At 33.1% G+C, this 72,089-nt stretch overlaps 2 non-coding genes across 2 annotated transcripts; both read left to right on the top strand.

The window, feature by feature from the left end:
* The first annotated feature begins 17,327 nt into the window (after positions 1-17,327).
* TRNAS-GGA (transfer RNA serine (anticodon GGA)) lies at positions 17,328-17,399 on the top strand. Its single transcript has one exon. It is a non-coding gene; the product is annotated as a tRNA-Ser (tRNA).
* A 32,499-nt stretch (positions 17,400-49,898) lies between these two features.
* On the top strand, positions 49,899-49,970 carry TRNAS-GGA (transfer RNA serine (anticodon GGA)). The gene has a single exon. It is a non-coding gene; the product is annotated as a tRNA-Ser (tRNA).
* Positions 49,971-72,089: the final 22,119 nt, after the last annotated feature.

Here is a 72,089-nt window from a genome sequence, read left to right as displayed (position 1 = left end):
CTACAAATTCCCAACGATAGTGCTAATTTCTTCTGAATGGGTTTAACATTCACAATGAGACCGCATTTTATCACTCGTTTCAAATATTCCACTCATACAAAATATCTGTAATTTTTTGTTTTTTTCGAGATTTTAAGCTATATAATCATGAATACAACCTATAAATCACATCCGATTACACTAGTTTCATAAAAAAAATGTCACATTCGTGTGGACATACGTATTTCTATCCAAAGATTCATGTTCGCGTCCAGAGAGAGGTGAGTTTGTTAGCGTATATCGTTAAAGTGGAAAAATCGTCGTTTCTCCAGATGAAAATGCGTTTTTTTGTATATACATTAATATAACCTACAAATTCCAAACGACTGTGCTAATTCCTTCTGAATGGGTTTAACATTCACATTGAAACCACATTTTATCTCTCGTTTCGATTTTCCACTCCCACATAATTTGTCTAAAAATTTGTTTTTTTTTGTTTGTTTTGCGAGATTTTAAGTTATATAATTAAGAATAAGATCTACAAATCCCAGCGGATTTCTCTGGTTTCTTATAAAAATGTCAAATTCGTGTGGACACACCTATTTCTATCCAAAGATTCATTTCCACGTCCAGAGAGACGTGAGAGTGTTAGTGTAAATGGTCAAAGTGGAAAAATCGTCGTTTCTCGAGCTAGAAATGCGTTTTTTCGTTAAATATTAATAAAGGCTACAAATTCCAACCGATTGTGCTAATTCTATATGAATGGGTTTAACTTTCACAAAGAGACCGCTTTTTATCACACGTTTCGATTTTCCACTCAAAAAAATTTCTCTAAAAATGTTCTTTTTTGCGAGATTTTAAGCTATATATTTATGAATAAAAACTACAAATCCCATCGGAGTTCTATAGTTTCTTCAAAAAATGTCAAATACATGTGGACACACCGATTTCTATCCAAAGATTCATGTTCACGTCCAGAGAGAGGTGAGTATGTTAGTGAAAATTGTTAAAGTGAATAAATCGTCGTTTCTCGAGCTAGAAATGCGTTTTTTCGTATATACATTAACAAAAGCTACAAATTAAACACGATTGTGCTAATTCTTTCTGAATGGGTTTAACATTTACAATGAGACCGCTTTTTATCACTCATTTCGATTTTCCACTCATACAAAATTTCTCTAATAATTTGTTATTTTGCGAGATTTTAAGCTATATAATGAAGAATAAAATCTACAAATCCCAGCGGTTTTTGCTAGTTTCTTAAAAGAATGACAAATTCGTGGGGACACACCTATTTCTATCCAAAGATTCATGTTCGCGTCCAGAAAGATATGAGTTTGTTAGTGTAAATGGTTAAAGTGAAAAAATCGTCGTTTCTCGGGCTAGAAATGCGTTTTTTCATATATACATTAATAAAACTACAAAATCCAAACTATTGTGCTAATGCTTTCTGAATGGGTTTAACATTCACAATGAGACCGCTTTTTATCACTCGTTTCGATTTTCCACTCATACAAATTTTCTCTAAAAATTTGTTTTCTTTTTTCCGAGATTTTAAGCTATATAATTATGAATAAAATCTACAAATCACATCGGATTTCTCTAGTTTCTTAAAAAAATGTCAAATTCGTGTGGGTACACCTATTTCTATCCAAAGATTCAAGTTCGCGTCCAGAAAGATATGATTTTGTTAGTGTAAATGTTTAAAGTGAAAAAATCGTCTTTCTCGAGCTAGAAATGCGTTTTTTTCCGTATATACATTAATGAAAGCTACAAATTCCAAACGATTGTGCTAATTCTTTCTGAATGGGTTTAACATTCACAATGAGACTACATTTTATCACTCGTTTCGATTTTCCACTCAGACAAAATGTCTCTAGAAATTTGTTTCTTTGCGAGTTTTAAGCTATATAATGAAAAATAAAAACCACAAATCCCATCGGATTTCTCTAGTTTATTAGAAAAATGTCAAATTCTTGTGGACACACGTATTTCTTTTAAAAGATTCTTGTTCGCGTCCAGATAGTTCTCAGTTTGTTAGAGTAAATCGTTAAAGTGGAAAAATCGTTGTTTCTCGAGTTAGAAATGCGTTTTTTTTGTATATACAATAATAAAACCTACAAATTGCAAACGATTGTGCTAATTACATCTGAACGAGTTTAACGTTCACAACGAAACCGCAATTTATCACTCGTTTCGATTTTCCTCTCAGACTAAATTTCCCTTATTCTTTGGTTTTTGCGAGATTTTAAGCTATTTAATCATGAATAAAAACCTACAAATCCCATCCGAATTCTCTAGTTTCTTAAAAAATGACAAATTCGTGTGGGCACACCTATCACTATCCAAAGATTAATGTTCACGTCCAGAAAGAGGTGTGTTTGTTAGTGGTAATTCGTTAAAGTGGAAAAATCGTTGCTTCTAGAGCTAGAAATGATTTTTTTTGTATATACATTCGTAAAACCTACAATAGCCAAACTCTTGTGCTAATTCCTTCTGAATGGGTTTAACAATCACAATGAGACCACAATTTATCATTCGTTTCGATATTCCACTCATAAAAAATTTCTCTAAAAATTTTTTTCTTTGCGAGGTTTTAAGCTATGTAATCAAAAATAAAATCTTCAAATCCTATCGGAATTCTCTAGTTTATTAAGAAAATGTCAAATTCTTGTGGACACACGCATTTCTTTTAAAACATTCATGTTCGCGTCCAGAAATATCTGAGTTTGTTAGAGTAAATCGTTAAAGAGGAAAAATCGTCGTTTCTCGAGTTAGAAATGCGTTTTTTGTATATACAATAATAAAACTAACAAATTCCAAAGGATTGTGCTATTTCCTTCTGAATGGGTTTAACGTTCACAATGAGACCGCATTTTATCACTCGTTTCGATTTTCCACTCAGACAAAATTTCTCTTATACTTTGGTTTTTGCGAGATTTTAAGCTGTATAATCATGAATATAATCTACAAATGCCATCCGATGTCTCTAGTTTCTTCAAAAAAATCTCAAATTCGTGTTCACACGAATTACTATCCAAAGATTCATGTTCGCGTCCAGGGAGAGGTGAGTATGTTCGTGTAAATAGACAAAGTGGAAAAATCGTCGTTTCTCGAGCTACAAACGCGTTTTTTCCTATATACATTAATAAAACCAACAAATTCCAATGGATTGCGTTAATTCTTTTGAATTATTTTAACATTTACAATGAGACCGCATTTAATCCCTCGATTCGATTTTCCACTCTGAGAAAATTTCACTTAAACTTTGGATTTTGCGCGATTTTAATCTATATAATCATGAATAAAATATACAAATCCCAACCGATTTCTCTAGTTTCTTAAAAAAATGTCAAATTCGTGTATACACACGTATTTCTATCCAAAGATTATTGTTCACGTCCAGAGAGAGGTGAGTTTGTTAGTGTAAATGGTTAAAGTGGAAAAATCGTCGTTGCTCGATCTGGAAACGCGTATTTTCGTATATATATTAATAAAACCTAGAAATTCGAAACGCTTTTGCTAATTCATTCTGATTGGGTTTAACTTTCCAAATGAGACCGCTTGTTCTCACTCGTTTCGATTTTCCACTCACACAAAATGTCTCTTAAAATTTGGTTTTTGCGAGAATTTATGCTATATAATTATGAAAAAAATTTACAAATCCCAGCGGATTTCTCTAGTTTCTTAAAAACAATTCAAATTCGTGTGGACACACCTATTTCTATCCAAAGATTCATGTTGGCGTCCAGAATGATATGAGTTTGTTAGTGTAAATCGTTAAAGTGGAAAAATCGTCATTCTCGATCTAGAAATGCGTATTTTCGTATATACATTAATAAAACGTACAAATTCCAACCGATTGTGTTAACTTCTTTCTGAATGTGTATAACATTCAAAACGAGACCGCTTTTCATTACTCGTTTCGATTTTCCAGTCATACAAAATTTCTCTAAATATTCGTTTTTTTTTGCGAGATTTTTAGCTATATATTTATGAATAAAATCTACAAATCCCATCGGACTTCTCTAGTTTCTTCAAAAAATGTCAAATTCGTGTGGACACACCTATTTCTATCCAAAGGATCATGTTGGCTTCAGGAAAGAAATGAGTTTGTTAGTGTAATTCGCTAAAGTAAAAAAATCGTCGTTTCTCGAGCTAGAAATGCGTCTTTTCGTATATACATTAATAAAACCTACAAATTCTAACCGATTGTGCTAATTCTTTCAGAATGGGTTTAACATTCACAATGAGACCGCTTTTTATAACTCGTTTCGATTTTCCACTCTTACAACGTTTCTCTAATAATTTGTTTTTTGCGAGATTTCAAGCTATTTAATTGTGAATAAAATCTACAAATCCCAGCGGATTTCTCTAGTTTCTAACAAAAATGTCTAATTCGTGTGGACACACCTATTTCTATTCAAAGGTTCATGTTGGCGTCCAGAATGATATGAGTTTGTTAGTGTAAATCGCTAAAGTGGAAAAATAGTCGATTCTCGAGCTAGAAATGCGTTTTTTCGTATATACATTATTAAAACGTACAAATTCCAACCCATTGTGCTAATTCTTTCTGAATTGTTTTAACATTCACAATGAGACTACATTTTTCACTCGTTTCGATTATCCACTCAGACAATATTTCTTTTAAACTTTGGTTTTTGCGAGATTTAATCTATATAAACATGAATAAAATTTACAAATCCCATCCGATTTCTCTAGTTACTTAAAAAATGTCAAACTCGTGTGGACACACGTATTTCTATCCAAAGTTTCATGTTCGCGTCCAGAGAGAGGTGAGTATGTTCGTGTAAATCGTTAAAGTGAAAAAATCGTCGATTCTCGAGCTAGATATGCGTTTTTTTTTTGTATATACAACAACAAAACCCACAAATTCCAACCGACTCTGCTAATTCTTTCTGAATGGGTTTAACATTCAAATGAGACTGTATTTTATCACTGGTTTCGATTTTCCACTCAGACAAAATTTCTCTAAAAATTTGGTTTTTGCGAGATTTTCAGCAATATAATCAATAATAAAATCTACAAATCCAATCCGATTACTCTAGTTTCTTAAAAAAAATGTCAAATTCGTGTGGAAACACGTATTTCTATCCAAAGATTGATGTTCGCGTCCAGAAAGAGGTGTGTTTGTTATTGTAATTCGTTAAAGTGGAAAAATCGTCGTTTCTCGAGCTAGAAATGATTTTTTTTGTATATACATTCATAACACCTACAAATGCCAAACTCTTGTGCTAATTCCTGCTGAATGGGTTTAACATTCACAAAGAGACCATATTTTATCACTGGTTTCGATTTTCCACTCATACAAAATCTCTCTAAATATTTGTTTCGTTGCGAGATTTTAACCTATATAATGAAAAATAAAATCTACAAATCCCATCGGATTTCTCTAGTTTATTAATAAAATGTCAAATTCTTGTGGACACACGTATTTCTTTTAAAAGATTCATGTTCGCGTCCAGAAATTTCTGAGTTTTTTAGAGTAAATCGTTAAAGTGGAAAAATCGTCGTTTCTCGAGCTAGAAATGCGTTTTTTTCGTATATACATTAATAAAACCTACAAATTCCAACCGCATGTGCTAATTCTTTCTGAATGGGTTTAACATTGACAAAGAGACCGATTTTTATCACTCGTTTGAAATTTCCACAAATACAAAATTTCTCTAAAAATTTGTTTCATTGCGAGGTTTTAAGCTATATAATCAAAAATAATATCTACAAATCCCATCGGATTTCTCTAGTTTGTTAAAAAATGTCAAATTCGTGTGGACACACGTGATTCTATTAAAGGCTTTATGTTCGCGTCCAGAAAGATCTGAGTTTGTTAGTGTAAATCGTTAAAGTGGCAAAATCGTCGTTTCTCGGGTTAGAAATGCGTTTTTTTGTATATACAATAATAAAACCTACAAATTCCAAACGATTGTGCTAATTTCTTCTGAATGTGTTTAATATTCACAATGAGACCGCATTTTATCACTCGTTTCGATTTTACACTCAGACTAAATTTCTCTTATGCTTTGGTTTTTGAGAGATTTTAAGCTATATAATTATGAATAAAATCTACAAATCCCATGGAATTTCTCTAGTCTCTTGCAAACATGTCAAATTCGTGAGGACACATCTATTTATATCCAAAGATACATGTTCTTGTCCAGAAATATATGAGTTTGTTAGTGTAAATCGTTAAAGTGGAAAAATCGTCATTCTCGATCTAGAAATGCGTATTTTCGTATATACATTAATAAAAGAACAAATTGCAACCGATTATGCTAATTCTTTCTGAATGAGTTTAACATTCACAATGAGACCGCTTTTTATCACTCGTCTCGATTTTCCACTCATACGAAATTTCTATACATATTTGTTTCTTTGCGAGATTTTAAGCTATATAATAATGAATAATATCTACAAATCCCGTCGGATTTCTCTAGTTTCTTCAAAAATTGTCAAATTAGTGTGGACACACCTATGTTTATCCAAAGGTTCACGTTCGCGTCCAGAAAGATATGAGTTTGTTAGTGTAAATCGTTAAAGTGGAAAATCGTCGTTTCTCGAGGTAGAAATGCGTTTTTTCGTATATATATTAATATAACCTATACATACCAAACGATTGTGCTAATTCTTTCTGAATGGGTTTAACATTTAGAGTGAGACAGCTTTTTATCACTGGTTTCGATTTTCCACTCTGACACAATTTCTGTAGAAATTTGATTTTTGCGAAATTTTTAGATATATGATCAAGAATAAAATCTACATATCCCATCCGATTTCCCAAGTTTCTTAAAAAAATCTCAAATTCGAGTGGAAACACGTATTTCTATACAAAGATTGATGTTCACTTCCAGAAAGAGGTGTGTTTGTTAGTGTAATTCGTTAAAGTGGAAAAATCGCCGTTTGTCGGGGTAGAAATGCGTTTTTTTGTATATACATTAATAAAACTTACAAATTCCAAACGATTGTGCTAATTCCTTCTGAATGGGTTTAACATTCACAATGAGACCACATTTAATCACTCGTTTGGATTTTCCACTCATAAAAAATATCTCTAATAATTTGTAATTTTGCGAGATTTTGAGCTATATAATTATGATTAAAATCTACAAATCCCATCGGATTTCTCTAGTTTCTTCAAAAAATGTGAAATCCGTGTGGACACACCTATTTCTATCCAAAGGTTCATGTTGGTTTCCAGAAAGATATGAGTTTGTTTGTGTAAATCGTTAAAGTTGAAAAATCGTCTATTCTAGAGATAGAAATGCGTTTTTTCGTATATAGATTAACAAAACATAGATAGAAATGCGTTTTTTCGTATATAGATTAACAAAACATACAAATTCCATCAGATTGTGCTAATTCTTTCTGAATGGGTTTAACATTCACAATGAGACCGCTTTTTATCACTGGTTTCGGTTTTCCACTCAGACAAAATTAGTCTGAGAATTTTTTATTTGTGAGATTTTAAGCTATATAACCATGAATAAAATCTACAAATCCAATCCGATTTCTCTAGTTTCTTTAAAAAATGTCAAATTCGTGTGGAAACACGTATTTCTATCCAAAGATTGATGTTCACGTCCACAAAGAGGTGTGTTTGTTAGTGTATTCGTGAAATTGGAAATATCGTCGTTTCTCGAGTGAGAATTGAGTTTTTTTTTGTATATACATTCATAAAACGTACAAATGCCAAAGTATTGTGCTAATTCCTTCTGAATGGGTTTAACATTCACAATGAGACCACATTTTATCAGTCGTATAGATTTTCCACTCAAACAAAATATCTCTAAAATTTCGTTTCTTTGTGAGGTTTTAAGCTATATAATCAAAAATAAAATCTACAAATCCCATCGGATATCTCTAGTCTACTAAAACAATGTCAAATTCGTGTGGACACACGTTTTTCTATTAAAAGATTCATGTTCACGTCCAGAAAGATCTGAGTTTGTTAGTGTAATTCGTTAAAGTGTAAAAATCGTCGTTTCTCGAGATAGAAATGCGTTTTTTTGTATGTATAATTTTAAAACCTACAAATTCCAAACGTTTGTGCTAATTCCTTCTGAATGGGTTTAACATTCACAATGAGACCGCATTTTATCACTCGTTTCGATTTTCTACTCAGACTAAATTTCTCTTATACTTTGTTTTTTGCGAGATTTTAAGCTATATAATTATGAATAATTTCTACAAATCCCATCGGATTACTCTAGTTTCTTCAAAAAATGTCAAATTCGTGAAGTCACATCTAATTCTCTCCAAAGATTCATGTTCGTGTCCAGAAAGATATGAGTTTGTTAGTGTAAATCGTTAAAGTTGAAAAATCGTCGATTCTCGAGCTAGAAATGCGTTTTTTCGTATATAGATTAACAAAACATACAAATTCCAAGAGATTGCGCTAATTCTTTCTAAATGGGTTTAACATTCACAATGAGATCGCTTTTTATCACTGGTTTGGATTTTCCACTCTGGCAAAATTTCTCTAAAAATTTGGTTTTTGCGAGATTTTTATCTATATAATCATGAAAAATCTACAAATCCCATCCGATTTCTCTAGATTTAAAAAAAAAAAAAAATGTCACATTCGTGTGGAAACACGTATTTCTATCGAAGGATTGATGTTCACGTCCAGAAAGTGGTGTGTTTGTTAGTGTAATTCGTTAGAGTGGAAAAATCGTCGTTTCTCGAGCTAGAATTGCGTTTTTTCGCATATACATTAATAAAATCACAAATTGCAACCGCTTGTGCTAATTCTTTCCGAATGGGTTTAACATTAACAAAGTGACCGCTTTTTATGACTCGTCTCGATTTTCCACTCATACAAAATTTCTCTAAATATTTGTTTTTTTTGCGAGATTTTAAGCTATATAATCAAAAATAAAATCTGCAAATCGCATCGGATATCTCTAGTTTTTTAAAAAAATGTCAAATTCGTGTGGACACACCTATTTCTATACAAAAATGTATGTTCGCCTCAAGTCAGATATGAGTTTGTTGGTGTAAATCGTTAAAGTGGAAAAATCTTCGTTTCTCGAGCTAGAATTGCGTTTTTTCGTATATACATTAATAAAAGTACAAATTGCAACCGATTGTGCTAATTCTTTCTGAATGGGTTTAACATTCACAATGTGACCGCTTTTTATCACTCGTCTCGATTTTCCACTCATTCAAAATTTCTCTAAAAATTTGTTTTTTGGCAAGTTTTTAAGCTATATAATTATGAATAATATCTGCAAATCCCGTCGGATTTCTCTAGTTTCTTCAAAAAATGTCAAATTCGTGTGGACACACCTATTTCTATCCAAAGTTTCATGTTCGCGTCTAGAATGTTCTGAGTTTGTTAGTGTAAATCGTTAAAGTGGAAAAATCGCCGTTTGTGGAGGTAGAAATGCGTTGTTTTGTATATACATTATTAAAACCTACAAATTCCAAACGATTGTGCTAATTCCTTCTGAATGGGTTTAACATTCACATTGAGACCACATTTTATCACACGTTTCGATTTTCCACTCATACAAATTAACACTAATTTTTTGTTTTTTTTTTTTTGCGAGATTTTAAACTATATAGTTATGAATAAAATCTACAAATCCCAGCGGATTTCTCTAGTTTCTTAAAAAAATATCAAATTCGTGTGGACACACGTATTTCTATCCAAAAGATTCAGGTTAGCATCCAGAAAGAGCTGTGTTTGTTAGTGTAAATGATTAAAGTGAAAAAATCGTCGTTTCTCGAGCTAGAAATGCGTTTTTTGTATGTACATTAATAAAACCTGCAAATTCCAACCGATTGTGCTAATTCTTTCTGAAAGGGATTAACATTCACAAAGAGACCGCATTTTATCACTCGGTTGAATTTTGCACTATGACAAAATTTTTTAAACTTTGGTTTTTGGGAGATTTTAAGCTATATAATCATGAATAAAACCTACAAATGCCATCCTATTACTCTAGTTTTTAAAATATTTCACATTCTTGTGGACACACGTATTTCTATCCAAAGAATCATATTCGCGTCCAGAGAGAGGTGAGTTTGTTAGTGTAAATTGTCGAAGTGGATAAATCGTCGTTTTGTCGAGCTAGAAATGCGTTTTTTTCTATATACATTAATAAAACCTTCAAATTCCATATTATTGTGCTAATTCCTTCTGGATGGGGTTAACATTCACAATGAGACCTCATTTTATCACTCGTTTTTGATTTTCCACTCACACAAAATTTCTCTAAAAATTTGTTCTTTTTTGCGAGATTTTAAGCTATATAAGTATGATTAAGTTATACAAATCCCAGCTGATTTCTCTAGTTTCTTAAAAAAAATGTCATAATCTTTTGGGCACACTTCTTACTATCCAAAGATTCATGTTCATGTCCAGAGAGAGGTGAATTTGTTAGTGTAAATAGTCAAAGTGGAAAAAATCGTCGTTTCTCGAGCTAGAAATGCGTTTTTTCGTATATATATATTAATAAAGGGTACAAATTCCAAGCGATTGTGCTAATTCTTTCTGAATGGGATTAACTTTCACAATGAGACCCCTTTTTATCACTCGTTTCGATTTTCCACTCATATAAAATTTCTCTAAAAATTTGATTTTTTTGCGAGATTTTAAGCTATATAATTAAGAATAAAATTTACAAATCCCACCGGATATCTGTAGCTTCTTCAAAAAATGTCAAATTTGTGTGGACACAGCGATTTCTATCCAAAGATTCATGTTCGCGTCCAGAAAGATATGAGTTTGTTAGTGTAAATCGCGAAAGTGGAAAAATCGTCGTTTCTCGAGCTAGAAATGCGTTTTTTTCGTATATACATTAATAAAACCTACAAATTCCAACCGATTGTGCTAATTCTTTCTCAGTGGGTTTAACATTCACAATGAGACCGCTTTTTATCACTGGTTTCGATTTTCCACTCATATGAAATTTCTCTAAAAATTTGTTTCTATGCGAGGTTTTAAGCTATATAATTATGAATAAAATCTACAAATCCCCTCCGATTTCTGTAGTTACTTAAAAAAATGTCAAATTCGTGTGGACACACGTATTTCTATCCAAAGTTTCATGTCCACGTCCAGAGAGATGTGAGATTGTTAGTGTAAATTGTTAAAGTGGAAAAATCGTTGTTTCTCGAGTTAGATATGCTTTTTTAGTATATATAAAATAATAAAACCTACAAATTCCAAACGATTGTGTTAATTCCTTCTGAATGGGTTTAACATTCACAATGAGACCACATTCTATCATTCGTTTCGATTTTGCACTGGGACTAAATTTCCCTTATACTTGGGTTTTTGCGAGATTTTAAGGTATTTAATCATGAATAAATCTACAAATCCTATCCGAATTCTCTAGTTTCTTAAAAAAATGTCAAATTGCTGTGGACGCACGTATTTCTATCCAAAGATTCATGTTCGCGTCCAGAGAAAGGTGAGTATATTAGTGTTAATTGTTAAAGTGGAAATTCGTCGTTTCTCGAGCTTGAAAAGCGTTTTTTCGTATATACATTAATAGAAGCTACAAATTCCAACCGATTGTGCTAATTCTTTCTGATTGGCTTTAACATTCAAAATGAGACGGCATTTTATCACTCGTTTCGATTTTCCACTCAGACAAATTTCTCTTATACTTTGGTTTTCGCGAAGATTTACTCTATATAATCATGAGTAATATCTGCAAATACTATCCGATTTCTCTAGTTTCTTAAAAAAATGTCAAATTGGTGTGGACACAGCTATTTCTATCTAAAGATTCATGTTCACGTCCAGAGAGAGGTGAGTTTGTTAGTGTAAATTGTCAGAGTCGAAAAATCATCGTTTCTCGAGCTAGAAATGCGTTTTTTCGTATATACATTAATAAAACCTACAAATTCCAAACGATTGTGCTACTTCTTTCCAGAATGGGTTTAACATTCACAATGAGACCGCTTGTTATCACTCGTTTCGATTTTCTACTCATACAAAATTTCTCTAAATATTTGTCTTTTTGAGAGATTTAAAGCTATATAATTAAGAATAAAATCTACAAATCCCATCGGATTTCTCTAGTTTCTTAAAAAAATGTAAAATTCATGTGGATAGACATATTTCTATACAAAGATTGATGTTCGCTTCAAGAAAGATATGAGTTTTTTAGTGTAAATCGTTAAAGTGGAAAAATCGTCGTTTCTCGAGCTAGAAATGCGTTATTGCGTAAATACTTTAATAAACCCTGCAAATTGCAACCGATTGTAGTAATTCTTCCAGAATGGGTTTAACATTCTCAATGAGACCGCTTTTTATCACTCGTTTCGATTTTCAATTAATACAAAATATCTCTAATAATTTGTTGACATTAATAAAACCTACAAATTCCAAGCGATTGTGCTAATTCCTTCTGAATGTGTTTAACATTCACAATGAGACCACATTTTATCACTCGTTTCTTTTTTCCACTCATACAAAATTTCTCTAAAAATTTATTTCTTTGCGTGATTTTAAGCTATATAATCAAAAATAAAATCTACAAATCCCATCGGATTTCTCTAGTTTCTTAAAAAGTGTCAATTTCGTTTGGACACACGTATTTCTATCCAAAGATTCATGTTGGCGTCCAGAAATGTCTAAGTTTGTTAGTGTAAATGGTTAAAGTGGAAAAATCGTCGTTTCTCGAGCTAGAAATGCATTTTTCCGTATAGACATTAATAAAAGCTGCAAATTCCAACCGATTGTGCTAATTCTTTCAGAATGGGTTTATCATTCACAATGTGACCGCTTTTTATCAGTCGTTTTTTAGTAGATAAGAAATAATGCTTACGTCACAGGTGTAAGGATGTAAGCTAGGTGTTAGGGGGCGTGGCAAGTGACGTCATTGTGGGCGTGGCCAAAGTATTACGTCAGAAGTGGGCGGGGCCAAAGTATGGCGTCATGAAGGGGGCGGGGCTTAAAGTATGACAGCACGGAGGGGGTGGCGGGCTTAAAGTATGACGTAGGAATGGGGCGTAACTTAAATTACGTCATAAGCGTTCAAGGTTAAAGTGTGACGTCATGCAGGTATGTAATTGAAGTTGTGGTATGACAAGTTCATACATGTTTATCTCATCAATGTTGCTATGTGTGCAAATATAATGCTGAGTCATATCCGGCAATTGTTCTCAGGTGAAAGACACAAGTTCATACATGTTTGAAAACTGCTATGTGTGCAAATATTATGCAAGGTCACATCCGGCGAAGAATTAATCTATCACACATAAACACATACATTCTTTTTCTTAAGATTCTAATGTAATGGTAATTTAATTGATTGGGGAATGGGTGTTGGAATGTGGGACATAAATGGATAAAAAATTAATCTAGCACACTTGTAAATTAAACAGGATGTGGCTGAAGTGACGTTATAAATTTGTAATTGAAGTTGGAAATGGGGGAGGGGGGGTAAAAATTTGAAATACGAACGGCATAACTTAAAGTGTGGCGTCATAAATTTTTAATTGAAGTTGGAAATGTAATAATTTGAAATGCACATGTTCATGCAAGTTTGTATAGTGGGGAGGGGGAATAGACAAGTTGATACATGTTTGTATTTTTGAAAGTGAGTTGTGAATGTTAAAATAATCACTATCTGCTATGTGTGCAAATATTATGCAAGGTTGCTAATTTTATTGGTTGTACTTTAAGCCAATTGCTGAGTAATTGATAAAAAATATTAAGATTCTAATGTACTGGTAATTGAATTGATAAATAGTAATGGGAAATGGAAATTGGAATGGGGGAATTATTGATGGCGTAAATGGTTGTACTTTAAGCCAATTTATAAAAAAAAATAATCTAGCACACTTGTAAATTAAACATATACTTTCTTCTCACATTATTCTAGTGTAATACATTTTGAGTGGTTTGTTTAGCGTATTTAATACATTATTACCAACATTCAGAATGTGACATTATTATTTCGTAATACAGTAATTGTAGCAGATAAATCAACGTAGATGTATATGTTGTGTAATGCATAAGTGTGCAAATATTATGCAAGCTTGCTGAATCACTTCCGGCGACGATGCAATTGCTGAGTAATGATAAAAGCATGTTTTTTAAGCACCTGCAACGTGTCATATTACACAAATATTGCATGATGCAAATAATATGCAAGCTGTTAATTCACATCCGGTGAAGACGCAAGTGCTGAATAATGGCCAGCTGTCCAATGGATGTCCTGAAACTGGTTGTACTTTAAGCCAATTGTTGAGTAATTGATAAAAAATATTAAGATTCTAATGTACTGGTAATTGAATTGATAAATAGTAATGGGAAATGGAAATTGGAATGCGGGAATTATTGATGGTGTAAATGGTTGTACTTTAAGCCAATTTATAAAAAAAATTAATCTAGCACACTTGTAAATTAAACACATACATTCTTCTCATATTATTCCAAAGTAATACATTTTGAGTGGTTTGTTTAGCGTATTTAATACATCATTACCAACATTAAATTCATCAGAATGTGACATTATTATGATTTAGAGCAGTAATTGTGGCAGATAAATCAATGTAGATGTATATGTTGAAGCGTGCAAATATTATGCAAGCTTGCTTAATCACTTCCGGCGACGATGCAATTGCTGAGTAATGATAAAAGCATGTTTTTGAAGCATCTGCAACGTGTCATATTACACAAATATTGCATGATGCTAATAATATGCAAGCTGTTAATTCACATCCGGTGAAGACGCAAGTGCTGAATAATGGCCACCTTATTATTATTATTATTATTATTATTATTATTATTATTATTATTATTATTATTATTATGGTTCCAATTTAATACATTTTGAAGTAACATTTATTGGATTGATTAATAATTTAATACACTTTGAAGTAACATTTATTGGATTTATTTTATGCCATACATTATTACCGAAGCTGTTCGTAATATAGCAATTGCTTCTTCTTCTTCTCATTATTATTATTATTCGTCATAAAGAAGATTAAAGTGTGACGTTATAAATTTGTAATTGAAGTTGGAAATGGGTGATGGCTGTTTATAATTTGAAATACATACGTCATAACTTAAAGTGTGATGTTATAAATTTGTAATTGAAGTTGGAAATGGGGGGGGGGGAATGTGATAAAATTCTAATGTAATAGTAATTTATTTGATAAATAGTAATGGGTAAGGGAAATTCGCAAGTGTTAATTGAAATTGGAATGGGGGAATTATTGATGGCGTAAATGGTTGTACTTTAAGCCAATTGATAAAAAAATTAATCTAGCACACTTGTAAATTAAACACATACATTCTTCTCATATTATTATTATTCCAATGTAATACATTTTGAAGTAAAATTGAGTAGTTTGTTTAGCGTATTTAATACATTATTACCAACATTAAATTCATCAGAATGTGACATTATTATGATTTAGAGCAGTAATTGTAGCAGATAAATCAATGTAGATGTATATGTTATTACATATGTATAAGTGTGCAAATATTATGCAAGCTTGCTGAATCACTTCCGGCGACGATGCAATTGCTGAGTAATGATAAAAATATGTTTCTGAAGCATCTGGAACGTGTTATATTACACAAATATTGCATGATGCAAACATCCGGCGATTGTTCTCTCAGCGTCTTATGTTACACAAATATTGTATTGATTACAAGTAAATAATAGCTATCTGCTATGTGTGCAAATATTATGCAATGTCACATCCGACGATGAAATCACTGAGTAATGATAAAAAACATGTTTTTTATAATGACCTTGGAGGTAATATGGCTGGATGATGAGGTGAATTATTTAGAAGTGTAATGAAAGAAGTATTGCAGTTTGGAATAATTGACATTGAACAAGTTTAGACAGCAGTGGGAGGGGGGGCAAGATGATGAATAATACGCTCGAATTTACACAACTATTACACTATTACATATTTTATAAAAGATCTATGTCAAAAAAATTTGGTAGCGTAATAGCAGCCATAGCGTTAATAATGTCTCACAATATTTATTTTTAATTTTAATTTAGATGATGCTGCATCTCCAGTCTCGGTTTGAGCTGAAGAAGAAGAAATCGCACAATTTAAATGCTCTGAGTGTAAAAAACAGTGACCATGATGAAGCGTGGTGAATGTTAAGCTTGATTATGAAGAATGTTCGAATTGTAATAAATGTTCTTTTTGGAAATAGATTTGCACTGTAATTTCTTCTATGTCTTAACCATCCATTTCCATCCCACATAACCAAAGGGTTGGGTTCGTTTAGAGAATTAACCTATAACACTTTCCTTTCAAATATTAGAAATCCTTTTCCAATATTAAGAATTGGTATATAGGTTTTCAAATATTAATAATCCTTAAGAATTGGTGTATAAGTTGAGATTATTCTAAACATATATGTTACCAGAATATAACATAATTCCAGTGGTAGCTTATTGATTTGGGAGTGGTGGATTCATTACATGATTGTATGATAAAACCTGAGGATGATTGAGGGAATGTCAATGATTAAACTGAATCTAGTCATTGAGGATGGGGATGTGCTTGGTAAAAGAAAATAGTAACAACGTAAAATTATGCGTATATATTTATTCATAAAAAGAAATACAATGCACTGAGTATTGAAATATATTTTCAGTTAGTGAATCCCAATTGTGATAATGTTTTCACCAAAATTGAAGAAGTAATACATTTTGAGTGGATTGTTTAGTGTATTTATGATGAGAGAGAGATGGAACGGAGAAAAATTCTCTCCGGTGCCGGGATTTGAACCCGGGTTTTCAGCTCTCCGTGATGATGCTTTAACCACTAAGCCACGCCGGATACAATCCCGACACCGTTGAGAATCGTCTCTGATTAAGCTCCATCTCTTGGGTTCCCTCTAGTGGCCGCCCTCTGCACTACGTTATAGATGTCTATGCACGCAGGACCGAAGTCCATACATGTGTAGAGGTGCACTCAGATGAGTGACTGGTTGGCCGGGGTCCGACGGCATGGGCGCCGTCTTTAAATCACAAAGTGATTTATTACGCATATCATATTTATTTTGATGTACCGAAGTACATATGATATTTCCATGCAGATATTCTGCTTTCTCAGATGATGAGAGAGAGATGGAAATATCATATGTACTTCGGTACATCAAAATAAATATGATATGCGTAATAAATCACTTTGTGATTTAAAGACGGCGCGCATACCGTCGGACCCCGGCCAACCAGTCACTCATCTGAGTGCACCTCTACACATGTATGGACTTCGGTCCTGCGTGCATAGACATCTATAACGTAGTGCAGAGGGCGGCCACTAGAGGGAACCCAAGAGATGGAGCTTAATCAGAGACGATTCTCAACGGTGTCGGGATTGTATCCGGCGTGGCTTAGTGGTTAAAGCACCAGCACGGAGAGCTGAAAACCCGGGTTCAAATCCCGGCGCCGGAGAGAATTTTTCTCCTTTCCATCTCTCTCTCATCATCTGAGAAAGCAGAATATCTGCATGGAAATATCATATGTACTTCGGTACATCAAAATAAATATTAGTGTATTTAATTTAAGCCATACATTATTACCCAGATTAAATTCATCCCATGACGCCATACTTTGGCCCCGCCCACTTCTGATGTAATACTTTGGCCACGCCCACAATGACGTCACTTCCCACGCTCCCTAACACCTAACTTACACCCTTACACCTGTGACGTAAGCATCATTTCTTATCTACTGTTTCGATTTTCCATTCATACAAAATTTCTCTAAAAATTTGATATTTTGCGAGATTTTAAACTACATAATTATGAATAAAACCTACAAATCACAGCGGATTTCTCTAGTTTCTTAAAAAAAATGTCAAATACGTTTGGGCACACCTATTTCTATCCAAAGATTCATGCTCGCGGCCAGAAAGATATGAGTTTGTTAGTGTAAATCGTTACAGTGGAAAAATCGTCGTTTCTCGAGTTTGAAATGCGTTTTTTTTGTATATACATTAATAAAACCTACAAATTCCAAGCGATTGTGCTAAATCCTTCTGAATGGGTTTAACATTCACAACGAGACCGTTTTTATCACTCGTCTCGATTTTCCACTCATAAAAAATTTCTCTAAAAATTTGTTTTTTTTTGCGAGAGTTTAAGCTATATAATTATGAATAATATCTACAAATCCCGTCGGATTTCTCTAGTTTCTTCAAAAAATGTCAAATTCGTGTGGACACACCTATTTCTATCCAAAGAGTCATGTTCGCCTCGAGAAAGATATGACTTTGTTAGTGGAAAATTCGTCGTTTCTCGAGTCAGAAATGCGTTTTATCTTATATACATTAATAAAACCTACAAATTCCAAACGATTGTGCTAATTCTTTCTGAATGGGTTAAACATTCACAATGAGACCGCTTTTTATCACTCGTTTCGATTTTTAACTCATATAAATTTTCTCTAAATATTTGTCTTTTTGCGAGATTTTAAGCTCTATAATTATGAATAAAAGCTGCAAATCCCATCGGATTTCTCTAGTTTCTTAAAAAAATATCAAATTCGTGTGGACACACCTACTTCTAAACAAAGATTAATGTTCGAGTCAAGAATGATATGAATTTGTTAGTGTAAAACGTTAAAGTGGAAAAATCTTCGTTTCTCGTGCTGGAAATGCGTTTTTTAGTAATACACTAATAAAACCTACAAAAACCAAACGATAGTGGTAATTCCTTCTGAATGGGTTTAACATTCACAACGTGACCGCTTTTTATCACTCGTTTCGATTTTCCCCTAATACAAAATTTCTCTAAAAATTTGTTTTATTGCGAGATTTTAAGCTATATAATTATGAATGAAATCTACAAATCCCATCGGATTCCTCTAGTTTCTCCAAAAAATGTCAAATTCGTGAGCACATACCTATTTTATCCAAGGATTCATGTTCGCGTCCAGAAAGATATGGGTTTGATAGTGTAAATCGTTTAAGTGGAAAAATCGTCGTTTCTCGAGCTAGAAATGCGGTTTTTTGTATATACGTTATTAAAAGTACAAATTGCAACCGATTGTGCTAATTCTTTCTGAATGGGTTTAACTTTCACAACGAGACCGTTTTTATGACTCGTCTCGATTTTCCATAACCACAAAATTTCTCTAAAATTTGTTTTTTTTTTTGCGAGATTTTAAGCTATATAATTATGAATAAAATCTACAAATCCCAGTGGATTTCTCTAGTTTCTTAAAAAAATGTCAAATTCGTGTGGACACACCTATTTCTATCCAAAGATTCATGTTGGCGTCCAGAATGATATGAGTTTGTTAGTGTAAATCGCTAAAGTGGAAAAATCGTCGATTCTCGAGCTAGAAATGCGTTTTTTCGTATATACATTAATAAAATCTACAAATTCCAACCGATTGTGCTAATTATTTCTGAATGGGTTTAACATTCACAATTAGACTACATTTTATCACTCGTTTCGATTTTCCACTCAGACAAAATTTCTTCTAAACTTTGGTTTTTGCGAGATTTTAAGCTATATAAACATGAATAAAATTTACAAATCCCATCCGATTTCTCTAGTTTCTTAAAAAAATGTCAAATTCGTGTGGACACACGTATTTCTATGCAAAGTTTCATGTTCGCTTCCAGAAAGAGGTGAGTATGTTCGTGTAAATGGACAAAGTGGTAAAATTGTCGTTTCTCGAGCTAGAAATGCGTTTTCTCGTATATATATTAATAAAAGCTACAAATTCCACCCGATTGTGCTAATTCTTGCTGAATGGGTTTAACATTCGCAATGAGACCGCTTTTTATCACTCGTTTCGATTTTCCACTCATACAAAATTTCTCTAAATTTTTTATTTTTTGCGAGATTTTAAGCTATATAATCATGAATAAAATCTTCAAATCCCATCGGATTTCTCTAGTTTCCTCAAAAAATGTCAAATTCGTGTGGACACACCTATTACTATCCAAAGGTTCATGTTGGCGTCCAGAAAGATATGAGTTTGTTAGTGTAAATCGTTAAAGTGAAAAAATCGTCGATTCTCGAGCTAGAAATGCGTTTTTTCGTATATACATCAACAAAACCTACAAATTCCAACCGACTCTGCTAATTCTCATTGAATGGGTTTAACATTCACAATGAGACTGTTTTTTATCACTGGTTTCGATTTTCCACTCAGACAAAATTTCTCTAAAAATTTGGTTTTTCAGAGATTTTCAGCACTATAATCATGAATAAAATCTACAAATCCCGTCCGATTACTCTAGTTTCTTAAAAAAACGTCACATTCGTGTGGAAACACGTATTTCTATCCAAAGATTGATGTTCGCGTCCAGAAAGAGGTGTGTTTGTTAGTGTAATTCGTTACAGTGGAAAAATCGTCGTTTCTCGAGCTAGAAATGGTGTATTATGTATATACATTCATAAAACCTACAAATGCCAAACTCTTGTGCTAATTCCTGATGAATGGGTTTAACATTCATAATGAGACTACATTTTATTACTCGTTTCGATTTTCCACTCATACAAAATTGCTCTAAAATTTGTTTCTATGCGAGTTTTAAGCTATATAATGAAAAATAAAATCTACAAATCCCATCGGATTTCATTAGTTTATTAAAATAATGTCAAATTCTTGTGGACACACGTATTTCTTTTAAAAGATTCATGTTCGCTTCCAGAAAGTTCTGAGTTTGTTAGAGTAAATCGTTAAAGTGGAAAAATCGTCGTTTCTCGAGTTAGAAATGCGGTTTTTTGTGTATACAATAATAAAACCTGCAAATTCCAAACGATTGTGCTAATTACTTCTGAATGGGTTTAACGTTCACAATGAGACCGCATTTTATCACTCGTTTCGATTTTCCTCTCTGACTAAATTTCCCTTATTCTTTGGTTTTTGCGAGATTTTAAGCTATTTAATCATGAATAAAAACCTACAAATCCCATCCGAATTCTCTAGTTTTTTCAAAAAATGTCAAATTCGTGTGGACACACCTATTTCTATCCAAAGGTTCATGTTGGCGTCCAGAAAGATATGAGTTTGTTAGTGTAAATCGCTAAAGTGGAAAAATTGTCGTTTCTCGAGCTAGAAATGCGTTTTTTCGTATATACATTAATAAAAGCTTCAAATTCCAACCGATTGTGCTAATTGTTTCGGAATGGGTTTAATATTTACAATGAGACTAAATTTAATCACTCGTTTAGATTTTCCACTCTGACAAAATTTCTTTTAAACTTTGGTTTTTGCGAGATTTTAAGCTATATAAACATGAATAAAATCTACAAATCCCATCCGATTTCTCTAGTTTCTTAAAAAAATGTCAAATTCGTGTGGACACACGTATTTCTATCCAAAGATTAATGTTCGCGTCCAGAGAGAGGTGAGTTTGGAAGTGTAAATTGTCAAAGTGGAAAAATCGTCGTTTCTCGTGCTAGAAATGCGGTTTATCATATTTACATTAATAAAACCTACACATTCCAACCGATTGTGTTATATTCTTTCTGAATGCGTTTAACATTCAAAATGAGACCGCTTTTCATCGCTCGTTTCGATTTTCCACTAATACAAAATTTCTCTAAAAATTTGTTTTTTTGCGAGATTTTAAGCTATATAATCATGAATAGAATCTACAAATCCCATCCGATTTATCTAGTATCTTAAAAAAATGACAAATTCGTGTATACACACGTATTTCTATCCAAAGATTCTTGTTCACGTCCAGAGAGAGGTGAGAATGTTAGTGTAAATGAGACCACTTTTTATCGCTCGTTTCGATTTTCCACTAATACAAAATTTCTCTAAAAATTTTTTTTTTTTGCGAGATTTTATGCTATATAATTATGAATAAAATCTACAAATCCCATCGGATTTCTCTAGTTTCTTAAAAAAAATGTCAAATTCGTGTGGACACACCTATTTCTATCCAAAGATTCATATTGGCGTCCAGAAAGATATGAGTTTCTTAGTGTTAATCGTTAAAGTGGTAAAATCGTCGATTCTCGTGTTAGAAATGCGTATTTTGTATATACATCAACAAAACCTACAAATTCCAACCGATTGCGCTAATTCTTTCTGATTGGTTTTAAGATTCACAATGAGACTGCTTCTTATCACTGTTTTCGATATTCCACTCAGACAAAATTTCTCTAAATATTTGGTTTTTGAGAGATTTTCAGCAATATAAACATGAATAAAATCTACAAATCCCGTCCGATTACTCTAGTTTCGTAAAAAAAATGTCAAATTCGTGTGGAAACACGTATTTCTATCCAAAGATTGATGTTCGCGCCCAGAAAGACGTGTGTTTGTTAGTGGTAATTCGTTAAAGTGGAAAAATCGTTGTTTCTCGAGCTAGAAATGATTTTTTTGTATATACATTCATAAAACCTACAAATGCCAAACTCTTGTGCTAATTCCTTCTGAATGGGTTTAACATTCACAATGAGACCACATTTTATCACTCGTTTCGAGTTTCCACTCATACTAAATTTCTCTAAAAATTTGTCTCTTTGCGAGGTTTTAAGCTATGTAATCAAAAATAAAATCTACAAATCCCATCGGATTTCTCTAGTTTATTAAAAAAATGTCAAATTCTTGAGGACACACGCATTTCTTTTAAAGGAATAATATTCGCGTCCAGAAAGTTCTGAGTTTGTTAGAGTAAAAGTGAAAAAAATCGTCTTTTCTCGAGTTAGAAATGCGTTTTTTGTATATACAATAATAAAACCTACAAATTCGAAACGATTGTGCGAATTCCTTCTGAATGGGTTTAACGTTCACAATGAGACCGCATTTTATCACTCGTTTCGATTTTCCACTCTGACTAAATTTGTCTTTTACTTTGGTTTTTGCGAGATTTTAAGCTATTTAATCATGAATAAAATCTACAAATCCCATCCGATTTCTCTAGTTTCTTAAAAAAGTGTCAAATTCGTGTGGACACACGTATTTCTATTCAAAGATTCATGTTCACGTCCAGAGGGAGGTGAGTGTGTAAGTGTAAAGAGTCAAAGTGAAAAAATAGTCGTTGCTCGAGCTAGAAATGCGTTTTTTCGTATATACATTAATACAAGCTACAAATTCCAACCGATTGAGCTAATTCTTTCTGAATGGGTTTAACATTCACAATGAGACCGCATTTAATCACTCGTTTCGATTTTCCACTCAGACAAAATTTCTCTTAAACTTTGGTTTTTGCGAGATTTTAAGCTATATAATCGTGAATAAAATCTACAAATCCCATCTGATTGCTCTAGTATGTTAAAAAAAATGTCAAATTCGTGTGGAGACACGTATTTCTATCCAAAGGTTCATGTTGGCGTCCAGAAAGATATGAGTTTGTTAGTGTAAATGGTTAAAGTGGAAAAGTCGTCGTTTCTCGAGCTAGAAACGCGTTTTTTCGTATATAGGGTAAACTAGGTAGTTATTGACCAGTATACTGTGACTGTCCGGTTTTTTTTTCAAGTATATTGTGAATAAACCACGATCGTGATTTCACTTTTTGCTGCATATATCTCTAGTTGCAACCCTTATTTGTGGTTAGTTGTCGCTGTTCATCCCACTGAGTTAGTGTCTGTTGTCTGAGAGTTCTGAAATCGATTGGAAATGCAACTGAATGTAAACAAGTGTAAATAACTATAGAAATTGCTAAGAATAATGCACGCAATAATTTATTTATTCTGCAAAGGATTCATAAATTCTGGTGCTCGTTTTTACACTCACAGTGTGAGAAAAGGTATAAGGTTTCCGTGCACAGAATATTATTTTGTTAAAGTTTTTATATGACATAACATGCCCCGTGGTCAATCACTATAAAGTGAATGGCCGCAAACTACATTGATTGGTCGTTCATAAATTATTTGTTAGAGTAATGACCAATTTGCTCCAATTCTATATATGTTATCGGTTAAATGATGGGGATTTTTACAGGACTGATACTATATTATAATGCCTAAGCCATGTAAAGTGCATTATACAGGGGAAGCTTTATGAAACGCTACAGAACCTGTCGACAGTGGATTTGATTTAAATGAAGCTGCCAAGTAGTTTGGTGTCCTAAAAGCAACCTTAGCGTCCAGAAGCAAATATCCCGTTGAAGGAAAAGTGTTCTTTGGTCCCCGTCCAGTGCTGGGTGAAGCCATTTGTAATAACATCAGAGAAATGACACACACTTGCTTCTGATAAGGCACAAAAGAGAAAAATGGAAGAAGAGGCAAGAGAAGGAAGGAAGCGAATAAGAAATGAAAGAAAAGGCAGCGAGAAGAGTTCTTTTCTTATTTTTTAACTTGGTTATTTAACGACACTGTATCAACTATGAGGTTATTTAGCGTCGATGGGATTGATGGTAGCGAGATGGTATTTGGCGAGATGAGGCCGAGGATTCGTCATAGATTACCTGAAATTTGCCTTACGGTTGGGCAAAACCTCGGAAAAACCCAACCAGGTAATCAGCCCAAGCTGGAATTGAACCCGCGCCCGAACGAAACTTCGGATCGGCAGGCAGACACCTTTGCCGACAGAGCTACGCCGGTGGCGAATAGTTCTTAATGAGAAAGATCAGAAGAAGAGAAACGAAACAGACAAGAAAAAAGTGAAAATTGTGAAAATGTGTTGTTCAATCACTAGTAAATGAGTATTCAATAACTGTGCAGTAGACGGTCAATCACAAATAAGCGTGTGGTCAATAAGTGTGCAGTAGACGGTCAATCACTAATAAGCGTGTGGTCAATAACTGTGCAGTAGACGGTCAATAACTGTAAAAGTGGACTTGTTGAGTTTATTTAATTTATGTTTGCATTAAAATTTTATTTTTTCTTTTGTTTATTGATTTAGATTTGTTTCTGAATCTTCACTTGAACCAATGCCTTTAAAATTCTCTCAATAAATTACCACCGTCTTCCGCTATTACATTGTTTTATTATTCATTAGCTTAAGTGGTCAATCACTATACAGTTTACCCTACATTAATAGAACCTACAAATTCCAACCGATTGTGCTAATTCTTTCTAAATGGTTTTAACATTCACAATGAGACCGCATTTTATGACTCGTTTCGATTTGCCACTCAGACAAAATTTCTCTTATACTTTGGTTTTTGCGAGATTTTAAGCTATATTATCATGAATATAATCTACAAATGCCATCCGATTTCTCTAGATCCTTCAAAAAATGTCAAATTCGTGTGCACACGAATTTCTGTTCAAAGATTCATGTTCGCGTCCAGGAGAGGTGAGTATGTTCGTGTAAATGGACAAAGTGGAAAAATCGTCGTTTCTCGAGCTAGAAATGCGTTTTTTCGTATATACATTAATAAAACCAACAAATTCCAACGGATTGTGCTAATTCTTTCTGAATGATTTTAACATTCACAATGAGACCGCATTTTATCCCTCGTTTCGATTTTCCACTCTGACAAAATTTCACTTAAACTTTGGATTTTGCGAGATTTTAAGCTATATAATCATGAATAGAATCTACAAATCCCATCCGATTTATCTAGTATCTTAAAAAAATGACAAATTCGTGTATACACACGTATTTCTATCCAAAGATTCTTGTTCACGTCCAGAGAGAGGTGAGTAAGTTAGTGTAAATGGTTAAAGTGGAAAAATCGTCGTTTCTCGATCTGGAAACGCGTATTTTCGTATCTATATTAATAAAACCTACAAATTCCAACCGATTGTGCTAATTCTTTCTGAATGGGTTTAACTTTCAAAATGAGACCGCTTTTTATCACTCGTTTCGATATTCCACTCATATTACGTTTCTCTAATAATTTGTTTTTTTGCAAGATTTTAAGCTATATAATTATGAATAAAATTTACAAATCCCAGCGGATTTCTCTAGTTTCTTAAAAAAATGTCAAATTCGTGTGGACACACCTATTTCTATCCAAAGGTTCATGTTGGCGTCCAGAATGATATGAGTTTGTTAGTGTGAATCGCTAAAGTGGAAAAATCGTCGATTCTCGAGCTAGAAATGCGTTTTTTCGTATATACATTAATAAAACCTACAAATTCCAACCGCTTGTGCTAATTCTTTCTGAATGGGTTTAACATTCACAATGAGACAGCTTTTTATCACTCGTTTCGACTTTCCACTCATACTAAATTTCTCTAAAAATTTGTTTTTTTGCGAGATTTTAAGCTATATAATCATGAATAAAATCTACAAATCCCATCCGAATTCTCCAGTTTCTTAAAAAAAGTCACATTCGTGTGGTCACACGTATTACTATCCAAAGATTGATGTTCGCGTACAGAAAGAGGTGTGTTTGTTAGTGTAATTCGTTAAAGTGGAAAAATCGTGGTTTCTCGAGCTAGAAATGATTTTTTTTTGTATATACATTCATAAAACCTACAAATGCCAAATTCTTGTGCTAATTCCTGCTGAATGGGTTTAACATTCACAAAGAGACCACATTTTATCACTCGTTTCGATTTTCCACTCATACAAAATTTCTCTAAAAATTTGTTCTTTGCGAGTTTTAAGCTATATAATGAAAAATAAAATCTACAAATCCCATCGGATTTCTCTAATTTATTAAAAAAATGTCAAATTCTTGTGGACACACGTATTTCTTTTAAAAGATTCATGTTCGCGTCCAGAAAGTTCTGAGATTTTTAGAGTAAATCGTTAAAGTGGAAAAACCGTCGTTTCTTAATTAGAAATGCGTTTTTTTGTATATACAATTATAAAACATACAAATTGCAAACGATTGTGCAAATTACTTCTGAATGGGTTTAAAGTTCACAAAGAGACCGCATTTTATCACACGTTTCGATTTTCCTCTCAGACTAAATTGCCCTTATTCTTTGGTTTTTGCGAGATTTTAAGCTATTTAATCATGAATAAAAACCTACAAATCCCATCCGAATTCTCTAGTTTCCTAAATAAAATGACAAATTCGTGTGGCACACCTATCACTATACAAAGAATCATGTTCACGTCCAGAGAGAGAGAGGATTTTGTTAGTGTAAATGGTCAAAGTGGAAAAATCGTCGTTTCTCGAGCTAGAAATGCGTTTTTTTCGTATATACATTAATAAAACCTACAAATTCCAACCGCTTGTGCTAATTCTTCCTGATTGGGTTTAACATTCACAATGGGACAGCTTTTTATCACTCGTTTCGCTTTTCCACTCATACAAACTTCTCTAAAAATTTGTTTTTTTCTTTTTTGCGAGATATTAAGCTATATAATCATGAATAAAATCTACAAATCCCATCCGATTTCTCTAGTTTCTTAAAGAAAGTCACATTCGTGCGGACACAAGTATTACTATCCAAAGATTAATGTTCGCGTCCAGAGAGAGGTGAGTTCGGTAGTGTAAATTGTCAAAGTGGAAAAATTGTCGTTTCTCGATCTAGAAATGCGTTTTTTCATATATATATTAATAAAACGTACAAATTCCAACCAATTGTGTTAAATTCTTTCTCAATGCGTATAACATTCATAATGAGAACGCTTTTCATCACTCGTTTCGATTTTCCAATCATACAAAATTTCTCTAAATATTCGATTTTTTTTTTGCGAGATTTTAAGCTATATAATTATGAATAAAATCTACCAATCCCATCGGATTTCTCTAGTTTCTTCAAAAAATGTCAAATTCGTGTGGACACACCTTTTTCTATCCAAATGTTCATGTTGACGTCCAGAAAGATATCAGTTTGTTAGTGTAAATCGCTAAAGTGGAAAAATCGTCGTTTCTCGGGCTAGAAATGCGTTTTTTCATATATACATTAATAAAACTACAAAATCCAAACTATTGTGCTAATGCTTTCTGAATGGGTTTAACATTCACAATGAGACCGCTTTTTATCACTCGTTTCGATTTTCCACTCATACAAAATATCTCTAATAATTTGTTATTTTGCGAGATTTTAAGCTATATAATTATGAATAAAATCTACAAATTCCAGCCGATTTCTCTAGTTTCTTAAAAAAATATCTATTTCGTGTGAACACACTTATTTCTATGCAAAGATTCATGTTCGCGTCCAGAAAGATATGAGTTTGTTAGTGTAAATGGTTAAAGTGGAAAAATCGTCTTTTGTCGAGCTAGAAATGCGTTTTTTCTTATATAGTTTAATAAAACCTACAAATTCAAAACGATTGTGCTAATTCTTTCTGAATGGGTTTAAAATTCACAATGAGACTATATTTTATCACTCGTTTCGATTTTCCACTCTGACAAAATTTCACTTAAACTTTGGTGTTTGCGAGATTTTAAGCTATGTAAACATGAATAAAAACCTACAAATCCCATCCGAATACTCTAGTTTCTTAAAAAAATGTCAAATTCGAGTGGGCACACCTATCACTATCCAAAGATTCATGTTCACGTGCAGAGAGAGGTGAATTTGTTAGTATAAATGGTCGAAGTGGAAAAATCGTCGTTTCTCGAGCTAGAAATGCGTTTTTTCGTATATACATTAATAAAAGCTACAAATTCCACCCGATTGTAACAATTTTTTCTGAATCGGTTTAACATTCACAATGAGACCGCTTTTTATCACTCGTTTCGATTTTCCACTCATACAAAATTTCTCTAATAATTTGTTATTTTCCGAGATTTTAAGCTATATAAACATGAATAAAATCTACAAATCCCAGCGAATTTCTCTAGTTTCTTAAAAAAAATGTCAAATTCGTGTGGACACACCGATTTCTATCCAAAGATTCATGTTCGCGTCCAGAAAGATATGAGTTTGTTAGTGTAAATCGCTAAAGTGGAAAAATCGTCGTTTCTCTAGCTAGAAAATTTTTTTTTCGTATATACATTAATAAAACCTACAAATTCCAACCGCTTGTGCTAATTCTTACTGAATGGGTTTAACATTCACAATGAGACAGCTTTTTATCACTCTTTTCGATTTTCCACTCATACAAAATTTCTCTAAAAATTTGTTTTTTTTGCGAGATTTTAAGCTATATAATCATGAATAAAATCTACAAATCGCATCCGATTTCTCTAGTTTCTTAAAAAAAGTCACATTCGTGTGGCCACACGTATTACTATCCAAAGATTGATGTTCGCGTACAGAAAGAGGTGTGTTTGTTAGTGTAATTCGTTAAAGTGGAAAAATCGTCGTATCTCGAGCTAGAAATGATTTTTTTTGTATATACATTCATAAAACCTACAAATGCCAAACACTTGTGCTAATTCCTGCTGAATGGGTTTAACATTCACAATGAAACCACATTTTATCACTCGTTTTGATTTTCCACTCATACAAAATTCTCTAAATTTATGTTTTTTTTGCGAGATTTTAAGCTATATAATTAAGAATAAAATCTACAAATCCCATCGGATTTCTCTAGTTTCTCCAAAAAATGTCAAATTCGTGTGGACACACCTTTTTCTATCCAAATGTTCATGTTGACGTCCAGAAAGATATCAGTTTGTTAGTGTAAATCGCTAAAGTGGAAAAATCGTCGTTTCTCGAGCTAGAAATGCGTTTTTTCGTATGTGCATTAATAAAACCTACAAATTCAAACCCATTGTGCTAATTCTTTCTGAATGGGTTTAACATTTACAATGAGACTACATTTTATCACTAGTTTCGATTTTCCACTTAGACAAAATTTCTTTTAAACTTTGGGTTTTGCGAGAATTTAAGCTATATAAACATAAATAAAATTTACAAATCCCATCCGATTTCTCTAGTTTCTTAAAAAAACGTCAAATTCGTGTGGACACACGTATTTCTATCCAAAGTTTCATGTTCGCGTCCAGAGAGAGGTGAGTATGTTCGTGTAAATGGACAAAGTGGTAAAATTGTCGTTCCTCGAGCTAGAAAAACGTTTTTTCGTATATATATTAATAAAAGCTTCAAACTCCACCCGATTGTGATAATTCTTGCTGAATGGGTTTAACATTCGCAATGAGACCGCTTTTTATCACTCGTTTCTATTTTCCACTCATAAAAAATTTCTCTAAATTTTTTATTTTTTGCGAGATTTTAAGCTATATAATCATGAATAAAATCTTCAAATCCCATCGGATTTCCCTAGTTTCTTCAAAAAATGTCAAATTCGTGTGGACACAACTATTACTGTCCAAAGATTGATGTTGGCGACCAGAAAGATATGAGTTTGTTAGTGTTAAATCGTTAAAGTGAAAAAATCGGCGATTCTCGAGCTAGAAATGCTTTTTTTCGTATATACATCAACAAAACCTACAAATTCCAACCGACTCTGGTAATTCTTTCTGAATGGGTTTAACATTCACAAAGGGACAGCTTTTTATCACTCGTTTCGCTTTTCCACTCATACAAACTTCTCTAAAAATTTGTTTTTTTTTTTTTTTTTTTTTTTGCGAGATTTTAAGCTATAATATCATGAATAAAATCTACAAATCCCATCCGATTTCTCTAGTTTCTTAAAGAAAATCACATTCGTGAGGACACACGTATTTACTATCCAAAGATTAATGTTCGTGTCCAGAGAGATTTGAGTTTGGTAGTGTAAATGGTCAAAGTGGAAATATTGTCGTTTCTCGAGCTAGAAATGCGTTTTTTCATATATACATTAATAAAACGTACAAATTCCAACCGATTGTGCTAATTATTTCTGAATGCGTATAACATTCACAATGAGACCGCTTTTCATCACTCGTTTCGATTTTCCACTCATACAAAATTTCTCTAAATATTTGTTTTTTTTTTCCGAGATTTTAAGCTATTTAATTATGAATAAAATCTACAAATCCCATCGGATTTCTCTAGTTTCTTCAAAAAATGTCAAATTCGTGTGGACACACCTGTTTCTATCCAAAGGATCATGTTGGCTTCAGGAAAGAAATGAGTTTGTTAGTGTAATTCGCCAAAGTGGAAAAATCGTTGTTTCTCGAGCTAGAAATGCGTTTTTTCGTATATACATTAATGAAACCTACAAATTCCAAACGATTGTGCTAATTCTTTCTGAATGGGTTTAACATTCACAATGAGACCGCTTTTTATCACTCGTTTCGATTTTCCACTCATACAAAGTTTCTCTAATAAATTGTTTTTTGCGAGAATTTAAGCTATTTAATTATGAATAAAATCTACAAATCCCAGCGGATTTCACTAGTTTCTTAAAAAAAATGTCAAATTCGTGTGGACATACCTATTACTATCCAAAGGTTCATGTTGGCGTCCAGAAAGATATGAGTTTCTTAGTGTAAATGGTTAAAGTGAAAAAATCGTCGATTCTCTAGCTAGAAATGGGTTTTTTCGTATATACATCAACAAAACCTACAAATTCCAACCGACTCTGCTAATTCTTTCTGAATGGGTTTAACATTCTCAATGAGACTGTTTTTTATTACAGATTTCTATTTTCCATTCAGACAAAATTTCTCTAAAATTCGGTTTTTGCGAAATTTTCAGGAATATAATCATTAATAAAATCTACTAATCCCATCCGATTACTCTAGTTTCTTAAAAAAAATGTCAAATTCGTGTGGAAACACGTATTTCTATCCAAAGATTGATGTTCGCGTCCAGAAAGAGGTGTGTTTGTTATTGTAATTCGTTAAAGTGGAAAAATCGTCGTTTCTCGAGCTAGAAATGATTTTTTTTATATATACATTCATAAAACCTACAAATGCCAAACTCTTGTGCTAATTCCTGCTGAATGGGATTAACATTCACAAAGAGACCACATTTTATCACTCGTTTCGATTTTCCACTCATAAAAAATTTCTCTAAAAATTTGTTTCTTTGCGAGTTTTGAGCTATATAATGAAAAATAAAATCTACAAATCCCATGGGATTTCTCTAGTTTATTAAAAAAATGGCAAATTCTTGTGGACGCTCGTATTTCTTTTAAAAGATTCATGTTCGCGTCCAGAAAGTTCTGAGTTTTTTAGAGTAAATCGTTAAAGTGGAAAAATCATCGTTTCTCGAGTTAGAAATGCGTTTTTTTTAATATACATTAATAAAATCTACAAATTCCCAACGATAGTGCTAATTTCTTCTGAATGGGTTTAACATTCACAATGAGACCGCATTTTATCACTCGTTTCAAATATTCCACTCATACAAAATATCTGTAATTTTTTGTTTTTTTCGAGATTTTAAGCTATATAATCATGAATACAACCTATAAATCACATCCGATTACACTAGTTTCATAAAAAAATGTCACATTCGTGTGGACATACGTATTTCTATCCAAAGATTCATGTTCGCGTCCAGAGAGAGGTGAGTTTGTTAGCGTATATCGTTAAAGTGGAAAAATCGTCGTTTCTCCAGATGAAAATGCGTTTTTTTGTATATACATTAATATAACCTACAAATTCCAAACGACTGTGCTAATTCCTTCTGAATGGGTTTAACATTCACATTGAAACCACATTTTATCTCTCGTTTCGATTTTCCACTCCCACATAATTTGTCTAAAAATTTGTTTTTTTTTGTTTGTTTTGCGAGATTTTAAGTTATATAATTAAGAATAAGATCTACAAATCCCAGCGGATTTCTCTGGTTTCTTATAAAAATGTCAAATTCGTGTGGGCACACCTATTTCTATCCAAAGATTCATTTCCACGTCCAGAGAGACGTGAGAGTGTTAGTGTAAATGGTCAAAGTGGAAAAATCGTCGTTTCTCGAGCTAGAAATGCGTTTTTTCGTTAAATATTAATAAAGGCTACAAATTCCAACCGATTGTGCTAATTCTATATGAATGGGTTTAACTTTCACAAAGAGACCGCTTTTTATCACACGTTTCGATTTTCCACTCAAAAAAATTTCTCTAAAAATGTTCTTTTTTGCGAGATTTTAAGCTATATATTTATGAATAAAAACTACAAATCCCATCGGAGTTCTATAGTTTCTTCAAAAAATGTGAAATACATGTGGACACACCGATTTCTATCCAAAGATTCATGTTCACGTCCAGAGAGAGGTGAGTATGTTAGTGAAAATTGTTAAAGTGAATAAATCGTCGTTTCTCGAGCTAGAAATGCGTTTTTTCGTATATACATTAACAAAAGCTACAAATTAAACACGATTGTGCTAATTCTTTCTGAATGGGTTTAACATTTACAATGAGACCGCTTTTTATCACTCATTTCGATTTTCCACTCATACAAAATTTCTCTAATAATTTGTTATTTTGCGAGATTTTAAGCTATATAATGAAGAATAAAATCTACAAATCCCAGCGGTTTTTGCTAGTTTCTTAAAAGAATGACAAATTCGTGGGGACACACCTATTTCTATCCAAAGATTCATGTTCGCGTCCAGAAAGATATGAGTTTGTTAGTGTAAATGGTTAAAGTGAAAAAATCGTCGTTTCTCGGGCTAGAAATGCGTTTTTTCATATATACATTAATAAAACTACAAAATCCAAACTATTGTGCTAATGCTTTCTGAATGGGTTTAACATTCACAATGAGACCGCTTTTTATCACTCGTTTCGATTTTCCACTCATACAAATTTTCTCTAAAAATTTGTTTTCTTTTTTCCGAGATTTTAAGCTATATAATTATGAATAAAATCTACAAATCACATCGGATTTCTCTAGTTTCTTAAAAAAATGTCAAATTCGTGTGGGTACATCTATTTCTATCCAAAGATTCAAGTTCGCGTCCAGAAAGATATGATTTTGTTAGTGTAAATGTTTAAAGTGAAAAAATCGTCTTTCTCGAGCTAGAAATGCGTTTTTTTCCGTATATACATTAATGAAAGCTACAAATTCCAACCGATTGTGCTAATTCTTTCTGAATGGGTTTAACATTCACAATGAGACTACATTTTATCACTCGTTTCGATTTTCCACTCAGACAAAATGTCTCTAGAAATTTGTTTCTTTGCGAGTTTTAAGCTATATAATGAAAAATAAAAACCACAAATCCCATCGGATTTCTCTAGCTTATTAGAAAAATGTCAAATTCTTGTGGACACACGTATTTCTTTTAAAAGATTCTTGTTCGCGTCCAGATAGTTCTCAGTTTGTTAGAGTAAATCGTTAAAGTGGAAAAATCGTTGTTTCTCGAGTTAGAAATGCGTTTTTTTGTATATACAATAATAAAACCTACAAATTGCAAACGATTGTGCTAATTACATCTGAACGAGTTTAACGTTCACAACGAGACCGCAATTTATCACTCGTTTCGATTTTCCTCTCAGACTAAATTTCCCTTATTCTTTGGTTTTTGCGAGATTTTAAGCTATTTAATCATGAATAAAAACCTACAAATCCCATCCGAATTCTCTAGTTTCTTAAAAAATGACAAATTCGTGTGGGCACACCTATCACTATCCAAAGATTAATGTTCACGTCCAGAAAGAGGTGTGTTTGTTAGTGGTAATTCGTTAAAGTGGAAAAATCGTTGCTTCTAGAGCTAGAAATGATTTTATTTTGTATATACATTCGTAAAACCTACAATAGCCAAACTCTTGTGCTAATTCCTTCTGAATGGGTTTAACAATCACAATGAGACCACAATTTATCATTCGTTTCGATATTCCACTCATAAAAAATTTCTCTAAAAATTTTTTTCTTTGCGAGGTTTTAAGCTATGTAATCAAAAATAAAATCTTCAAATCCTATCGGAATTCTCTAGTTTATTAAGAAAATGTCAAATTCTTGTGGACACACGCATTTCTTTTAAAACATTCATGTTCGCGTCCAGAAATATCTGAGTTTGTTAGAGTAAATCGTTAAAGAGGAAAAATCGTCGTTTCTCGAGTTAGAAATGCGTTTTTATGTATATACAATAATAAAACTAACAAATTCCAAAGGATTGTGCTATTTCCTTCTGAATGGGTTTAACGTTCACAATGAGACCGCATTTTATCACTCGTTTCGATTTTCCACTCAGACAAAATTTCTCTTATACTTTGGTTTTTGCGAGATTTTAAGCTGTATAATCATGAATATAATCTACAAATGCCATCCGATGTCTCTAGTTTCTTCAAAAAAATCTCAAATTCGTGTTCACACGAATTTCTATCCAAAGATTCATGTTCGCGTCCAGGGAGAGGTGAGTATGTTCGTGTAAATAGACAAAGTGGAAAAATCGTCGTTTCTCGAGCTACAAACGCGTTTTTTCCTATATACATTAATAAAACCAACAAATTCCAATGGATTGCGTTATTTCTTTTGAATTATTTTAACATTTACAATGAGACCGCATTTAATCCCTCGTTTCCATTTTCCACTCTGAGAAAATTTCACTTAAACTTTGGATTTTGCGCGATTTTAATCTATATAATCATGAATAAAATATACAAATCCCAACCGATTTCTCTAGTTTCTTAAAAAAAATGTCAAATTCGTGTATACACACGTATTTCTATCCAAAGATTATTGTTCACGTCCAGAGAGAGGTGAGTTTGTTAGTGTAAATGGTTAAAGTGGAAAAATCGTCGTTGCTCGATCTGGAAACGCGTATTTTCGTATATATATTAATAAAACCTAGAAATTCGAAACGCTTTTGCTAATTCATTCTGATTGGGTTTAACTTTCCAAATGAGACCGCTTGTTCTCACTCGTTTCGATTTTCCACTCACACAAAATGTCTCTTAAAATTTGGTTTTTGCGAGAATTTATGCTATATAATTATGAAAAAAATTTACAAATCCCAGCGGATTTCTCTAGTTTCTTAAAAACAATTCAAATTCGTGTGGACACACCTATTTCTATCCAAAGATTCATGTTGGCGTCCAGAATGATATGAGTTTGTTAGTGTAAACCGCTAAAGTGGAAAAATCGTCGTTTCTCGAGCTAGAAATGCGTTTTTTTCCTATATACATTAATGAAACCGGCAAATTCCAACAGCTTGTGCTAATTCTTTCTGAATGGGTTTAACATTCACAAAGGGACAGCTTTCTATCACACTTTTCGCTTTTCCACTCATACAAATTTCTCCAAAAATTTGTTTTTTTTTTTTTTTTTTTTTTTGCGAGATTTTAAGCTATAATATCATGAATAAAGTCTACAAATCTCATCCGATTTCTCTAGTTTCTTAAAGAAAATCACATTCGTGTGGACACACGTATTACTATCCAAAGATTAATGTTCGCGTCCAGAGAGAGTTGAGTTTGGTAGTGTAAATGGTCAAAGTGGAAAAATTGTCGTTTCTCGAGCTAGAAATGCGTTTTTCATATATACATTAATAAAACGTACAAAATCCAACCGATTGTGTTAACTTCTTTCTGAATGTGTATAACATTCAAAACGAGACCGCTTTTCATTACTCGTTTCGATTTTCCAGTCATACAAAATTTCTCTAAATATTCGATTTTTTTTGCGAGATTTTTAGCTATATATTTATGAATAAAATCTACAAATCCCATCGGACTTCTCTAGTTTCTTCAAAAAATGTCAAATTCGTGTGGACACACCTATTTCTATCCAAAGGATCATGTTGGCTTCAGGAAAGAAATGAGTTTGTTAGTGTAATTCGCTAAAGTAAAAAAATCGTCGTTTCTCGAGCTAGAAATGCGTTTTTTCGTATATACATTAATAAAACCTACAAATTCCAACCGATAGTGCTAATTCTTTCAGAATGGGTTTAACATTCACAATGAGACCGCTTTTTATAACTCGTTTCGATTTTCCACTCTTACAACGTTTCTCTAATAATTTGTTTTTTGCGAGATTTCAAGCTATTTAATTGTGAATAAAATCTACAAATCCCAGCGGATTTCTCTAGTTTCTAACAAAAATGTCTAATTCGTGTGGACACACCTATTTCTATTCAAAGGTTCATGTTGGCGTCCAGAATGATATGAGTTAGTTAGTGTAAATCGCTAAAGTGGAAAAATAGTCGATTCTCGAGCTAGAAATGCGTTTTTTCGTATATACATTATTAAAACGTACAAATTCCAACCCATTGTGCTAATTCTTTCTGAATTGTTTTAACATTCACAATGAGACTACATTTTTCACTCGTTTCGATTATCCACTCAGACAAAATTTCTTTTAAACTTTGGTTTTTGCGAGATTTAATCTATATAAACATGAATAAAATTTACAAATCCCATCCGATTTCTCTAGTTACTTAAAAAATGTCAAACTCGTGTGGACACACGTATTTCTATCCAAAGTTTCATGTTCGCGTCCAGAGAGGTGAGTATGTTCGTGTAAATCTTTAAAGTGAAAAAATCGTCGATTCTCGAGCTAGATATGCGTTTTTTTTTTGTATATACAACAACAAAACCCACAAATTCCAACCGACTCTGCTAATTCTTTCTGAATGGGTTTAACATTCAAATGAGACTGTTTTTTATCACTGGTTTCGATTTTCCACTCAGACAAAATTTCTCTAAAAATTTGGTTTTTGCGAGATTTTCAGCAATATAATCAATAATAAAATCTACAAATCCAATCCGATTACTCTAGTTTCTTAAAAAAAATGTCAAATTCGTGTGGAAACACGTATTTCTATCCAAAGATTGATGTTCGCGTCCAGAAAGAGGTGTGTTTGTTATTGTAATTCGTTAAAGTGGAAAAATCGTCGTTTCTCGAGCTAGAAATGATTTTTTTTGTATATACATTCATAACACCTACAAATGCCAAACTCTTGTGCTAATTCCTGCTGAATGGGTTTAACATTCACAAAGAGACCATATTTTATCACTGGTTTCGATTTTCCACTCATACAAAATTTCTCTAAATATTTGTTTCGTTGCGAGATTTTAACCTATATAATGAAAAATAAAATCTACAAATCCCATCGGATTTCTCTAGTTTATTAATAAAATGTCAAATTCTTGTGGACACACGTATTTCTTTTAAAAGATTCATGTTCGCGTCCAGAAATTTCTGAGTTTTTTAGAGTAAATCGTTAAAGTGGAAAAATCGTCGTTTCTCGAGTTAGAAATGCGTTTTTTTGTTTATACAATAATAAAATCTGCAAAGTGCAAACGATTGTGCTAATTACTTCCGAATGGGTTTAAAGATCACAATGAGACCGCATTTTATCACTCGTTTCGATTTTCATCTCAGAATAAATTTCCCTTATTCGTTGGTTTCTGCGAGATTTTAAGTTATTTAGTCTTGAATAAAAACCTACAAATCCCATCCGAATCCTCTAATTTCTTAAAGAAATGACAAATTCGTGTGGCACACCTATCACTATCCAAAGATTCATGTTCACGTCCAGAGAGAGAGGCATTTGTTAGTGTAAATGTTCAAAGTGGAAAAATCGTTGTTTCTCGAGCTAGAAATGCGTTTTTTCGTATATACATTAATAAAAGCTAAAAATTTCAACCGAACGTGCTAATTCTTTCTGAATGGGTTTAAATTTCATAATGAGACAGCTTTTTATCACTCGTTTCGATTTTCCACTCTTACTAAATTTCCCTAAAACTTTGTTTTTTGCGAGATTTTAAGATATATAATTATGAATAAAATCTACAAAGCCCATCGGATTTCTCTAGTTTCTTAAAAAAATTTCAAATTCGTGTGGACACACCGATTTTTATCCAAAGATTCATGTTCGCGTCCAGAAAGATATGAGTTTGTTAGTGTAAACCGCTAAAGTGGAAAAATCGTCGTTTCTCGAGCTAGAAATGCGTTTTTTTCGTATATACATTAATAAAACCTACAAATTCCAACCGCATGTGCTAATTCTTTCTGAATGGGTTTAACATTGACAAAGAGACCGATTTTTATCACTCGTTTGAAATTTCCACAAATACAAAATTTCTCTAAAAATTTGTTTCATTGCGAGGTTTTAAGCTATATAATCAAAAATAATATCTACAAATCCCATCGGATTTCTCTAGTTTGTTAAAAAAATGTCAAATTCGTGTGGACACACGTGATTCTATTAAAGGCTTAATGTTCGCGTCCAGAAAGATCTGAGTTTGTTAGTGTAAATCGTTAAAGTGGAAAAATCGTCGTTTCTCGGGTTAGAAATGCGTTTTTTTGTATATACAATAATAAAACCTACAAATTCCAAACGATTGTGCTAATTTCTTCTGAATGTGTTTAATATTCACAATGAGACCGCATTTTATCACTCGTTTCGATTTTACACTCAGACTAAATTTCTCTTATGCTTTGGTTTTTGCGAGATTTTAAGCTATATAATTATGAATAAAATCTACAAACCCCATGGAATTTCTCTAGTCTCTTGCAAACATGTCAAATTCGTGAGGACACATCTATTTATATCCAAAGATACATGTTCTTGTCCAGAAATATATGAGTTTGTTAGTGTAAATCGTTAAAGTGGAAAAATCGTCATTCTCGATCTAGAAATGCGTATTTTCGTATATACATTAATAAAAGAACAAATTGCAACCGATTATGCTAATTCTTTCTGAATGAGTTTAACATTCACAATGAAACCGCTTTTTATCACTCGTCTCGATTTTCCACTCATACGAAATTTCTATACATATTTGTTTCTTTGCGAGATTTTAAGCTATATAATAATGAATAATATCTACAAATCCCGTCGGATTTCTCTAGTTTCTTCAAAAATTGTCAAATTCGTGTGGACACACCTATGTTTATCCAAAGGTTCACGTTCGCGTCCAGAAAGATATGAGTTTGTTAGTGTAAATCGTTAAAGTGGAAAATCGTCGTTTCTCGAGGTAGAAATGCGTTTTTTCGTATATATATTAATATAACCTATACATACCAAACGATTGTGCTAATTCTTTCTGAATGGGTTTAACATTTAGAGTGAGACAGCTTTTTATCACTGGTTTCGATTTTCCACTCTGACACAATTTCTGTAGAAATTTGATTTTTGCGAAATAATTAGATATATGATCAAGAATAAAATCTACATATCCCATCCGATTTCCCAAGTTTCTTAAAAAAATCTCAAATTCGAGTGGAAACACGTATTTCTATACAAAGATTGATGTTCACTTCCAGAAAGAGGTGTGTTTGTTAGTGTAATTCGTTAAAGTGGAAAAATCGCCGTTTGTCGGGGTAGAAATGCGTTTTTTTGTATATACATTAATAAAACTTACAAATTCCAAACGATTGTGCTAATTCCTTCTGAATGGGTTTAACATTCACAATGAGACCACATTTAATCACTCGTTTGGATTTTCCACTCATAAAAAATATCTCTAATAATTTGTAATTTTGCGAGATTTTGAGCTATATAATTATGATTAAAATCTACAAATCCCATCGGATTTCTCTAGTTTCTTCAAAAAATGTGAAATCCGTGTGGACACACCTATTTCTATCCAAAGGTTCATGTTGGCGTCCAGAAAGATATGAGTTTGTTTGTGTAAATCGTTAAAGTTGAAAAATCGTCTATTCTAGAGATAGAAATGCGTTTTTTCGTATATAGATTAACAAAACATAGATAGAAATGCGTATTTTCGTATATAGATTAACAAAACATACAAATTCCATCAGATTGTGCTAATTCTTTCTGAATGGGTTTAACATTCACAATGAGACCGCTTTTTATCACTGGTTTCGATTTTCCACTCAGACAAAATTAGTCTGAGAATTTTTTATTTGTGAGATTTTAAGCTATATAACCATGAATAAAATCTACAAATCCAATCCGATTTCTCTAGTTTCTTTAAAAAATGTCAAATTCGTGTGGAAACACGTATTTCTATCCAAAGATTGATGTTCACGTCCACAAAGAGGTGTGTTTGTTAGTGTATTCGTGAAATTGGAAATATCGTCGTTTCTCGAGTGAGAATTGGGTTTTTTTTGTATATACATTCATAAAACGTACAAATGCCAAAGTATTGTGCTAATTCCTTCTGAATGGGTTTAACATTCACAATGAGACCGCATTTTATCACTCGTTTCGATTTTCTACTCAGACTAAATTTCTCTTATACTTTGTTTTTTGCGAGATTTTAAGCTATATAATTATGAATAATTTCTACAAATCCCATCGGATTACTCTAGTTTCTTCAAAAAATGTCAAATTCGTGAAGTCACATCTAATTCTCTCCAAAGATTCATGTTCGTGTCCAGAAAGATATGAGTTTGTTAGTGTAAATCGTTAAAGTTGAAAAATCGTCGATTCTCGAGCTAGAAATGCGTTTTTTCGTATATAGATTAACAAAACATACAAATTCCAAGAGATTGCGCTAATTCTTTCTAAATGGGTTTAACATTCACAATGAGATCGCTTTTTATCACTGGTTTGGATTTTCCACTCTGGCAAAATTTCTCTAAAAATTTGGTTTTTGCGAGATTTTTATCTATATAATCATGAAAAATCTACAAATCCCATCCGATTTCTCTAGATTTAAAAAAAAAATGTCACATTCGTGTGGAAACACGTATTTCTATCGAAGGATTGATGTTCACGTCCAGAAAGTGGTGTGTTTGTTAGTGTAATTCGTTAGAGTGGAAAAATCGTCGTTTCTCGAGCTAGAATTGCGTTTTTTTCGCATATACATTAATAAAATCACAAATTGCAACCGCTTGTGCTAATTCTTTCCGAATGGGTTTAACATTAACAAAGTGACCGCTTTTTATGACTCGTCTCGATTTTCCACTCATACAAAATTTCTCTAAATATTTGTTTTTTTGCGAGATTTTAAGCTATATAATCAAAAATAAAATCTGCAAATCGCATCGGATATCTCTAGTTTTTTAAAAAAATGTCAAATTCGTGTGGACACACCTATTTCTATACAAAAATGTATGTTCGCCTCAAGTCAGATATGAGTTTGTTAGTTTAAATCGTTAAAGTGGAAAAATCTTCGTTTCTCGAGCTAGAATTGCGTTTTTTCGTATATACATTAATAAAAGTACAAATTGCAACCGATTGTGCTAATTCTTTCTGAATGGGTTTAACATTCACAATGTGACCGCTTTTTATCACTCGTCTCGATTTTCCACTCATTCAAAATTTCTCTAAAAATTTGTTTTTTGGCAAGTTTTTAAGCTATATAATTATGAATAATATCTGCAAATCCCGTCGGATTTCTCTAGTTTCTTCAAAAAATGTCAAATTCGTGTGGACACACCTATTTCTATCCAAAGTTTCATGTTCGCGTCTAGAATGTTCTGAGTTTGTTAGTGTAAATCGTTAAAGTGGAAAAATCGCCGTTTGTGGAGGTAGAAATGCGTTGTTTTGTATATACATTATTAAAACCTACAAATTCCAAACGATTGTGCTAATTCCTTCTGAATGGCTTTAACATTCACATTGAGACCACATTTTATCACACGTTTCGATTTTCCACTCATACAAATTAACACTAATTTTTTGTTTTTTTTTTTTTTTTTTTTTTTGCGAGATTTTAAACTATATAATTATGAATAAAATCTACAAATCCCAGCGGATTTCTCTAGTTTCTTAAAAAAATATCAAATTCGTGTGGACACACGTATTTCTATCCAAAAGATTCAGGTTAGCATCCAGAAAGAGCTGTGTTTGTTAGTGTAAATGATTAAAGTGAAAAAATCGTCGTTTCTCGAGCTAGAAATGCGTTTTTTGTATGTACATTAATAAAACCTGCAAATTCCAACCGATTGTGCTAATTCTTTCTGAAAGGGATTAACATTCACAAAGAGACCGCATTTTATCACTCGGTTGAATTTTGCACTATGACAAAATTTTTTAAACTTTGGTTTTTGGGAGATTTTAAGCTATATAATCATGAATAAAACCTACAAATGCCATCCTATTACTCTAGTTTTTAAAATATTTCACATTCTTGTGGACACACGTATTTCTATCCAAAGAATCATGTTCGCGTCCAGAGAGAGGTGAGTTTGTTAGTGTAAATTTTCGAAGTGGATAAATCGTCGTTTTGTCGAGCTAGAAATGCGTTTTTTTCTATATACATTAATAAAACCTTCAAATTCCATATTATTGTGCTAATTCCTTCTGGATGGGGTTAACATTCACAATGAGACCTCATTTTATCACTCGTTTTTGATTTTCCACTCACACAAAATTTCTCTAAAAATTTGTTCTTTTTTGCGAGATTTTAAGCTATATAAGTATGATTAAGTTATACAAATCCCAGCTGATTTCTCTAGTTTCTTAAAAAAAATGTCATAATCTTTTGGGCACACTTCTTACTATCCAAAGATTCATGTTCATGTCCAGAGAGAGGTGAATTTGTTAGTGTAAATAGTCAAAGTGGAAAAAATCGTCGTTTCTCGAGCTAGAAATGCGTTTTTTCGTATATATATTAATAAAGGGTACAAATTCCAAGCGATTGTGCTAATTCTTTCTGAATGGGATTAACTTTCACAATGAGACCCCTTTTTATCACTCGTTTCGATTTTCCACTCATATAAAATTTCTCTAAAAATTTGATTTTTTTGCGAGATTTTAAGCTATATAATTAAGAATAAAATTTACAAATCCCACCGGATATCTGTAGCTTCTTCAAAAAATGTCAAATTTGTGTGGACACAGCGATTTCTATCCAAAGATTCATGTTCGCGTCCAGAAAGATATGAGTTTGTTAGTGTAAATCGCGAAAGTGGAAAAATCGTCGTTTCTCGAGCTAGAAATGCGTTTTTTTCGTATATACATTAATAAAACCTACAAATTCCAACCGATTGTGCTAATTCTTTCTCAGTGGGTTTAACATTCACAATGAGACCGCTTTTTATCACTGGTTTCGATTTTCCACTCATATGAAATTTCTCTAAAAATTTGTTTCTATGCGAGGTTTTAAGCTATATAATTATGAATAAAATCTACAAATCCCCTCCGATTTCTGTAGTTACTTAAAAAAATGTCAAATTCGTGTGGACACACGTATTTCTATCCAAAGTTTCATGTCCACGTCCAGAGAGATGTGAGATTGTTAGTGTAAATTGTTAAAGTGGAAAAATCTTTGTTTCTCGAGTTAGATATGCGTTTTTTAGTATATATAATAATAAAACCTACAAATTCCAAACGATTGTGTTAATTCCTTCTGAATGGGTTTAACATTCACAATGAGACCACATTCTATCATTCGTTTCGATTTTGCACTGGGACTAAATTTCCCTTATACTTGGGTTTTTGCGAGATTTTAAGGTATTTAATCATGAATAAATCTACAAATCCTATCCGAATTCTCTAGTTTCTTAAAAAAATGTCAAATTGCTGTGGACGCACGTATTTCTATCCAAAGATTCATGTTTGCGTCCAGAGAAAGGTGAGTATATTAGTGTTAATTGTTAAAGTGGAAATTCGTCGTTTCTCGAGCTTGAAAAGCGTTTTTTCGTATATACATTAATAGAAGCTACAAATTCCAACCGATTGTGCTAATTCTTTCTGAATGGCTTTAACATTCAAAATGAGACGGCATTTTATCACTCGTTTCGATTTTCCACTCAGACAAATTTCTCTTATACTTTGGTTTTCGCGAAGATTTACTCTATATAATCATGAGTAATATCTGCAAATACTATCCGATTTCTCTAGTTTCTTAAAAAAATGTCAAATTGGTGTGGACACAGCTATTTCTATCTAAAGATTCATGTTCACGTCCAGAGAGAGGTGAGTTTGTTAGTGTAAATTGTCAGAGTCGAAAAATCATCGTTTCTCGAGCTAGAAATGCGTTTTTTCGTATATACATTAATAAAACCTACAAATTCCAAACGATTGTGCTACTTCTTTCCAGAATGGGTTGAACATTCACAATGAGACCGCTTGTTATCACTCGTTTCGATTTTCTACTCATACAAAATTTCTCTAAATATTTGTCTTTTTGAGAGATTTAAAGCTATATAATTAAGAATAAAATCTACAAATCCCATCGGATTTCTCTAGTTTCTTAAAAAAATGTAAAATTCATGTGGATAGACATATTTCTATACAAAGATTGATGTTCGCTTCAAGAAAGATATGAGTTTTTTAGTGTAAATCGTTAAAGTGGAAAAATCGTCGTTTCTCGAGCTAGAAATGCGTTATTGCGTAAATACTTTAATAAACCCTGCAAATTGCAACCGATTGTAGTAATTCTTCCAGAATGGGTTTAACATTCTCAATGAGACCGCTTTTTATCACTCGTTTCGATTTTCAATTAATACAAAATATCTCTAATAATTTGTTGACATTAATAAAACCTACAAATTCCAAGCGATTGTGCTAATTCCTTCTGAATGTGTTTAACATTCACAATGAGACCACATTTTATCACTCGTTTCTTTTTTCCACTCATACAAAATTTCTCTAAAAATTTATTTCTTTGCGTGATTTTAAGCTATATAATCAAAAATAAAATCTACAAATCCCATCGGATTTCTCTAGTTTCTTAAAAAGTGTCAAATTCGTTTGGACACACGTATTTCTATCCAAAGATTCATGTTGGCGTCCAGAAATGTCTAAGTTTGTTAGTGTAAATGGTTAAAGTGGAAAAATCGTCGTTTCTCGAGCTAGAAATGCATTTTTCCGTATAGACATTAATAAAAGCTGCAAATTCCAACCGATTGTGCTAATTCTTTCAGAATGGGTTTATCATTCACAATGTGACCGCTTTTTATCAGTCGTTTTTTAGTAGATAAGAAATAATGCTTACGTCACAGGTGTAAGGATGTAAGCTAGGTGTTAGGGGGCGTGGCAAGTGACGTCATTGTGGGCGTGGCCAAAGTATTACGTCAGAAGTGGGCGGGGCCAAAGTATGGCGTCATGAAGGGGGCGGGGCTTAAAGTATGACAGCACGGAGGGGGTGGCGGGCTTAAAGTATGACGTAGGAATGGGGCGTAACTTAAATTACGTCATAAGCGTTCAAGGTTAAAGTGTGACGTCATGCAGGTATGTAATTGAAGTTGTGGTATGACAAGTTCATACATGTTTATCTCATCAATGTTGCTATGTGTGCAAATATAATGCTGAGTCATATCCGGCAATTGTTCTCAGGTGAAAGACACAAGTTCATACATGTTTGAAAACTGCTATGTGTGCAAATATTATGCAAGGTCACATCCGGCGAAGAATTAATCTATCACACATAAACACATACATTCTTTTTCTTAAGATTCTAATGTAATGGTAATTTAATTGATTGGGGAATGGGTGTTGGAATGTGGGACATAAATGGATAAAAAATTAATCTAGCACACTTGTAAATTAAACAGGATGTGGCTGAAGTGACGTTATAAATTTGTAATTGAAGTTGGAAATGGGGGAGGGGGGGGTAAAAATTTGAAATACGAACGGCATAACTTAAAGTGTGGCGTCATAAATTTTTAATTGAAGTTGGAAATGTAATAATTTGAAATGCACATGTTCATGCAAGTTTGTATAGTGGGGAGGGGGAATAGACAAGTTGATACATGTTTGTATTTTTGAAAGTGAGTTGTGAATGTTAAAATAATCACTATCTGCTATGTGTGCAAATATTATGCAAGGTTGCTAATTTTATTGGTTGTACTTTAAGCCAATTGCTGAGTAATTGATAAAAAATATTAAGATTCTAATGTACTGGTAATTGAATTGATAAATAGTAATGGGAAATGGAAATTGGAATGGGGGAATTATTGATGGCGTAAATGGTTGTACTTTAAGCCAATTTATAAAAAAAAATAATCTAGCACACTTGTAAATTAAACATATACTTTCTTCTCACATTATTCTAGTGTAATACATTTTGAGTGGTTTGTTTAGCGTATTTAATACATTATTACCAACATTCAGAATGTGACATTATTATTTCGTAATACAGTAATTGTAGCAGATAAATCAACGTAGATGTATATGTTGTGTAATGCATAAGTGTGCAAATATTATGCAAGCTTGCTGAATCACTTCCGGCGACGATGCAATTGCTGAGTAATGATAAAAGCATGTTTTTTAAGCACCTGCAACGTGTCATATTACACAAATATTGCATGATGCAAATAATATGCAAGCTGTTAATTCACATCCGGTGAAGACGCAAGTGCTGAATAATGGCCAGCTGTCCAATGGATGTCCTGAAACTGGTTGTACTTTAAGCCAATTGTTGAGTAATTGATAAAAAATATTAAGATTCTAATGTACTGGTAATTGAATTGATAAATAGTAATGGGAAATGGAAATTGGAATGCGGGAATTATTGATGGTGTAAATGGTTGTACTTTAAGCCAATTTATAAAAAAAATTAATCTAGCACACTTGTAAATTAAACACATACATTCTTCTCATATTATTCCAAAGTAATACATTTTGAGTGGTTTGTTTAGCGTATTTAATACATCATTACCAACATTAAATTCATCAGAATGTGACATTATTATGATTTAGAGCAGTAATTGTGGCAGATAAATCAATGTAGATGTATATGTTGAAGCGTGCAAATATTATGCAAGCTTGCTTAATCACTTCCGGCGACGATGCAATTGCTGAGTAATGATAAAAGCATGTTTTTGAAGCATCTGCAACGTGTCATATTACACAAATATTGCATGATGCTAATAATATGCAAGCTGTTAATTCACATCCGGTGAAGACGCAAGTGCTGAATAATGGCCACCTTATTATTATTATTATTATTATTATTATTATTATTATTATTATTATTATTATGGTTCCAATTTAATACATTTTGAAGTAACATTTATTGGATTGATTAATAATTTAATACACTTTGAAGTAACATTTATTGGATTTATTTTATGCCATACATTATTACCGAAGCTGTTCGTAATATAGCAATTGCTTCTTCTTCTTCTCATTATTATTATTATTCGTCATAAAGAAGATTAAAGTGTGACGTTATAAATTTGTAATTGAAGTTGGAAATGGGTGATGGCTGTTTATAATTTGAAATACATACGTCATAACTTAAAGTGTGATGTTATAAATTTGTAATTGAAGTTGGAAATGGGGGGGGGGAATGTGATAAAATTCTAATGTAATAGTAATTTATTTGATAAATAGTAATGGGTAAGGGAAATTCGCAAGTGTTAATTGAAATTGGAATGGGGGAATTATTGATGGCGTAAATGGTTGTACTTTAAGCCAATTGATAAAAAAATTAATCTAGCACACTTGTAAATTAAACACATACATTCTTCTCATATTATTATTATTCCAATGTAATACATTTTGAAGTAAAATTGAGTAGTTTGTTTAGCGTATTTAATACATTATTACCAACATTAAATTCATCAGAATGTGACATTATTATGATTTAGAGCAGTAATTGTAGCAGATAAATCAATGTAGATGTATATGTTATTACATATGTATAAGTGTGCAAATATTATGCAAGCTTGCTGAATCACTTCCGGCGACGATGCAATTGCTGAGTAATGATAAAAATATGTTTCTGAAGCATCTGGAACGTGTTATATTACACAAATATTGCATGATGCAAACATCCGGCGATTGTTCTCTCAGCGTCTTATGTTACACAAATATTGTATTGATTACAAGTAAATAATAGCTATCTGCTATGTGTGCAAATATTATGCAATGTCACATCCGACGATGAAATTACTGAGTAATGATAAAAAACATGTTTTTTATAATGACCTTGGAGGTAATATGGCTGGATGATGAGGTGAATTATTTAGAAGTGTAATGAAAGAAGTATTGCAGTTTGGAATAATTGACATTGAACAAGTTTAGACAGCAGTGGGAGGGGGGGCAAGATGATGAATAATACGCTCGAATTTACACAACTATTACACTATTACATATTTTATAAAAGATCTATGTCAAAAAAATTTGGTAGCGTAATAGCAGCCATAGCGTTAATAATGTCTCACAATATTTATTTTTAATTTTAATTTAGATGATGCTGCATCTCCAGTCTCGGTTTGAGCTGAAGAAGAAGAAATCGCACAATTTAAATGCTCTGAGTGTAAAAAACAGTGACCATGATGAAGCGTGGTGAATGTTAAGCTTGATTATGAAGAATGTTCGAATTGTAATAAATGTTCTTTTTGGAAATAGATTTGCACTGTAATTTCTTCTATGTCTTAACCATCCATTTCCATCCCACATAACCAAAGGGTTGGGTTCGTTTAGAGAATTAACCTATAACACTTTCCTTTCAAATATTAGAAATCCTTTTCCAATATTAAGAATTGGTATATAGGTTTTCAAATATTAATAATCCTTAAGAATTGGTGTATAAGTTGAGATTATTCTAAACATATATGTTACCAGAATATAACATAATTCCAGTGGTAGCTTATTGATTTGGGAGTGGTGGATTCATTACATGATTGTATGATAAAACCTGAGGATGATTGAGGGAATGTCAATGATTAAACTGAATCTAGTCATTGAGGATGGGGATGTGCTTGGTAAAAGAAAATAGTAACAACGTAAAATTATGCGTATATATTTATTCATAAAAAGAAATACAATGCACTGAGTATTGAAATATATTTTCAGTTAGTGAATCCCAATTGTGATAATGTTTTCACCAAAATTGAAGAAGTAATACATTTTGAGTGGATTGTTTAGTGTATTTATGATGAGAGAGAGATGGAACGGAGAAAAATTCTCTCCGGTGCCGGGATTTGAACCCGGGTTTTCAGCTCTCCGTGATGATGCTTTAACCACTAAGCCACGCCGGATACAATCCCGACACCGTTGAGAATCGTCTCTGATTAAGCTCCATCTCTTGGGTTCCCTCTAGTGGCCGCCCTCTGCACTACGTTATAGATGTCTATGCACGCAGGACCGAAGTCCATACATGTGTAGAGGTGCACTCAGATGAGTGACTGGTTGGCCGGGGTCCGACGGTATGGGCGCCGTCTTTAAATCACAAAGTGATTTATTACGCATATCATATTTATTTTGATGTACCGAAGTACATATGATATTTCCATGCAGATATTCTGCTTTCTCAGATGATGAGAGAGAGATGGAAATATCATATGTACTTCGGTACATCAAAATAAATATGATATGCGTAATAAATCACTTTGTGATTTAAAGACGGCGCGCATACCGTCGGACCCCGGCCAACCAGTCACTCATCTGAGTGCACCTCTACACATGTATGGACTTCGGTCCTGCGTGCATAGACATCTATAACGTAGTGCAGAGGGCGGCCACTAGAGGGAACCCAAGAGATGGAGCTTAATCAGAGACGATTCTCAACGGTGTCGGGATTGTATCCGGCGTGGCTTAGTGGTTAAAGCACCAGCACGGAGAGCTGAAAACCCGGGTTCAAATCCCGGCGCCGGAGAGAATTTTTCTCCTTTCCATCTCTCTCTCATCATCTGAGAAAGCAGAATATCTGCATGGAAATATCATATGTACTTCGGTACATCAAAATAAATATTAGTGTAATTAATTTAAGCCATACATTATTACCCAGATTAAATTCATCCCATGACGCCATACTTTGGCCCCGCCCACTTCTGATGTAATACTTTGGCCACGCCCACAATGACGTCACTTCCCACGCCCCCTAACACCTAACTTACACCTGTGACGTAAGCATCATTTCTTATCTACTGTTTCGATTTTCCATTCATACAAAATTTCTCTAAAAATTTGATATTTTGCGAGATTTTAAACTACATAATTATGAATAAAACCTACAAATCACAGCGGATTTCTCTAGTTTCTTAAAAAAAATGTCAAATTCGTTTGGGCACACCTATTTCTATCCAAAGATTCATGCTCGCGGCCAGAAAGATATGAGTTTGTTAGTGTAAATCGTTACAGTGGAAAAATCGTCGTTTCTCGAGTTTGAAATGCGTTTTTTTTGTATATACATTAATAAAACCTACAAATTCCAAGCGATTGTGCTAATTCCTTCTGAATGGGTTTAACATTCACAACGAGACCGTTTTTATCACTCGTCTCGATTTTCCACTCATACAAAATTTCTCTAAAAATTTGTTTTTTTTTGCGAGAGTTTAAGCTATATAATTATGAATAATATCTACAAATCCCGTCGGATTTCTCTAGTTTCTTCAAAAAATGTCAAATTCGTGTGGACACACCTATTTCTATCCAAAGAGTCATGTTCGCCTCGAGAAAGATATGACTTTGTTAGTGGAAAATTCGTCGTTTCTCGAGTCAGAAATGCGTTTTATCTTATATACATTAATAAAACCTACAAATTCCAAACGATTGTGCTAATTCTTTCTGAATGGGTTAAACATTCACAATGAGACCGCTTTTTATCACTCGTTTCGATTTTTAACTCATATAAATTTTCTCTAAATATTTGTCTTTTTGCGAGATTTTAAGCTCTATAATTATGAATAAAAGCTGCAAATCCCATCGGATTTCTCTAGTTTCTTAAAAAAATATCAAATTCGTGTGGACACACCTACTTCTAAACAAAGATTAATGTTCGAGTCAAGAATGATATGAATTTGTTAGTGTAAAACGTTAAAGTGGAAAAATCTTCGTTTCTCGTGCTGGAAATGCGTTTTTTAGTAATACACTAATAAAACCTACAAAAACCAAACGATAGTGGTAATTCCTTCTGAATGGGTTTAACATTCACAACGTGACCGCTTTTTATCACTCGTTTCGATTTTCCCCTAATACAAAATTTCTCTAAAAATTTGTTTTATTGCGAGATTTTAAGCTATATAATTATGAATAAAATCTACAAATCCCATCGGATTCCTCTAGTTTCTCCAAAAAATGTCAAATTCGTGAGCACATACCTATTTTATCCAAAGATTCATGTTCGCGTCCAGAAAGATATGGGTTTGATAGTGTAAATCGTTTAAGTGGAAAAATCGTCGTTTCTCGAGCTAGAAATGCGGTTTTTTGTATATACGTTATTAAAAGTACAAATTGCAACCGATTGTGCTAATTCTTTCTGAATGGGTTTAACTTTCACAACGAGACCGTTTTTATGACTCGTCTCGATTTTCCATAACCACAAAATTTCTCTAAAATTTGTTTTTTTTTTGCGAAATTTTAAGCTATATAATTATGAATAATATCTACAAATCCCGTCCGATTTCTCTAGTTTTTTCAAAAAATGTCAAATTCGTGTGGACACAAGTATTTCTATTAAATGATTCATGTTCGCGTCCAGAAAGATCTCTGAGTTTTTTAGTGTAAATCGTTAAAATGGAAAAATCATCGTTTCTCAAGTTAGAATTGCGTTTTTTTTGTATATACAATAATAAAAACTACAAATTCCAAACGATTGTGCTAATTCCTTCTGAATGGGTTTAATATTCACAATGAGACCGCATTTTATCACTCATTTCGATTTTCCACTCTGACTAAATTTCTCTTATACTTTGGTTTTTGCGAGATTTAAAGCTATATAAATATGAATAAAATCTACAAATCGCATCGGATTTCTCTAGTTTCATCAAAAAATGTCAAATTCGTGTGGACACATCTATTTCTATCCAAAGATTCATGTTCGCGTCCGGAAAGATATGAGTTTGGTAGTGTAAATCGTTAAAGTGGAAAAATCGTCGTTTCTCGAGCTAGAAATGCGTTTTTTCGTATATACATTAATAAAAGTACAAATTGCAACCGATTGTGCTATATCTTTCTGAATGGGTTTAACATTCACAACGAGACCGTTTTTATCACTCGTCTCGATTTTCCACTCGTACAAAATTTCTCTAAAAATTTGTTTTTTTTTTTTTCGAGAGTTTAAGCTATATAATTATGAATAATATCTACAAATCCCGTCGGATTTCTCTAGTTTCTTCAAAAAATGTCGAATTCGTGTGGACACGCCTATTTCTATCCAAAGGTTCATTTTCTCGTCCAGAAAAATATGAGTTTGTTAGTGTAAATCGATTAAGTGGAAAAATCTTCGTTTCTCGAGCTAGAAATGCGTTTTATCTTAAATTCATTAATAAAACCTTCAAATTCCAACAGATAGTGGTAATTCTTTCTGAATGGGTTAACATTCAAAATGAGACCGCATAATATCACTCGTTTCGATTTTCCACTCAGACAAAATTTCTCTTAAACTTTGGTTTTTGAGATATTTTAAGCTATATAATCATGAATAAAATATACAAATCCCATCCGATTACTCTAGTTTCTTAAAAAAATGTCAAATTCGTGTGGACACACGTATTTCTACGCAAAAATTCATGTTCGCGTCCAGAGTGAAATGAGTATATTATTGTAAATGGTCAAAGTGGAAAAATCTTCGTTTCTCGAGCTAGAAATGCGTTTTTGCGTATATACTTTAATAAAACCTACAAATTGCAACCGATTGTGGAAATTCCTTCTGAATGGGTGTAACATTCACAATGAGACCGCTTTTTATCACTGGTTTCGATTTTCCACTCTGACAAAATTTCTCTTAAACTTTGGTTTTTGCGAGATTTTAAGCTATATAATCATGAATAAAATACACAAATCCCATCCGATTACTCTAGTTTCTTAAAAAAATGTCAAATTCGTGTGGACACACGTATTTCTATGCAAAGATTCATGTTCGCGTCCAGAGAGAAGTGACTATGTTTGTGTAAATGGTCAAAGTGGAAAAATCTTCATTTCTCGAGCTAGAAATGAGTTTTTCCGTATATTCATTAATAAAACCTACAAATTCCAACCCATTGTGCTAATTATTTCTGAATGGGTTTAACATTCACAATGAGACCGCTTTTTATCATTGGTTTGGATTTTCCACTCTAGCAAAATTTCTCTAAGTATATGGTTTTTGCGAGATTTTCAGCTATATAATCACGAATAAAAAAAAAATCCGATCCGATTTCTCTAGATTGTTAAAAAAATGTCAAATTCGTGTGGGAACACGTATTTCTATCGAAAGATTTAGGTTCGCATTCAGAAAGAGCTGTGTTTGTTAGTGTAAATGATTAAAGTGAAAAAATCGTTGTTTCTCGAGATAGAAATGCGTTTTTTGTATGTACATTAATAAAACCTGCAAATTCCAACCGATTGTGCTAATTCTTTCTGAATGGGTTTAACATTCACAATGAGACCGCATTTTATCACTCGTTTCAATTTTGCACTCAGACAAAATATCTCTTAAACTTTGGTTTTTGCGAGATTTTTAGCTATATATAATCATGAATTAAAACTACAAATCCCATCCGATTACTCTAGTTAAAAAAAAAATGTCACAATCGTGTGGACACACGTATTTCTATCCAAAGTTTCATGTTCAAGTCCAGAGATAGGTGAGTTTGTTAGTGTAAATTGTCAAAGTGAATAAGTCGTCGTTTCTCCGTCTAGAAATGCGTTTTTTGGATATACATTAATAAAACCCACAAATTGCAAACTATTGTGCTAATTCTTTCTGAATGGGTTTAACATTCACAATGAGACCGCTTTTTATCACTCGTATCGATTTTCCACTCAGACTAAATTTCTCTTATACTTTGGTTTTTGGGAGATTTTAAGCTATTTAATCATGAATAAAATCTACAAATCCTATCCGATTTCTCTAGTTTCTTAAAAAATGTCAAATTCGTGTGGTCACAATTATTTCTATCCAAAGATTCATGTTCGCGTCCAGAGAGTGGTGAGTATGTTATTGTAAATGGTCAATGAGAAAAAATCGTCGTTTCTCGAGCTAGAAATGCGTTTTTCCGTATATAAATATTCATAAAAGCTACAAATTCCAACCGATTGAGCTAATTCTTTGTGATTGGGTTTAACATTCACAATGAGACAGCATTTTATCACTCGTTTCGATTTTCCACCCAGACAAAATTTCTCTTAAACTTTTGTTTTTGCGAGATTTTAAGCTATATAATCATGAATAAGTTCTTCAAATCCCATCCGATTTCTCTAGTTTCTTAAAAAAATGTCAAATTCGTGTGGACACACGTATTTCTATCCAAAGGTCCATGGTCACTTCCAGAGAGAGGTGAGATTGTTAGTGTAAATTTTCAAAGTGGGAAAAATCTTCGTTTCTCGAGCTAGAAATGCGTTTTTTTCATATATACATAATAAAAGCTACAAATTCCATCGGATTGTGCTAATTCTTTGGGAATTGGTTTAACATTCAGAATGGGACCGCTTTTTATCACTCGGTTCGATTTTCCACTCATACAAAATTTCTCTAAAAATTTGTTTTTTGCGAGGTTTTAACCTGTATAATTATGAATAAAATCTACAAATCCCATCCGATTTCTCTAGTTTCTTAAAAAATGTCATATTCGTGTGGACACACCTATTTTTATCCAAAGATGTTAATGAGATTTATTTAATCTTTAAGTATTTATAATATTTATAAAAGTTTCCTTTATTTCTACAGTGAAAATGTAGTTTTTTGGATATCTTTAAACTATATAAATTAGAAATGTAAACGGAGTTTAACCGCCAAATTATTAAGTTAGCCGGGTAATATTTTGGCGAATCCTCGGACCTCATTTCATCTCACTACATCTCGCCAAAATGTAAAAAAATTGTACAACATTGTAAAAATTGTAGAAATTTACTAAATTGTAAAACTATAAAAATTTGTAAAAATTGTAATTGTAATATTGTAAAATGTTGACATGTTCCACATCTAAAAAGCTTCATTGCTCATATAAGATCTATGGAATACAATAAATGAATGAATGAATGAATGAAAGTTTCATGCTCTCGTCCAGAAAGATATGAGTTTGTTGTGTAAATGGTTAAAGTGGAAAAATCGTCGTTTCTGGAGCTAGAAAGCGTTTTTTCGTATATACATTAATAAAACCTTCATATTGCAACCGATTGTGCTAATTCTTTCTGAATGGGTTTAACATTCACAACGAGACGCTTTTTATCACTGGTTTCGATTTTCCACTCAAACAAAATTTCTCGAAAAATTAGGTTTTTACAAGATATACCCTATATAATCATGAATAAAATCTACAAATCCAATCGGATTTCTCTAGTTTATTTAAAAAATGTCAAATTCTTGTGGACACACCTATTTCTATCCAAAGATTCATTTTCACGTCCACAGAGTTGTGAGTTTGTTAGTGTAAATCGTTAAAGTGGAAAAATCGTCGTTTCTCGAGCTAGAAATGCGTTTTTTCGTACTTATATATTAATGAAAGCTACAAATTCCAACGGATAGTGATAATTATTTCTGAATGGGTTTAACATTCAAAATGAGACCGCATATTATCACTCGTTTCGATTTTCCACTCATACAAAATTTCTCTAAAAATTTGTTTTTTTGCGAGGTTTTAAGCTGTATAATTATGAATAAAATCTACAAATCCCATCGGATTTCTCTAGTTTCTTAAAAATTGTCAAATTCGTGTGGACACACCTATTTCTATACAAATATTGATGTTCGCGTCAAGAAAGATATGAATTTGTTAGTGTAAATCTTTAAAGTGGAAAAATCGTCGTTTCTCGAGCTAGAAATGCGTTTTAGCGTATATACTTTAATAATACCTACAAATCGCAACCGATTGTGGAAATTCTTTCTGAATGGGTTTAACATTCACAATGAGACCGCGTTTTATCACTGGTTTCGATTTTCCACTCAGGCAAAATTTCTCTAAAAATATGGTTTTTGCGAGATTTTCAGGTGTATAATCATTAATAAAATTCACAAATCCCATCCGATTTCTCTAGTTTCTTAACAAAAATGTCAAATTGTAGTAGAAACACGTATTTCTATCCAAAGATTGATGTTCACGTCCAGAAAGAGGTGTGTTTGTTAGTGTAATTCGTTAAAGTGGAAAAATCGTCGTTTCTCGTGCTAGAAATGCGTTTTTTTGTATATACACTAATAAAACCTACAAATTCCAAACGATCGTGGTAATTCCTTCTGAATGGGTTTAACATTTACAATGAGACCATATTTTATCACTCGTTTGGATTTTCCACTCAAACAAAATTTCTCAAAAAATTTGGTTATTACGAAATTTTAAGTTATATAATCATGAATAAAATCTACAAATCCCATCGGATTTCTCTAGTTTCTTTAAGAAATGTCAAATTCTTGTGGTCACACCGATCTCTATCTGAAGATTCATGTTCGCGTCCGGAAAGAAGTGAGTTTGTTAGTGTAAATGGTTAAAGTGGAAAAATCGTCTTTTCTCGATCTAGAACTGCGTATTTTCATACTTATATATTAATAACAGCTACAAATTCCAACGGATAGTGATAATTATTTCTGAATGGGTTTAACATTCAAAATGAGACCGCATTTTATCACTGGTTTCGATTTTCCACTCAGGCAAAATTTCTCTAAAAATATGGTTTTTGCGAGATTTTCAGCTATATAATCATGAATGAAGTGTACAAATCCCATCCAATTTCTCTAGTTTCTTAAAAAAATTTCAAATTCTTGTGGAAACACGTATCTCTATCCAAAGATTCATGTTCACGTCCGGAAAGAAGTGAGTTTGTTGTGTAAATGGTTAAAGTGGAAAAATCGTCGTTTCTCGAGCTAGAAATGCGTTTTTTTGTATATTCATTAATAAAACCTACAAATTCCAACCGATAGTGCTAATTACTTCCGAATGGGTTTAACATTCACAATGAGACCGCATTTCAACACTCGTTTCGATTTACCACTCAGATCAAATTTATAAAAAATTTGGTTTTTAGGAGATTTTAACTCTTGATGTCCCAATGTCACCTAAAGGTGGCGCTCCCTATCAAGCTGTCCAAAATTACCAATAAATATATTTAAACGTAAATCGCCGTCGACAATGCCTTATTAGACATCTGGTAACTGAATTTCAATCATTTTTGGCGACTAGCTCTTAAATCTGCAGCAGTAGAGAAGAAAACATCAGCGTGGATGCAAAATAATCTCAACTTTGTGCGCATTTCACATAATGGCTTGTGAAAATAGTACTAAGATTTAAGTAGTTTTATTTTTGTTTCCATATATACATTACTAAACTATTGATATTTTATATGCAATATTCAAAAACGAATAAAAAATTGCATATAGTGTAAATAGGGACTACAAAGTGACATGTCACCTCCAGGTGACATTGGTCAGATACATTCAAAGTCCGATCTCATTATATTAGTATAGTTAGATACAGTTGGAGCTTCGTCTGTTATTGATATTACCATATTTCCACCGGCTGATGGACCTGTTATCGATGAGGAACGTGGTGACAAAACAACCAGTGACATCAATCATCTTCCAGGAAGAATTCTCACCTACATTTGAAGTCAACATTACTTCTGCCAATGACGTACTAATAGATAATTATGAAGGAAGTAACCCGAGACTATCAACAATTGACGAGATAACAATGTCCAATTCTTATATTGAGGAAATAAACACTGGAGTTTCTACAGACAAAAACAAACTACCGGAATCAGATATGAATATACTTGGAAGAAATATTTATGGTCTACGAAAGAACACAGTGTTATTCTAACATTTCTCGCGATGAAATACAATCTATTTCTAGTATTAGACTTCAGCAGAGAAAAAAAATCTACTTCTAATATTTCTTTTCGTAATAAAGAATGGTCTGACAAAGAAGAAATCTTTACTTGTAAATCTGGAAGAGGCGACGTATATGAAACATTTACAGATTATAATGAATCAAAACTTACTCCTGTCTAATGTTTCGAGCTCCTGTTCAGTGAAGAAATACTCGCTGTTATGTGTAAAATGTCAAAATTGTATGCCTTCCAAAGGAATCATTCTATTGAATTGGACAAAAATTATATAAAAAGTTTACATTGTCATTCCCTTACTGACGGGCTACATGTCTTCCCAAAGCATAACAATGTTTTGCGAAACAAAATCAAATGTACACAATGAACTTGTATCCAATACCATGAGGAGAAGTAGGTTTACAGAAATCCATAAGTATTTACATCTTTCGGACAATTTCAATCTTTCTCCTAATAATGAATTTGGTAAAGTCCGAAGATACTTCGAGATTCTAATTGGCAATTTTGGCCAACAGTTTGAAAAGATATGGTGGAGTCACAAATCTATTCATGAAACAATGGTTCCCTATCATGGGAGACAGTGACAATCAGCATATTCATATTTATGCGTTTTGGATATAAACTATGGTCAGCAGCTACACGTCTTGGCTACCTCGCTAAGCACATGAAAAAGCGCAATCGTGGTGCAATATCTTTCGCTGTGACACAGGATGATGCTGTTGTTCGATGGCATGATAATAATATTGTCACTCTTGCTTCAAACTGACTCAATGTAACTCCAATTTTGAAAGCAGATCGAGTCAGTACTATTGCAGGGAAACGAAGCAAAATTCAAGTGGATTGCCCTTCGGCTATTGAATAGTACATCAAATACTTGGGAGTAGATATATTTGACGAAAATGTTCATTCTTTGAAAGTGAGCTTTCATGGAACGAAATGGTGGTACCTAATTTCGCATTTGATCTCGATGCAGCCTGTCATAATGCGTGGTTAATATCAAGAAGAGATGCAATACAAAAAGACTTGACATATTGTGAATTCCGGCGAAATATCGTGCAAGTATGTTGTGGTCTCTATGGGAAAGATCCATACAGACATCCAGCCAGCGATTCAGTCCCATCCAGTAGTATTATTACATATATGCTATCTTAAATATTCACCACTGAATAAAATATGATATTGCAGTCATTAAATGTGACAATAAGATTTATTGCCCAATGTCACCCAGAGGTGACACATCTACAGTCCGTTTGTAAATATGATTTTCCATTAATTCTCAATAAACAATACTTCTATAGGCTATAGTAAACATTATTTAATCATTAATAAACAATTTGTACATCTGTAATGAGTTTGGGCTAAGACGGGTTAAGTTATAAAATCATGAATAAAATCTACAAATCCCATCGGATTTCTCTAGTTTCTTAAAAAAAATGTCAAATTCTTGTGGGCACACTTATATCTATCCAAAGATTTATGTTCACGTCCAGAAAGAGGTGAGTTTGTTACTGTAAATGGTTAAAGTGGAAAAATCGCCGTTTCTCGAGCTAGAAATGCGTTTTTTCGAATATACATTAATAAAACCTTCAATTTCCAAAGGATTGTGCTAATTCCTACTGAATGGGTTTAAGATTCACAATGTGACTCCATTTTTTTCACTAGTTTCGATTTTCCACTCAGACAAAATTTTTCTAAAAATTTCGTTTTTGCGATAATTTCAGCTCTATTATCATGAATAAAATGTACATATCTCATCCGATTTATCTAGTGTCTTAAATTTTTTTCAAATTCCTGTACACACACGTATTTCTGTCCAAAGTTTGATGTTCACGTCCAAAAAGAGATGTGTTTGTCAGTGTAATTAGTTAAAGTGGAAAAATCATCGTTTCTCGAGCTAGAAATGCGTTTTTTTGTATATACATTAATAAAACCTACAAATTCCAAACGATTGTGCTAATTCCTTCTGAATGGGTTTAACACTCACAATGAGACCGCATTTTATCACTCGTTTCGATTTTCCACTCAGACAAAACATCTTTAAAAATTTGTTTTTTTTTGCGAGATTTTAAACTACTGTATATAATCATGAATAAAATCTACAAGTCCCATCCGAATTTTCTAGTTTCTTAAAAAAATGTCAAATTCGTGTGGATACACGTATTTCTATCCAAAGATTGATGTTCGCATCCAGAAAGAACTGTGTTTGCTAGAGTAAATTATTAAAGTGGAAAAATCATTTTTTATCGAGCTAGAAATGCGTTTTTTTGTATATACATTAATAAAACCTACAAATTCCAACCGATTGTGCTAATTCCTACCGAATGGGTTTAAAATTCACAATGAGACCGCATTTCATCACTCGTTTCGATTTTCCACTAAGACAAAATTTCTCAAAAAATTTGGTTTTACGAGATTTTAAGTTATAAAATCATGAATAAAAATCTACAAATCCCATCGGATTTCTCTAGTATCTTAAAAAAAAGTCAAATTCGTGTGGACACACGTATTTCTATCCAAAGATTGATGTTCACGTCCACAAAGAGGTGTGTTTGTTAGTGTAATTCGTTAAAGTGGAAAAATCGTCGTTTCTCGAGCTAGAAATGAGTTTTTTGTATATGCATTAATAAAACCTACAAATTGCAAACGATTGTGCTAATTCCTTCTGAATGGGTTTAACATTGTCAATGAGACCGCTTTTTATCACTCGTTTATATTTTCCACTCACACAATATTTCTCTAAAAATTTGGTTTTTGCGAGAATTTCAGCTCTATAATCATGAATAAAATCTACAAATCCCATCCGATGTCTCTAGTTTCTTAAAATTTTTTCAAATTCGTGTGGACACACGTATTTCTATTCAAAGATAGATGTTCATGTCCACAAAGAGTTGTATTTGTTACTGTAATTCGTTAAAGTTAAAAAGTCGTCATTTCTCGAGCTAGAAATCAGTTTTTTTTGTTTATACATTAATAAAGCCTACAAATGGCAAACGATTGTGCTAATTTCTTCTGAATGGATTTAACATTCTCAATGAGACCACTTTTTATCACTCGTTTCTATTTTCCACTCACACAATATTTCTCTAAAAATTTGGTTTTTGCGAGAATTTCAGCTCTATAATCATGAATAAAATCTACAAATCCAATCCGATGTCTCTAGTTTCTTAAAAGTTTTTCAAATTCGTGTGGACACTCGTATTTCTATTCAAAGATTGATGTTCATGTCCACAAAAAGTTGTATTTGTTACTGTAATTCGTTAAAGTTAAAAAATCGTCATTTCTCGAGCTAGAAATGAGTTTTTTTTGTTTATACATTAATAAAGCCTACAAATTGCAAACGATTGTGCTAATTCCTTCCGAACGGGTTTAACATTCACAATGAGACCACATTTTATCACTGGTTTCGCTTTTCCACTCATACAAAATTTGTCCAAAAAATTTTTTTTTTTTGCGAGATTTCAAGCTATATAATTAAGAATAAAATCTACAAATCCCAGCGGATTTATCTAGTTTCTTAAAAAAAATGTCAAATTCGTGTGGACACACCTATTTCTATCCAAAGATACATGTTCGCGTCCAGAAAAAGGTGAGTTCGTTACTTCAAATGGTGAAAGTGGAAAAATCGTCGTATCTCGAGCTAGAAATGCGTTTTTTCGTATATACATTAATAAAACCTACAAATTCCAACCGATTGTGCTAATTCTTTCTGAATGGGATTAAGATTCACAATGAGACTCCATTTTATCACACGTTTCGATTTTCCACTCAGAAAAAATTTTTCTAAAAATTTGGTTTTTGCGAGATTTTCATCTCTGTAATCAAGAATAAAACCTACAAATCACATCCGATTTCTCTAGTTGCATAAAATTTTTTCAAATTCGTGTGGACACACGTATTTCTATCCAAAGATTGATGTTCACGTACACAAAGAGTTGTGTTTGTTAGTGTAATTCGGTAAAGTGGAAAAATCGTCGTTTCTCGAGCTAGAAAGGATTGTTTTGTATAAACATTAATAAAACATACACATTCGAAACGATAGTGCTAATTCCTTCTGAATGGGTTTAACATTCTCAATGAGACCGCTTTTTGTCACTAGTTTATATTTTCCACTCAGACAAAATTTCTCAAAAAATTTGGTTTTTGCAAGATTTTCAGCTATGTAATCATGAAATAAAAGTACAAATCCCATCCGATTTCTTTAGTTTCTTAAAATAATCTCAAATTCATGTGGAAACACGTATTTCTATGCAAAGATTGATGTTCACTTCCAGAAAGAGGTGTGTTTGTTAGTGTAATTCGTTAAAGTGGAAAAATCGTCGTTTCTCGAGCTGGAAATGAGTTTTTTTGTACATACATTAATAAAACCTACAAATTCCAAACGATTGTCCTAATTCTTTCTGAATGGGTTTAACATTCACAAAGAGACCACATTTTATCACTCGTTTCGATTTTCCACTCATACAAAATTTCTCTAAAATTTTGTTTTTTGTTTTTTTTTTTTTGCGAGATTTTAAGCTATGTAATCATAAATAAAAACTACATATCCCATCGGATTTCTCTAGTTTCTCAAAAAAAGGTCAAATTCGTGTGGACACACGTATTCATATCCAAAGTTTCCTGATCGCGTTCAGATAGATATGAGTTTGTTAGTGTAAATAGTTAAAGTAGAAATATCGTCGTTTCTCGAGCTAGAAATGCGATTTTTTGTATGTAAATTAATAAAACTTACAAATTCCAAACGATTGTGCTAATTCCTGCAGAATGGGATTAACATTCACAATGAGACCACATTTTATCACTCGTTTTTTTTTTCACTCATACAAAATTTCTCCAAATATTTGTTTTTTTTTTTGCGAGTTTTTAAGCTGTATAATCAAGAATAAAATCTACAAATCCCAGCGGATTTCCCTAGTATCTCTAAAAAGTGTCAAATTCGTGTGGGAACAAATATTTCTATCCAAGGATTCATGTTCGCGTCCAGAAAGATATAAGTTTGTTAGTGTAAAGCGTTAAAGTGGAAAAATCGTCGTTTCTCGAGCTAGAAATGCGTTTTTTCTTATATACATTAATAAAACCTACAAATTAAAACCGATTGTGATAAATCTTTCTAAATGGGTTTAACATTCACAATGAGATCGCATTTTATCACTTGTTTCGATTATCCACTCAGACAAAATATGTCTAAAAATTTGGTTTTTGCGAGATTTTAAGCTATATAATCAAGAATAAAATCTACAATCTCATCCGATTTCTCTAGTTTCTGAAAAAAATATCAAATTCTCGTGGACACACGTATTTCTATCCATAGATTGATGTTCGCATCCAGAAAGAGCTTTGTTTGTTAGTGTAAATCGTTAAAGTGGAAAAATCGTCGTTTCTCGAGCTAGAAATGCGTTTTTTTTGTATATACATTAATAAAACCTACAAATTCCAACCGATTGTGCTAATTCCTTCCGAATGGGCTTAACATTCACAATGAGACCGCATTTCATCACTCGTTTCGATTTTCCACTCAGACAAAATTTCACAAAATATTTTGATTTTAGGAAATTTTAAGTTATAAAATCATGAATAAAATCTACAAATCCCATCGGATTTCTCTAGTTTCTTAAAAAAAATGTCAAATTCTTGTGGACACACTTATATCTATCCAAAGATTCATGTTCGCTTACAGAAAGAGGTGAGTTTGTTAGTGTAAATGGTTAAAGTGAAAAAATCGTCGTTTCTCTAGTTAGAAATGCGTTTTTTTGTATATACATTAATAAAACCTACAAATTCCAAACGATTGTGCTAATTCCTTCTGAATGGGTTTACCATTCACAATGAGACCATATATTATCACTCGTTTCGATTTTCCACTCAAACAAAATTTCTCAAAAATTTGGTTTTTACGAGATTTTAAGTTATATAATCAGGAATAAAATCTACAAATCCCATCGGATTTCTCTAGTTAAAAAAAAAAAAATGTCAATTTCGTGTGGACACACGTATTTCTATCCAAAGATTCATGATCGCGTCCAGAAAGAAATGAGTTTGTTAGTGTAAATTGTTAAAGTGGAAAAACCGTCGTTTCTCGAGCTTGAAATGCGTTTTTTCGTATATGCATTTAAAAAAACCTACAAATTCCAAACCATTGTGGTAATTCCTTCTGAATGGGTTTAACATTCACAATGAGACCGCGTTTTATTATTCGTTTCGAATTTCCACTCATACAAAGTTTCTCAAAAAATTTGTTATTTGTGAGATTTTAAATACTTAGACGGAAAGAGAATATACGAGATGAAACTACACTACGAAAAACTCTCCTCCTGGAAGAAGTACTGCACTCTAACTGAAGAGTCCAATCCATGGAACGCCATATACAAAATAGCAGCAGGGAAACTGAGAAGCCCAACTAGCCTAACTACACTCCTGAAGCCAGATGGAACTTTCACTGCTGATACTGCAAGTACAATAAACCTCATGATTCATCACTTCACTCCAGATGACGACCCACTGACCGATAATAAACAACAGAGGGAAATTCAAGAATTGATGAATGAAGAAATAAATACAGAAGATGACGGAGAATTCACACAGGAAGAAATAATTCTAGTATTGAAGAAGTTTGATCCTAAAAAAGCACCGGGAGAAGATGGCCTGACATGCGAGATACTTTTCCGCGCATTCAGACACTTTCCTAAATTTACAACAAAAATGTATAACGAGTGTCTAAGTATGGGACTTTTTCCAAGAATATGGAAAACTTCCGTAATCATTCCTATTGCCAAACCTGGGAAAGAAGACAGTAAAGATGCTTCAAAATTTAGGCCTATCAGCTTACTGAATATAAGAGGAAAGGTCCTAGAAAAGCTAATGATTGATAGGATACTCCACCACATCAATACCAAAAAGAAGTTCAACACAAACCAATAGGGATTTACTCCTCAGAAAAGCACGATAGATGCAGCGATGGCTGTTAAAGAGACCATAGAAGAAAATACCCTAATGAACTTCACTATTGTAGTAAGTTTAGATGTCAAAAGAGCGTTCGACGCAGCGTGGTGGCCCGGCATTATGGCTAACTTAAGGGAGCTACAATGCCCTAGGAATCTTTATCGCTTGTCACGAAACTACTTCTCTCAAAGGAAAGCAAGTTTAAGGCTCAACACCTATAAAATAGAGAAAGAGCTGAACAAAGGATGCCCACAAGGTTCTTGCTGCGGTCCAGGTTTTTGGAATGTATTATATAATTCGTTATTAAACCTGAAATTCACGGATAAAACCAAAGTAATTGCATTTGCAGACGACTTAGTCACCCTTACAAAAGGACAAAGTATAGCAGAAGCTGAAAACTTTGCTAATCAAGACCTAAAGAAAATAGAAAATTGGGCAAAAAGCTACAAAATACACTTCAACAGCGAGAAATCCAAGGTCCTATTGGTAACAAGAAGAAGAATTGGAAATAATGCAAAAGTTAGAATCTACATGAATCATCAACCACTAGAATAGGTTAAAACCATGAAATATTTAGGAATATTTCTGGATAGTAGACTGACCTTTGATCGACATATAGAATATGTCTCGCAAAAGTGCACAGGCCTAATCCACCAACTTACAAAATCTGCAAGACTCCAGTGGGGACTAGGACACGAAGCCCTCAAAACTATCTATCGAGGTGCTATCATTCCTGTGTTAGTGTACGGAGCACCCGTCTGGGAGAAGGCACTAACAAAAGGAAATAACATCAAGAAATACCAAAGGGTCCAAAGACTAATCAACATCAAAATGGCGAAAGCATACAGGACCCTATCTTACGATGCATCTTGTATCATAGCTGGAGTCGAGCCAATAAAGATTATAATAGAAGAGAAGATAAACATATATAAGGCCACACACGGATTGCTACAGGAGTACGACGAACCAGTAGATACAACACAGTGGATGCATCCTGCAGAAATAATAGAGATCTGTGAAGCTACAAATGAACAATACGAAATAGAAGTGTTCACAGATGGCAGCAAAATTAATGGAAAAGTAGGAGCAGCAGCAGTCATATTTAGAAACAAAACAGTAGTCCAACAACAAAAATTCAGGCTAAACAATAAATGCTCAAATAATCAAGCGGAACAGATAGCAATCCTACAAGCTCTAAAGATAATAACGGAAATGGACATACCAAATATTGAACGAACAGTGGCAATTTACACAGACAGCAAAGTCACAATAGATTTACTGAGGAACAACGACAAACATGGATACATAATAGAGCAAATTAGGCAAAATCTTAAAATCCTCTTTAGTCAGCATTGGAAGATTAACTTTAAATGGATAAAAGCACATGTTGGCATCCATTGAAATGAAATAGCTGATAAATTAGCTAAGCAAGCAACAGAAGAAGATCACATACCAGTAATCTACAATAAAATACCTAAGAGTACAATAATAGACGCAGGGAAAAAGAAAAGCACTGAAAAATGGCAAAGGATGTGGTCAAACACAACAAAAGGAGCACTAACGAAGAGATTTTTTCCTTCAGTGACGGATAGGATGAAAATCAATATACCAGCTACACCAAACCTTACATCAATACTAACTGGTCATGGGAAACTCAGATATTATTACTATAGATTCAGAATTTCGGAAAACCCAGGATGTCCTTGCGGAGCAGCTGACCAAACAGTCGATCATCTTCTGTGGGATTGCCAAATCTTGAACCAACAGCGCACTGTCTTCAAGGAAGCAACAAGGAGTGGAAGAAATTGGCCAATAAATTATAGGGACATCATAAAACAGCATTAGAGGTCATTTGTGCACTATATTAAAGCTACAAACTTTGAACAATTGTAAATATATGTCTCAGTTTCGTAACATGCGTAAACACACTCAATTAGCAATATATTATAAACACTATAGTTATAATTACTTAAAGTGTATATATGTAAATAGTGTAAATAGAAATAGTTTCAATAAGTGAAAGAGAATGATAGTGAAGATATTAGTTTCATTAAGTGAAAGAGAGTGATAGTGAAGATCCAATTACCAAAAGTGTATATATATATATATATATATATATATATATATATATATATATATATAGAACAAATAGAACAAGTATAATTAACTCAAAAATAGTGATAGTGATAGAAAACATTCAACAGTGAATAACATTAAATAATACAACACAATAATGAATATCAACAAAACCACGAAACAGTGAAGCAAAAGACAATGGGAAACCTATGAACACAAAATTTATAAACAAGTTTCAATAAACCACGTAATATGATTACGCGTCATGGGGCATGGTGATAATTAAACCGGAAAAAAAAGCTATGTAATTATGAATAAAATCTACAAATCCCATCCGATTTCTCTCGTTTCTTAAAAAAAATGTGAAATTCGTGTGGACACACGTATTTCTATCCAAAGATTCATGTTCGCGTCCAGAAAGATATGCGTTTGTTAGTGTAAATCGTTAAAGTGGAAAAATCGACATTTCTCGAGGTAGAAATGAGTTTTTTGTACATACTTTAAAAAACCTACAAATTCCAAACGATTGTGCTAATTCCATCTGAATGGGTTTAACATTCACAATGAGACCGCGTTTTACTACTCGTTTCGAATTTCCACTCATACAAAATTTCTCTAAAAATTTTTCTTTTCCGAGATTTTAAGCTATATAATCATGAATAAAATCTACAAATCCCGATCGGCTTTCTCTAGTTACTTAAAAAATGTCAAATTCGTGTGCGCACACCTATTTCTAGCCAAACACTCATGTTCGCGTACAGAAAGATATGAGTTTGTTAGTGTAAATCGTTAAAGTGGAAAAATCGTCGTTTCTCGAGCTAGAAATGAGTTTTTTCTTATATACATTAATAAAACATACAAATTCCAACCCATTGTGCTAATTCTTTCTTAATTGGTTTAACATTCACAATGAGATCGCATTTTATCACTAGTTTCGATTTATCACTCAGACAAATTTTCTCTAAAAATTTGGTTTTTGCGAGATTTTAAGATATATAATCATGAATAAAATCTGCAAATCCCATCCGATTTCTCTAGTAATTTAAAAAATGTCAAATTCGTGTGGACACACGTATTTCTATTCAAAGATTGATGTTCCCGTCCAGAAAGAGATGTGTCTGTTAGTGTAATTAGTTAAAGTTGAAAAATCGTCGTTTCTCGAGCTAGAAATGAGTTTTTTTGTATATACATTCATAAAACCTACAAATTCCAAACGATTGTGTTAATTCCTTCTGAACGGGTTTAACATTCACAATGAATCCACATTTTATCACTCGTTTCGATTTTACATTCAGATAAAATTTTTCTAAATATTTGGTTTTTGCGAGAATTTCAGCTCTGTAATCATGAATAAAATCTACAAATCCCTTCGGATTTTTCTAGTTTGTTACAATTTTTTCAAATTTGTATGGACACACGTATTTCTATCCAAAGATTGATTTTCTTGTCCACAAAGAGATGTGTTTGTTGGTGTAATTGATTAAAGTGGAAAAATCGTCATTTCTAGAGCTTGAAATGATTTTTTTGTATATACATTAATAAAACCTACAAATTCCAAACGATTGTGCTAATTCCTTCCGAATGGGTTTAACTTTCTCAATGAGATCGCTTTTTATCACTCGTTTATATTTTCCACTCAGACAATAATTCTCTAAAAATTTGTTTTTTGCGAGAATTTCAGCTCTATAATCATGAATAAAATCTACAAATCCTATCCGATGTCTCTAGTTTCTTAAAATTTTTTTCAAATTCGTGTGGACACACGTATTTCTATTCAAAGATAGATGTTCATGTCCACAAAGAGTTGTATTTGTTACTGTAATTCGTTGAAGTTAAAAAATCGTCATTTCTCGAGCTAGAAATGAGTTTTTTTGTTTATTAATTAATAAAGCCTACAAATTGCAAACGATTGTGCTAATTCCTTCCGAATGGGTTTAACATTCACAATGAGACCACATTTTATCACTCGTTTCGCTTTTCCACTCATACAAAATTTCTCCAAAAATTTGTTATTTTTTTTTTTTGCGAGATTTTAAGCTATATAATTAAGAATAAAATCTACAAATCCCAGCGGATTTATCTAGTTCCTTAAAAAATGTCAAATTCGTGTGGACACACCTATTTCTTTCCAAAGACACATGTTCGCGTCCAGAAAGAGGTGAGTTCGTTAGTTTAAATGGTGAAAGTGGAAAAATCGTCGTTTCTCGAGATAGAAATGCGTTTTTTCGTATATACATTAATAAAACCTACAAATTCCAACCGATTGTGCTAATTCTTTCTGAATGGGATTAAGATTCACAATGAGACTGTATTTTATCACTCGTTTCGATTTTCCACTCAGACACAATTTTTCTAAAAATTTGGTTTTTGCGAGATTTTCATCTCTATAATCATGAATAAAATCTACAAATCCCATCCAATTTTTCTAGTTTCTTAAAAAAATATTCGCGTGGATGCTGTTGAGATGTTGTAGGAACTCTTGTAGCTTGTCTTGTCCGTGCGGCCAGACCACGAAGGTGTCGTCTACGTAGCGGAAGAAGTGGCTCGGCTTGTGTGTGGCTGAGTCTAGGGCCTGGTGTTCGAAGTGCTGCATGTAAAAGTTAGCAATAGCAGGTGACAGCGGGGAGCCCATTGCCACGCCGTCAGTTTGTTCGTAGAACTCACTGTTGTACGTGAAGTAAGTAGTAGTCAAGGCCAGTCGGAAAAGTTGTAGAATATTATCCGGGAATTGTTCCGCTACCAGTTCAAGAGCCTCTTTTATCGGAACCTTTGTGAAGAGTGAAATTACATCGAAGCTCACTAGTAGATCTGATGGGACCACTGTGATGTTCTCCAGAATTCTAACAAATTCTGTAGAGTTTTTCACATGATGTTCACACGTTCCAATCAGGGGTTGGAGCATGTTGGTTAGATGCTTGGCCAGGTGGTATGTGGGCGACCCGATGGTGCTAACAATGGGTCGTAATGGTAGCCCTTGTTTGTGGATCTTGGGGAGCCCGTAAATCCGAGGTGGTGTGGTCGAGTGTGGTAGTAGAACTTTCATAACCTCGGCAGGCAGCGAGGAAGATTCCGGCAGCGTGGTGGTTCTTCTTATGATCCTGTTAGTGGGATCACGTGTCAGTTTCTTGTAGGTCGTGTCTGCTAGTAGTTCAACAATTTTCTGGTGGTACGTTGAAGAGTCCAACACCACCGTAGCGTTTCCTTTGTCGGCCTGGAGAACGACTATACTCGCGCCATAGTCATTTCCGATATCAACAACTTGCCTGCAGAAATGGACCATCTTCGTAGAACACTACAACAAAACAACTACAGCCGGAGAGACATCAGCAAAGCCCTCAAACAAGTTACCACGAGATGTAACACAATAGACTTAGACAGCAAGCAAGAACCGACAAAGAAAGCTTTCATTCCATTCTGCGGGAGCGTGTCACACAAAATAAGCAGAATCCTCCAGAAGGTTAATATCAAAACCATCCATAAACCACAGAGCAAAATCCGGAGTCATCTACGTCAGGTTAAAGACAGTCAGGGCTTAAGGACTCCAGGGATTTACAAGATTCCATGCGAGTGTGGCGAAGTATACATAGGGCAGACTGGCCGCACAATAGAAGACAGAATCAAAGAACATAAGAGGAACCTGAGGCTGTATTACCCGGAAAAATCTGCAGTGGCGCAACACAGCATAGAAAAGGAGCATAAAATACTGTTTGACCACACCAAGGTCATTAACAAATCAAGCCACTACTGGGATCGTACAATCAAGGAGGCCATAGAGATCAAGCTGGAGAAAAACAACTTTAACAGAGACAGTGGACTCCAGCTCAGTCAGGCATGGACACCGGCCTTAGACCAACTCAGGCCCTCTTACAATCAAGGTCATGAAGATCACGGACCGAGGACGGCAACCGATTCCAACCGGCGGAACAGGGCTCGCCGCCCGCCAAACTTCACGCAGTAATCCCGAGAGGGGCGGAGCTTACGAGCGATCACAATTCCCGGCCCCGGATTGGCCGATCCGCCAACCAATCCCGTTTCACCTGAGACAGCCACATCTATATAACCTTTCGACTTTCTGTTCGGACATCACTTCCCTGAAGATGGCTGCAGAGATAGCAGTCGAAAGCTTGGAGCATTCCAAAATCTTAACTCGGCTGATATCCCGCGAAAACATATTAGCGAACCAACGCCGAGAAAGCCTCAAATCATACAAAATCTACAAATCCCATCCGATGTCTCTAGTTTTTTAAATTTTTTCAAATTCGTGTGGACACACGTATTTCTATCCAAAGTTTAATGTTCACGTCCACAATGAGTTGTGATTGTTAGTGTAATTCGTCAAAGTGGAAAAATCGTCGTTTCTCGAGCTAGAAAGGAGCTTTTTTTTGTATATACATTAATAAAACATACAAATTCCAAACGATTGTGCTAATTCCTTCTGAATGGGTTTACCATTCACAATGAGACCATATATTATCACTCGTTTCGATTTTGCACTCAAACAAAATTTCTCAAAAATTTGGTTTTTACGAGATTTTAAGTTATATAGTCATGAATAAAATCTACAAATCCCATCGGATTTCTCTAGTTTTTTAAAAAAAATGTCAAATTCGTGTGGACACACGTATTTCTATCCAAAGATTCATGATCGCGTCCAGAAAGAAGTGAGTTAGTTAGTGTAAATAGCTTAAGTGTAAAAACCGTCGTTTCTCGAGCTAGAAATGCGTTTTTTCGTATATGCAATAAGAAAAACCTACAAATTCCAAACCATTGTGGTAATTCCTTCTGAATGGGTTTAACATTCACAATGAGACCGCGTTTTATTACTCGTTTCGAATTTCCACTCATACAAAGTTTCTCAAAAAATTTGTTATTAGTGAGATTTTAAGCTATGTAATTATGAATAAAATCTACAAATCACATCCGATTTCTCTCATTTCTTAAAAAAATGTGAAATTCGTGTGGACACAAGTATTTCTATCCAAAGATTCATGTTCGCGTCCAGAAAGAT

The sequence above is a fragment of the Periplaneta americana genome, chromosome 6, assembly GCF_040183065.1.
Source record: "Periplaneta americana isolate PAMFEO1 chromosome 6, P.americana_PAMFEO1_priV1, whole genome shotgun sequence".
NCBI lineage: Eukaryota > Metazoa > Arthropoda > Insecta > Blattodea > Blattidae > Periplaneta > Periplaneta americana.
The sequence above is the reverse complement of the archived record's forward strand: the minus strand, read 5'-3'. Positions and strand labels throughout refer to the sequence as shown.